This window comes from Lactuca virosa, chromosome 6 (assembly GCF_052849685.1).
Source record: "Lactuca virosa cultivar CGN04683 chromosome 6, Lactuca_virosa_CGN04683_v6, whole genome shotgun sequence".
Classification (NCBI taxonomy): Eukaryota; Viridiplantae; Streptophyta; class Magnoliopsida; order Asterales; family Asteraceae; genus Lactuca; species Lactuca virosa.
The window spans coordinates 114,073,342-114,145,430 of record NC_136431.1 but is presented as its reverse complement, the minus strand read 5'-3'; the positions used below and the strand labels follow the sequence as shown (position 1 = coordinate 114,145,430).

At 36.7% G+C, this 72,089-nt stretch overlaps 2 protein-coding genes and 1 pseudogene across 7 annotated transcripts; 2 read left to right on the top strand and 1 right to left on the bottom strand.

Moving 5' to 3' along the window:
• Positions 1-21,432: 21,432 nt before the first annotated feature.
• On the bottom strand, positions 21,433-26,801 carry LOC145119620 (sodium/hydrogen exchanger 7-like; annotated as a pseudogene). Its single transcript, XR_013713910.1, has 20 exons — positions 26,620-26,801; positions 26,299-26,526; positions 25,724-25,774; positions 25,546-25,637; positions 25,379-25,456; positions 25,136-25,293; positions 24,898-24,999; positions 24,705-24,822; positions 24,562-24,614; positions 24,420-24,485; positions 24,272-24,316; positions 24,130-24,185; positions 23,828-24,012; positions 23,651-23,698; positions 23,458-23,565; positions 23,154-23,379; positions 22,784-23,080; positions 22,572-22,675; positions 22,126-22,257; positions 21,433-21,967 (listed from the first exon to the last, which is right to left on the bottom strand). The product of XR_013713910.1 is annotated as a sodium/hydrogen exchanger 7-like (transcript).
• Positions 26,802-31,471: 4,670 nt separating this feature from the next.
• NMD3 (nonsense-mediated mRNA decay NMD3 family protein) lies at positions 31,472-33,861 on the top strand. Its single transcript, XM_079055588.1, has 2 exons — positions 31,472-31,600; positions 32,085-33,861. The coding sequence occupies exon 2, from the start codon at positions 32,087-32,089 to the stop codon at positions 33,659-33,661; it is 1,575 nt and encodes a 524-aa protein (XP_078911714.1). The 5' UTR covers positions 31,472-31,600; positions 32,085-32,086; the 3' UTR covers positions 33,662-33,861.
• A 1,658-nt stretch (positions 33,862-35,519) lies between these two features.
• Positions 35,520-39,001, top strand: LOC145120671 (alpha-1,2-mannosyltransferase ALG9-like). Of its 5 annotated transcripts, XR_013714301.1 has the most exons (5): positions 36,090-36,584; positions 36,742-37,002; positions 37,082-37,385; positions 38,130-38,248; positions 38,805-39,001. XR_013714301.1 is itself a non-coding variant. In XM_079056471.1 (4 exons), the coding sequence occupies exon 1, from the start codon at positions 35,891-35,893 to the stop codon at positions 36,092-36,094; it is 204 nt and encodes a 67-aa protein (XP_078912597.1). In that variant the 5' UTR covers positions 35,520-35,890; the 3' UTR covers positions 36,095-36,584; positions 37,082-37,385; positions 38,130-38,248; positions 38,805-39,001. The 5 variants fall into 5 exon arrangements, 4 of the variants coding, with proteins under 4 accessions (XP_078912597.1, XP_078912596.1, XP_078912594.1 ...); XM_079056471.1 differs by lacking the exon at positions 36,742-37,002 and having other exon boundaries at positions 35,520-36,584; XM_079056470.1 differs by lacking the exon at positions 36,742-37,002 and having other exon boundaries at positions 36,090-36,509.
• The last annotated feature ends 33,088 nt before the right edge of the window (positions 39,002-72,089 follow it).

The window sequence follows — 72,089 nt, the reverse complement described above, 5'->3', positions numbered from 1 at the left end:
GGGCCTTGAAAAGCCGGACGAGGGTTAGGATTTGGGACAGGAGCCACCGGGGGTAGGTTCTCAACTTCTGGATCGGTGTCAGAACCATCCGAAAAGCCTTCAGCCTGGTGATCATCCACAGGCATTGGCTGATCATCTTCTGGCTCTGCTTCAAACCCTCCTCCATTACCTTGGTTAGGGAAGTACGGGTCGTCATGGGGATGGAATCCAGCCATGTTATCTACGCGAGAAAAGGGGTATAGGAAATAACTAAATAGAAGTACTAATTAGGTAGTTATATGTAACATCCGGATTCCCAGGTATCTTATTTTAAGTATTTACCTTGAGTTTTAAGGAGCGACTCGGCGAGTAGGCGCTCAGACTCGCCGAGTAGGATCGCGAATCCTTGTCTGGATTAATGAGGGACTCGACGAGTCGATGCGTGGACTCGGCGAGTCCGCGCTGTAAAGTGAAACCCTAAATCTCAGAGCCTGAGCCCTATTTAAAGGCCTTTATGGCCTCCATTTGCGGCTACCAGTCCAGAGAGAGATACCCTAGCGATTGTGAGCGAGTTGTGAGAGAGTTTAAGCTTTTTTAAACATGTTTGGTGTGATTTTGCAAAGGAGAAAGTGTTTCCAGCAAGGGGAGGTCAAGACGATTGCATTTCAGTGGGTTTTCGACTTGGATCTTCAAGTTTGAGGTAGCTATTTGATCCTATCCTTCTGTTTTGCTTAAGGGCATTGAATTTAGGGTTTTCTATACCCTTTTATGGCTTGTTTAGTTGTGTATAGTGTCCCATTAAGTGCTAAACTCTGGATCTGGACCTTTTAAGGTCCAGAGAGCCTGAACCATGCTGCTTTTTGTGGTTCTATGGAGGAATGGGACATAGGTTGCCATGTTAGAATGGATTTCACCAAAATAAGCCTTGGGGGCATTGCATGTGTAGCAAGATTCGACCTTTACGTGTTTATTGGTCATGGGGAAGTCAGATCTATAGATTAGAGAAGCAGATCTGACCTCAAGAGGTCAGATGAGTGCTGTCATGGGAGGGACTCGCCGAGCCCATAAGGGACTCGACGAGTCGAGTCGGGTTGCCCCGCGACTCGCGACCTGTGACGACCCGAGGAGTATAGGGTTGACTCAGTGAGTCAAGTGAGGACCAGGGTCGAAGAGGACAGGCATGTACTCGCCGAGTCAGTCTAGTGTACTCGGCGAGTCCGGTCAATGTTGACCGTTGACTTTTGTTGACTTTTAGGGTTTAGTCAGTGTTTGGACTTATGAGCCATTAGAGGGGTAGAATGGTCTTTTACCCTTCTTAGAGAACTTATAGAGAGGGGTTGGCCTAGCCTTTAGAAGTTGTATTAATAAGAGTAATCATTTATGTGATTAGGCGAAGGCTAGTGCAGTATTTAAGAGCTCGAGGTTTACCGAGTTACCCGAGGTGAGTCTTCTCACTATACTTTACCTAGAGTGGTAATTAGAGTTATGTGACAGAGTATCTTGTATGCTATTTATGTGATTGTGATACACTGCATTATTTCTATGTGATTCATGTCGTGTATGTTCCAGAGTTACAGAGTTAGAACCGGAAGGTTCACAGAGTTAGGACGAGAGGGTCCACATAGTTAGGACCGGAGGGTCCACAGAGTTAGGACCGGAGGTTCCACAGAGTTATAGCCTCGAGTGGCTAATATATGTTATATGTGGTATTTTGGGGAACTCACTAAGCGTTTATGCTTACAGTGTTTTGTGTTATGTGTTTCAGGTACCAGTGAGGATCGCGGGAAGGCGCCGGCATGATCAGTACACACTATTGGGGTTTTATACATTTTGATCTTGGGATGTGTTTTTATGGATTTGATATGTGATACATTGAGATTTGAGAATATGTATGAATGAAATTACATCTTTTTAAAAGCGAAAAATTGTTTGAAAAATTATGGTGTTACAAGTTGGTATCAGAGCCTTGGTTTGAGGGATTCGGATGCACCTTCGGGCGCATTTGAACTCAAACTGAGGATTTGAGGAATTTTTCGAATTAAAACAAAATCTTTCTAAAAGAGAAAAAGGATTTTTAAAAGAGCATAGCAGAGCAGTGTGTACGATCAGCCAGCGCCCGAACGGTGATTTCCCAAAATACCCTTACATTATGTGCTATGAGATATTATGTGGTATGTTATGCATGCTAGAGTAGGCTAGGTATTCATGGTCAGGACTAGAGTGGGCCTGATTTGTGATGCCTTAGCCTAGGAGTTATTGCTACTATGAGATACTTCGAGGGTAAGTAGGTAGCAGCGAGGAGCTTACGAGTGGTCTACTGGAGAGTAGCCTGAGTTTAGAGAGATATAGAGTACTTGTGATCTAGGATCCTAGGAGGAGGACTTGGGGTGAATACCGATGCGTGGTGGAAGGTAGTATAAGGGCCCGTACTACTGGAAACACCGGATCGGTGAGCAGTCCAAGTAAGAATCCTTAGGGTGCTAAAGAGCAAGTAGGGTTGGGCATCGAGTGCGAGTATACTCGAGCGAGTCTCTGATTTCTTTTGTGTTGTATTTCAGAGACATCATGGTTGGGACGCGCCACCACCCAGGAGGCAGTGGTACCAGTGGTACCAGTGATGAGGAGATCTGTAGGTTGATTCAGGAGGAGGTGGCTGCTGCCATCCGAGCCGAGATACCAGAGATGTTTGGGTCTATCAAGACCACCCTGATCGAGACTTTCGACGAGCGTTACGCTGCTCTTACTGAGGCTGCTGTTGCTGCAGCCACCGCAGTCGTCGCTGCTGCGAGACCACATGGGGGTGACTCGTTGCTGTACCGAGAGTTCAGCAACACGAAGCCACCAGAGTTTGATGGGACGCAGGATCTGATCGCTGCGATGAGGTGGATTTCTGATATTGAGGGATGCTTCTATACATGTTCTTGTCCGGAGCATCTGAGAGTTCAGTTCACGCTGAACCAGCTTCGCTTGGGAGCGAAGGACTGGTGGAAGTTTGTGACAGCGCACTACTCTCCCGCAGAGTTTGCCGTGGTGACCTGGGAGAGGTTCACCGCTATGTTTCGTGATGAGTACGTTCCCCCGGTGGAAAAGGAACGTTTGGCCCAGGAGTTCTTGACCCTCAAGCAGGGTACCGAGTTTGTTACAGTGATCACCAGGATGTTCCATGAGAGGGCGATGTTCTGCCCTGAGCACGTGTCTTCCAAGCAGGCACGCATGAGTCGGTATTTGAGCATTTTGAGGAGAGACATCCGCGAGTTCGTGGCGAACTCGTCGTACCGGACATTTGCCGAGCTTCAGGCAAATGCCCGGAAGAGGGAGATTGAGCTCGAGACTCAGGCCAGGGAGGAGGCGGAGTCTCAAGGGAGGGATCGGCGACCGGCACAGTCCCAGCCGGCAGCCAAGCGGGTCAAGCCCACCGATTCGAGGTCAGGGAACCAGAAGAGTCGCACTTGTGACAAGTGCGGCAAGAGTCATGAGGGGGTTTGCAGAGCAGGGTCTTGCTACAAGTGTGGCAAGGAGGGGCACATGGCCAAGGATTGCCCCAAGGGGTTTGCAGTCTGTTTCCACTTCAACCAGACCAGACACCGGAAGGCCGAGTGTCCGCAGCTGCGGGGGTCAACCCAGGGAGCATCACAGGGATCTGCCCCTGCTGCCGTTCGAGCTGTAGAGAGTCGGCCAGCGAAGGCCGAGGCGCCAAGGGCTCGTGGGAGAGCCTTCCAGTTGACAGCGGAGGAGGTCCGCGCAGCGCCAGATGTTGTGGCGGGTACGTTTCTTGTGAGTTTTGTACCTGCTTTGGTGTTATTTGACTCGGGTGCGAGTCGGTCTTTTGTGTCGTTAGCCTTTAGTCAGCACATCAGTATCTGTCGAGAGGCGTTGAGTCGACCTTTGCGAGTTTCCATAGCTGACGAGAGAGCGGTGTATGCCACTGATGTGATCCGAGGATGTGTACTCGAGATCTTCGGCGTTGAGTTTCCGATTGATTTGGTCCCGATTGCGATGGGAGATGTCTGTGTCATCGTGGGCATGGACTGGTTGAGCAGGTTTGGAGCGGTTATCGACTGCGAGCGACAGTTGGTGACCATACGAGACCCTAGTGGGGGAGTTCTTACGATTTATGGCGAGGGTACCCGTTCTGGGTCAGCATTTTGTTCGGCCGCTAGAGCGAGGCAGAGCCTACAGCAGGGCTGTAGTGGGTTTGTGGCTTATGTGGTGGATACGAGAGTAGATTCAGAGAGACCGAGGTCGGTCGATGAGGTCCCAATAGTGCGTGAGTTCCCGGATGTCTTCCCCGAGGAGTTGTCGGGTGTGCCTCCCGAAAGGCAGGTAGAGTTCCGCATCGATTTGGTTCCGGGAGCAGCACCTATCGCCAAGGCGCCTTATCGCCTTGCGCCGCCAGAGATGCAGGAGTTATCCTCGCAGCTTCAGGAGCTGCTGGGGAAGGGGTTTATTCGACCGAGTAGCTCGCCGTGGGGAGCGCCGATCCTTTTTGTCAAGAAAAAGGATGGTTCACACCGGATGTGCATTGATTACCGGGAGTTGAACAAGTTAACGGTCAAGAACCGTTACCCACTGCCGAGGATTGATGATCTGTTCGATCAGTTGCAGGGAGCATCTTGGTTCTCCAAGATAGACTTGAGGTCTGGATATCACCAGATGAGGGTGCGAGATGAGGATATCCAGAAGACGGTGTTCAGGACTCGTTATGGGCATTATGAGTTTGTGGTGATGCCTTTTGGGCTCACCAACGCACCGGCAGCGTTCATGGATCTCATGAACAGGGTGTGCAGACCGATGTTGGATCGGTCGGTGATTGTATTCATCGATGACATACTGGTTTATTCGAGGTCCAGAGAGCAGCATGAGGAGCATTTGAGGGAGATCCTCGGAGTTCTGAGATCGGAGAGGCTTTACGCCAAATTCTCCAAGTGCGATTTCTGGTTACGAGAGGTCCAGTTCTTAGGACACCTCGTCAACTAGAATGGGATATTGGTCGATCCGGCCAAGATTGAGGCGGTGATGAGTTGGGAGGTGCCGAGATCCCCCACCGAGATCAGGAGTTTTCTGGGGTTGGCTGGCTACTATCGGAGATTTATCAGGGATTTCTCCAAGATCGCTGTGCCTCTCACCAGGTTGACCCGGAAGGGTGTGGCTTTTTCGTGGGGACCGGAGCAGCAGATCTCGTTTGAGACACTTCGCCAGAGATTATGCGAAGCCCCGGTGTTAGCCCTCCCGGAAGGGATGGAGGATTTTGTGGTGTATTGTGACGCATCGATATCAGGGTTGGGTGCAGTACTTATGCAGAAGGGGCATGTGATAGCGTATGCATCACGGCAGCTGAAGCCTCATGAGACGAGGTATCCCACCCACGATCTGGAGTTGGGGGCAGTGGTGTTCGCCCTCAAGATCTGGCGTCACTATTTATATGGGGTTCGATGTACCATATACACGGACCACAAGAGCTTGAAGTATTTGATAGATCAGCCCAATCTGAATATGCGCCAGAGGAGATGGTTGGACGTGGTAAAGGATTACGATTGTGAGATCCTGTACCACCCGGGCAAAGCTAATGTTGTAGCTAATGCCCTGAGTCGTAGGGCGGAGAGTGCCCCGATATGAGATGTTTGTTTGAGATTGACAGTGATGACTCCGGTGTTGGACACCATTCGGGAGGCCCAGGCAGAGGCCGTGAGACTGGAGAACCGCAAGAGAGAGCAGGTGATTGGACAGGTACCCGAGTTCGTTACCGATAGCCGTGGGCTTATGACCTTCCAGGGTCGGATTTGGATGTCGTATGCAGGCGGGACGCGCACCACTTTGATGGAGGAGGCGCACCGATCGAGGTTCTCGATCCATCCCGGGGCCACTAAAATGTATTTGGATCTGAAGAAAGATTACTGGTGGCCCTGTATGAAGAGGGATGTAGCATGGTTTGTGGAGAGGTGCTTGACCTGTCGCAGGGTTAAGGCTGAGCACCAGCATCCGCACGGCAAGTTGCAGCCACTTGAGGTTCCCCAGTGGAAGTGGGAACAGATTTCCATGGATTTTATCACCAAATTGTCAAGGACCGCGAGGGGTGTCGATGCGATTTGGGTGATTGTCGACCGGCTGACGAAGAGCGCTCACTTCCTTGCTATCAGTGAGAGCTCTTCTGCAGAGAGATTGGCAGAGTTGTATGTGAGGGAGGTGGTATCGCGGCATGGAGTACCGATCTCGATTGTGTCAGACCGAGATGTACGTTTCACTTCCAGGTTCTGGAAGAAGTTCCATGAGGAGTTGGGTACGAGGCTGCATTTCAGTACCGCTTACCACCCACAGATGGACGGGCAGAGTGAGCGGACGATTCAGACGCTCGAGGACATGCTCCGAGCATGTGTGTTGGACTTCGGGGGAAGTTGGGACACGTATCTGCCATTGGCTGAGTTTTCTTATAACAACAGCCACCATTCGAGTATTGGTATGCCTCCCTTCGAGTTGTTATACGGGAGGAGATGCCGTACTCCCATCTGCTGGGGAGAGGTAGGGCAGCGCGTGATGGGCAGCACTGAGATAGTGCTTCAAACGACCGAGCAGATACAACAGGTTAGATAGAGGTTGTCGACGGCTCAGAGTCGCCAGAAGAGTTATGCGGATAGGTGACGATCCGATCTTGAGTTCCAGGTGGGAGACTTCGTGCTCCTGAAAGTGTCTCCTTGGAAAGGAGTGATTCGATTCAGGAAGAGGGGCAAGCTGGGGCCCCGGTATATCGGGCCGTTCAGGGTGACCACGAGGGTGGGTAAGGTAGTATATCGGTTGGAGCTACCGGCGGAGTTGAGCCAGATTCATGACACCTTCCACGTGTCTCAGTTGAGGAAGTGTATAGCCGACGAGTCGGCGGTAGTGCCGCTGGAGGATATTCAGGTGGATGCGAGCCTGAATTATGCTGAGAGGCCAATCGCGATCCGGGATCGGAAGATCAAGGTTCTGAGGAACAAGGAGGTGCCCCTGGTGCAGGTCCAGTGGCAACATCGGAAAGGGTCCGAGCTGACTTGGGAGCTGGAGTTGGAGATGCGGGAGCAGCATCCAGAGTTGTTTGCTGAGCAAGACTTCGAGGGCGAAGTCTGATTCTAGTGGGGGAGAATTGTAACATCCGGATTCCCAGGTATCTTATTTTAAGTATTTACCTTGAGTTTTAGGGAGGGACTTGGCGAGTAGGCGCTCAGACTCGCCGAGTAGGATCGCGAATCCTTGTCTGGATTAATGAGGGACTCGACGAGTCGATGCGTGGACTCGGCGAGTCCGCACTGTAAAGTGAAACCCTAAATCTCAGGGCCTGAGCCCTATTTAAAGGCCTTTATGGCCTCCATTTGCGGCTACCAGTCCAGAGAGAGATACCCTAGCGATTGTGAGCGAGTTGTGAGAGAGTTTGAGCCTTTTTGATCATTTTTGGTGTGATTTTGAAAAGGAGAAAGTCTTTCCAGCAAGGGGAGGTCAAGAGGATTGCATTTCAGTGGGTTTTCGACTTGGATCTTCAAGTTTAAGGTAGCTATTTGATCCTATCCTTCTGTTTTGCTTAAGGGCATTGAATTTAGGGTTTTCTATACCCTTTTATGGCTTGTTTAGTTGTGTATAGTGTCCCATTGAGTGCTAAACTCTGGATCTGGACCTTTTGAGGTCCAGAGAGCCTGAACCATGCTGCTTTTTGTGGTTCTATGGAGGAATGGGACATAGGTTGCCATGTTAGAAGGGATTTCACCAAAATAAGCCTTGGGAGCATTGCATGTGTAGCAAGATTCGACCTTTACGTGTTTATTGGTCATGGGGAAGTCAGATCTATAGATTAGAGAAGCAGATCTGACCTCAAGAGGTCAGATGAGTGTTATCATGGGAGGGACTCGACGAGTCGACTCGGGTTGCCCCGCGACTCGCGACCTGTGACGACCCGAGGAGTATAGGGTTGAATCAGCGAGTCAAGTGAGGACCAGGGGCGAAGAGGACATGCATGTACTCGCCGAGTCAATCTAGTGCACTCGGCGAGTCCGGTCAATGTTGACCATTGACTTTTGTTGACTTTTAGGGTTTAGTCAGTGTTTGGACTTATGAGCCATTAGAGGGGTAGAATGGTCTTTTACCCTTCTTAGAGAACTTATAGAGAGGGGTTGGCCTAGCCTTTAGAAGTTGTATTAATAAGAGTAATCATTTATGTGATTAGGCGAAGGCTAGTGCAGTATTTCAGAGCTCGAGGTTTACCGAGTTACCCGAGGTGAGTCTTCTCACTATACTTTACCTAGAGTGGTAATTAGAGTTATGTAACAGAGTATCTTGTATGCTATTTATGTGATTGTGATAAACTGCATTATTTCTATGTGATTCATGTCGTGTATGTTCCAGAGTTACAGAGTTAGAACCAGAAGGTTCACAGAGTTAGGACGAGAGGGTCCACAGAGTTAGGACCGGAGGGTCCATAGCGTTAGGACTGGAGGTTCCACAGAGTTATAGCCTCGAGTGGCTAATATGTGTTATATGTGGTATTTTGGGGAACTCACTAAGCATTTATGCTTACAGTGTTTTGTGTTATGTGTTTCAGGTACCAGTGAGGATCGCGGGAAGGCGTCGGCATGATCAGTACACACTATTGGGGTTTTATACATTTTGATCTTGGGATGTGTTTTTATGGATTTGATATGTGATACATTGAGATTTGAGAATATGTATGAATGAAATTACATCTTTTTAAAAGCGAAAAATTGTTTGAAAAATTACGGTGTTACATTATAAGATAATCTTTATCAGTTACTTCAATACTTTTTTAGTGCATGCCAGTTATATGTAATCGAAACAGGATAGACCTTCGAATAAGTGACCCTAACTCGAAACCCACAACCAAACAAGGAACAGGGAGTAAAGCAAAGATTACAGATTCTAAGTCTATGACATCCTAGTTACATATAACCTTAGCGTATCCACTTAGCAACTATTGACCTACTGATAAAGACCTTTTTGGTCTGCACATAAGTAAATTATAGTAACACAAAATACTCATATAGTATTTTAAGTTTATGTTTTGTTCTAATGTTTTCGTTGTAGTATTGTTGGTAAGTTTTTAGACTTGTTGCAACCTCACAACCACTCTTAGGCACATGCTAGTCACTCCTCGGATAATATAGTTGATCAGGCTATATCTTCCCAGGTTTGACTATATGTCTCTAAGTCTAATTGTGATGCCCAACAATCGTAATACTTTTGTTCTGTCCTAATGACACTGATTTTAGCATGAATGCAGGTAAGTATACTTAGTTAAATATTTTATTATTTAAAAGTATGAACTCTTGGTCAGAGTATTTTAATCCCGTTGTGTTTATAGTTTGTATATCTTTTATGGGTTGATATACTCGATTCACTATAAACAATGCTCTGATACTAATTTGTCACACCCCAAAACCGGAACAGCGGAAACGTTCGGGGGTGGAGGACATCATGTACAGTATCACAACAATGCATAGTAGTAAACAAGCAACAACATCATCCATTGCATTAATAATATAATTTAATACAAGTGTGTTCTGTGAAGTTTATAAGACACCAAAAAGTAATCAAAATAAAAGATGAGTCTTGAACGAGCTCCATCTTCTCAAAACCTGACACCTGTACCTGTCTACTGATGACCTGAGAGTACAAGTTATTTTGAAAGAGTTTATCAGCTTTAAAGCTGGTGAGATCATAAGTATTTTAGTGTCATTGATTGTATGAAAATGTTTGTATATGTTTGATGTATAAGTTTGTAAATGTTTTGTAAAAGTTTGCAAATGTTTGTATCTCCTAGAAAATCCTATATTTTCTACTAAACGTAGCCTTCTACCAAGGCATCAAATGAAATGTATGTGTGACTCTTGTAAGAGTGTGTATTTTCCCAAGTATGACTATCATTAACTAAATATAGTTATACATTAATGAGTATGTGATAAGATCACAAAGTAAATGTAATAGGGAAAATAATGTTTTACCTCAACAGTGACACTGCTGGCTATAAAGTGATAAAATACAGACTCCAGGTAGTATTAAATGTACAATACACCTCGGAGAGTCTAAAGTAATAAAATACAGACTCCAGGTAGTATTAAATGGACAATACACCTCGGGGAGTCTATTTGTAATAAAATACAGACTCCAGGTAGTATTAAATGGACAATACACCTCGGGGAGTCTATTTGCCTTTAATCTCAAGTTGGTTAATTAAAGGTTTAAATGTGAACTCGTATGTAACCATGCTGGTCGACGACTGAATAAAATATGACCCTCCGGTGTCATATGTAGTAAGGTGACATTTGTCACCCTTAGCCTTATCGGCTGGGACTGTAGCTAGCAGTCAGGGTGTGGGTGATAGGTTTTATACAAACAATCCTATGTGTGCATGCAACCCTAATTGGATCTATGTTTTCACTATTAGACATACAACTTCATGAACACAAATAGAAACCTGGAATACTCCTATGATTTTCGAAATCCACAAAGGAGAATAGAATACATACCTTTTGTTGTTATATAGCAATAACAACTAGTTCCTTGAATTTCCTTAGCTCTTGAAAGCAAGTACCACAAGTGTAGTACCTCTAATGGCTCACAAACACACTAGGTAAAAGGATGAATATGGGAGAGAGGAGAGAAGGGTATCTTGCTCTAAAATTCGTTCCTTTTAGGGTTTCCCAAGGCTTGGACGAATTCTAGTGCCTTAGGGTGCTATTTATACTGGAGGCTAGCTAGGGTTTCAAGGTGGAAACCCTAATCCCTTAGCTTAGGGCCCAAGCAAATCCATGGACTCCTTTCCTTAAGCCCTTGGACGAAAACTCCTAGATCCTTCTAGGATTTTCGTTCAAGCCTTAATAAAGGTGATCCAATAGCCCAAAGTCTCAACTATCAAATAATTACAAAACAGCCCATGTACTTTTAATTAATTCATTTAATCCCAAAATTAATTCCTAATTAATTTCTGATTAAATACTAATTAATAATATGATTCCAAATTAATATATTATTCATATAATATATTAACAAATCATATTTATACCCCAATTTATTATTCTTAACAATAAACCAGCCTCTCTCCTTAACAGTCATCCTGTCTAGTCACCAGTGTGAAGGCAACCCAAAAGGACCATGCTCACAATCGGGTCAAGTACATACCAAAATAGTTATGGACTTAGACACTAATCCAAAAGTCTCCCACTTGGATAAGTCTAATAACTATTTTGCATAACTTCAGAACCTGATCAGCAATCGTAGCTTTCAAAAGCCGCTGTCAACTCTGATCTTATCAGATACGCGTGTCCTTTAGATGAGGGATTATATATTCCTCCATTCTCAAAATATCGTATAGATACAAGACATGAATTTTAATCATTCTCTCTATACTGTTTTCCGACTTTCGATTTATGACGACTGACAACAGACTACAATTGAACACATCAACTTAGTCCCGACTTGGCCAAGCACTTAGGGTGTCATCACTAAATCATCGAGGGGCCCACAGATATCGCTTTTATCCCGCTTTGGGTAAAAGGAATGGATAAACTTCGACTCAAATGCTCGCTTGCACCTACTAATTGAATCACACACAACAATAAGTTTTATAACACCAAGTTACTGGTGCGTTTACTTATCATCAATGTGCAACCGACCAGCAAATAACAACTCACACGTCTTGGTTTCAAGAATATACAATGTTATCGTCTCACTAATCACTCGTGATAAAACCATGAAGTGATTCAAGTGAGCGTGGGTTTAATCCAATACTTTAATCTTATCAAAGCACTCATGAACTCTGCAGCAAACTTGTGCTATGTCTAAACACTTTAGACAATCTACAGACAGATTCATGACAATCTTCCTTCATACCTACTTCCATCGTATGACCGACTGTGGAGGTTCGAATAACCCAGTTATTCTGGAAGTCAAAACATGCAGAGTGAAACGCAACAATAATATTAATCCTATATGGCCCCAAAACTTTTGAGCGTAAATAAAACACTTTTATTTAAACACCATATTGATTACTCATTATTCATTGCTTACTGTTTCAGAAAATCAACTTATTACTCGAATTATAACCACAATTGTCCCATGCTCCAAGCATGCACACTTTGGTTTCCTATGGTCCATACTTTGTGAAATAGATCAATTGAAAAACTTTTCCAATGAAACTCATTTCACAATCCCCAATCCTTATTATTAGTATAAGAATACCAAATTCTTTCCACTTTTAGAATATGTCAGATTCTAACATTTTATGCAATGATTCTTTCGTAATGTCATAGCACAAAAGTCACCAAGACCCGGCTAATGAAATTACAAGGTATTCTATCGGAAATTGTTACAAGACAATTCCATAGACGTGAAGTCTCACATTCAAAGTACATTCCTTTGAACATCCTTCTCGCATAAAAGTTTCTAATCTAGACATATTTCTTAATATCCAACTCCCATTAATGGAAACATTTCCATATTTGCCATATGACAACTCATTCTTAATAGAATCATATATATTCATAATAATGTCAATATAGTCCATCCAGTACTATACTTCCAACTACTCACAAGCGACAAATCCTCAGTGAACCTCAGATCGTCCTGTGATAGTTGTTTAATTATTTTAGTCAAAACCGATTCTAGTCCCTTTTTCCCTCTTAATGCCCTAGGCATTTGGAAAATTTTAGAATGGTCAAATATTACAGCATATGCAATCGATCCTATACCCGAAGCGTATTGGACACGATGCATAATGTCTCACATAAAGACATGATACTTTATCAGTCTTTTGCTATAATATTTTGTTAGCCATGTTCTCACAATTCGAACTATGAAGAGGGATGCCGTAATCATAATCGAATTTTGAGAACGTGCTATGTATCCTTGACTAAATTTTATTATATTCTCTCCCTTAATTATAGCAAAACAACTTTTCAACCCCTACAACTTTGCAAAGTTAATCTTTGTTTTCTATAATTAATATTGCTAACTCGCAATACTTGAAATAATAATCATGCTCCCACTAACACAATGATTATTTCCATACAAGCATAACACTTATGCTCCCACTAGCTTTGACATGTATTCAGAAAACACTTGAACTTCTAGAAAACAATGCTTATTGAATTCCTTAAGTTCATATTTCTAATACCTAATGCTTTGATAAGCCTTTATCTAAGCTTTTTAAGCTCATACACCTTTCCTTAGATAGCTCACATGTGTGTCTAAACAATTCAGAATTTATGTTACTAAGTCCCAGATGTTCAGACTAATTGCCAAATCTCACAATTCGAACTATGAAGAGGGATTCTGTAATCATAATCGAATTTGAGAATACAATTATCACAATTGCTATCTTCTTAAAATCTTTCTTAGTGAAAGTATTTCCTCACAATCATTTTCATGAAGGAGGGAGACCTTATGACACTTAGATTTTAAAGTGTATGTATTCCTATCCATTTGAGTTTGTCATAACAATAATCGTAAGACAATGTTCGTGACAAATCTAACTCATATGGACTGAACTTGTTCAATCTCGATTTCTTGCCTCATGGTAGCACGAATGCCCACCATTGCTTCCAGGTCGTTGAGTAGTTCACCCTTTCCTATCAATGTACTTTCCATTGATTAGGGTGCCTTGCCTTTATGCAATCAATTTATAGAAATCATATTGCATAGTTGAATTCATCTGGAATGACGCAGAAACAAAATTATGTCAACACGATAGGTCGCCAACCTCAAGTCGTGTGCTAGTGATTAACTATCGGTTTATTCTTGATTTGTTCTTGAAACTTTTCAAGACAATTGAGACTCCCACTGACCTCTTGACATATATGATTCTCTTGTCAGGAACCTTTCCTAGACAAAACAAATATTCAAGAGTTAGTGTAGTTCTTATCAAGACAAAACACTTCACATAATTGGTCCTAGTTGGTCTTTGTCTTATCCAAGACAGCACAACTTACCAATTTCAAATGTGCAAGAATAAGAAAACCTTTTCCAAACTCCACATTTGATGAGTGTTATAAACCTACTTAAGACTTGTCACTCAATTCACAATCTTGGAATATAACTCTAAGACTTGATATTGGAACGAAGTATGATTGACTTCTTGATTTTAACAATTTCTACAATTCTCGATTCCTCTTCTTAGACATACAAATGCACTAAGACTCAGTTGGAGGATCAATTGAGATATGGTTCTTAATCATTAAGACTTATCATAAAACACAATAAAAGGTACTCTCCCTTCTTCTTAAAATAGAGAAACTTTTATCTTTCTGCCTACTTGATTCTTCTTATTCGTTCTGCTATTGATTGAAACTCTTTCAATCAACTCAGAATTATACTTAATCTTATAAGTATAACCATATTTACTAAACTTTAGTAAATCATGACGAATATCTTTATCACTCTTGTGGTGGACTTGATCAATGCACAACCTAGTGTACTCGATCTCCTAGTCCTTCTCTTGACACTTTGTCAAAGAATTAGTCTAATTTCCAAATATGAAGTTTCTCATTCATCACGCAACCAAGTTGCATGACTCCAAGTTTCTGTCCAATTGAAACTTGGGCGATGAGAATCTTCCCTTATTTGGCAAATTCTCGACATTTCCACAAATAACATAATTAAGAATCAAATCCATTATTGCTAACAATAGAAACAACTAAACATCAATTTTTCATACACACCATTGCAAGGATAAATAAATAAGACAAAATCAAAATTTATTTATTGCGGAAAAATTTGTCCTTACAATGCAATTCAACTGAAAAACTATGCTATTACATATTTCTTATCAATCTATCCTAACTCTAGAGTAGCAGCTCAAAAATCTGATCTTCGAGTCCATGCGATCGAAATCCATTTCTTCATGATCAGATTCAGCACGCTTCTTCCTTAAGCTTCCTCTCTTTTCTTCGATCCTGCAAAAACATCAAAATGTAATCTTATCACATCATGTATCAAGAATCAAAAATAGGAACTTACAGAGTTAGTTAGTGGATTTTACCTGAAGTAGAGCCATACGTCTTGACTCTCCCATCTCTTAGATCTCTCAGGTAAACAGGGCAGCTTCGTCTCCAATGCCCCTTTTCTTGGCAATAGAAGCAAATAGACTCTTTTGTAATGGCACAAGGAACTATCTCATAATTTACCTTTTATGGATTTCCAATGTCACCATTTTCAATGTCCATTGAAGTTTGGGAGTTTGATTCACCAGACAAAGTTGCTTGATCAGCACGCCAAATCATTGCCGATTCAGCAGCTATAAGCAAATAGGTCAAATCAATGAGGTTCACGTCATGGTCCATCATATAGTACTCTCTGACGAACTCACTATATTATTCAGGAAGCGACTGAAGAACCCAGTCAACAGCCAACTCACCTGAAATCTCGACACCCAACATCCTTAACCTGTCAATGTGTGACTTTATCTCTAAGACGTGTGCACACACAGGTTTCCCATCTTCGTGTTTACTTGCCAATAGGGCTTGAGTGAGCTTGAACTTTTCAAGCCTTTGAACTTGTGGGTTAGGGAGAATAATTGGAAGAGGTAGAGGAAGTGAAGCATGACTCTCATTTCCTTGATCGTATCGTGGAACTTCATCTTCATTTGGAAAGCTTGTTCCAAGGGACTTGGGAAGACCATTGTAAGATTTAGACATCTACAAAACGGGAGAAAATTCAAGTTAGTTGATAAGAATCCTTGATGTAACACCCAAATGAAACATCAAGGCTAGGATCAACACAACATTCTACAACCTAGAAGAGGGATGTCGTAATCTAGTTGCAGAATATTTGAAGGTAGGTAAATGACGATTTACCAATTCCCACCATGAAAATCAAAAAATGAAGTTTAAGTTTTAAATGAATTGAAACTCCTAGATCTTTTTGAGATTCATTGAACTTTTCAATGGCATGTTTAATCTCGATTATGCCCTTCATTTGTGACTGGGATGCCGAGGATCACAAATAAGGTGTGAATAACCATACGAATCTACGTGGTGCACTCAATGCTACTATCACCTAATCAATGTGTCGGTTAGCCACACACGCTCCATTGATCTATGATAAACATCGAGCCACCCTTCGCCACCAATGTCAATCCCAAATTAGTGTTCCGGTTAACCACACACGCTCCACTAACGTTCGACAAGGGTACGAAGTGTAATTCCATGGATTAGCATACAATTTCACATTTTGCCTAAAGTAACTAGAATTTGGGAATTTGTAAAAGCATGTAGTTACTTTGTACTTCATTATACTTATAATGGAAGGTTTCGTTCTATCCTACCCGTTCAGCTAACGACCCTCCATTAGTCAAGAGTGCGGTGAGTAAGAGTGGATACCCATTCAATCGCCATTTTATAGGCAATTTCCTTAAACACCCCTTATAGACCAGCTTCGTGAATGAGGCCTACTAACGGTAAGACTGACTGTTTACTTATACATATATAATATTAGACTTTTAATGTCATATATATATAGTATAGGGTGTATTTTTACACTTTTAAAATACTAGGTGGTTTTATTAACTTTCTATTTTAATTAAACTTTTAATTAACTTAACAAAACCATAAGGGTGTAATTTGAACGTTTCAAAATACGAAGGTTTTAGAATTTAACATTTCAAAATTAAACTTTTAATCAACTTTTAAATTCCAAAACTCGAGGGCAAGTTTTGAGCTTTTCAAAACAATTAGGTTTAAAAAATTTTCGAAAAATTAAAACCTTTTAATCTTAAATATTAAAATTTGATTTAATAATTATCCAAAATTAAACAATTAATTTGAATTATTAAATCTTGGAGGATATCTATTAAATTAAACACTTAATTTAACCTAATCCCTTAAATCCCCTAAAATTCGAAATTATGGGATGGGATAATTCAAAATCTTTAATTACCAAATTTAAACACTTAAAAGATAATTACAAGATATGACATTATCCAAATCCCTAAAAATTAGGATCTAGTCTTGGGGAGGAGGCCAATTTCGAAATCCTAGGGTTGGATAACCCTAGAATTCGAAATCTTGGAGGCTAAGGAAAGGATTTGGGAAACCCTAACCAAATTTCGAAATTTAGGGTTTATGAACCCTAATTTCGAAAATCATGCCTTTAGGGTTTATTGGCTATAAACCCTAATATGTCAAATTCATACTTTTGTATAGAATCTAATTGAAAACAAAAACCAATGGCTCTGATACCACTGATAGGTTTTATACAAACAATCCTATGTGTGCATGCAACCCTAATTGGATCTATGTTTTCACTATTAGACATACAACTTCATGAACACAAAAAGAAACCTGGAATACTCCTATGATTTTCGAAATCCACAAAGGAGAATAGAATACATACTTTTTGTTGTTATATAGCAATAACAACTAGTTCCTTGAATTTCCTTAGCTCTTGAAAGCAAGTACCACAAGTGTAGTACCTCTAATGGCTCACAAACACACTAGGTAAAAGGATGAATATGGGAGAGAGGAGAGAAGGGTATCTTGCTCTAAAATTCGTCCCTTTTAGGGTTTCCCAAGGCTTGGACAAATTCTAGTGCCTTAAGGTGCTATTTATACTGGAGGCTAGCTAGGGTTTCAAGGTGGAAACCCTAATCCCTTAGCTTAGGGCCCAAGCAAATCCATGGACTCCTTTCCTTAAGCCCTTGGACGAAAACTCCTAGATCCTTCTAGGATTTTCGTTCAAGCCTTAATAAAGGTGATCAAATAGCCCAAAGTCTCAACTATCAAATAATTACAAAACAGCCCATGTACTTTTAATTAATTCCTTTAATCCTGAAACTAAATACTAATTAATAATATGATTCCAAATTAATATAGGCAAAATTTTGTATATACCCTTGCTAAACATCTAAATATCATATTTACCCGGTCTAAATTTTAAATATCATATTTGCCATTTTTAATGTTTTTTAATATCATATATACCCAAATCTATTTTTTTCTTAATTTTTATTGATTTATAATCTTTTTTACCCTTTTAAAATCATTAAAACTACAAACAAAAGCCAAATGGACAATATTGCCCTTAGTTCTAAATTGCAATGTAACAGGTCACGTGTTTGAAGTTAATTACGATCGCAAGATTTCTTCCTTAATCACAACAGCCTGACTTCTTTCCTATCTCAACCTCTTACGAGCAGCCTCTTATTCCCTCCTGTTCTCGCTCACAAGCAATACACATCATGTAATTGATTTCAACCTTATTTAAACTCCAATCTTTATGTAATCCTACACATTCTACGTACATCAAATCCACAAGTGGTTTAGAAATTTATGAATGACTACAAAGTAAAGCTTTATAATTTTAAGGTGCAAGTGTAAAAGTATTAGATCATGAAATCAAACGCTATTTAAGAAGTTTCATTCATTTGGTTTTAACATTTTGTAAAAATATTCCAAACCATCTGATTCAATCCAAGTAAGAACATGAGAGTAGAACAAACCATGAACAACACAGGAACTGAAAATCCAACCTTCCAACCATACCCATCTTGAATGTAAACCACTACTGTAAAAGCAACAGCTGTCGAGAATGCTCTAGAAGCATAATACCAATTAAAGTAGCTGTCAATGTTGACTAGGGTTGGATGATTTTTGAGTTTGTCTGCAACAACATCCAATCGAGTGTAGACCAAAAGATGAAAAGAGTAAAGCGAGTTGGGTTGGTGTTGCAGGGCTGCAAATGGTGTTAAATTCATCGCATCAATCTGTAGCTCGCTACTCTCTCGAATGCTTCATTCACTGATCCAAAACCAAAATCAAAACCTTAATTAATACGACTGAGATTCATTCATACTCAAACTAAAAAAATGGTGGATCGATTAGCTTTTTTTCCTTCCAAGGACGATTGACGTTTTACCATGATTGATCGACTTCGATTCAAAGATGATTAACTAGTAAGTTGAATTTGGGACGACATGGAGAGAATTAGAACGTGACAGAGACGATAAAGATATCTAGAATGCGAAATTGCGAAAGCAACGTAGGATCCATTGTTGTTTGTCTCTTGCGACTGGCAAATACATCCTTCTAATCGATGTACCCTTTATGCGACTAAGAAGTGCCGTCAGCAAAAAAAGAAGCCGCGGGACGCCGACGATGGTGAGGAGACAAATGCGATCGTGAGGAACTCGGCGACGGCTTGAGGATGAAGCCGAGAGTAAAACCTCGTCTGAATTAAATGAAACCTGTGTTTGTGTTTGTAAAGGAAGGGCAATATTGTCCATTTGGTTTTTGTTTTTAGTTTTAATGATTTTAAAATGGTAAAAAAATTATAAATTAATAAAAATTATCAAAAAAATAGATTTGGATATATATGATATTAAAAAACATTAAGAATGACAAATATGATATTTAAAGTTTAGGTCGGATAAATACGATATTTTGATGTTTAACAAGGGTATATACGAAATTCTGCCATTAATATATTATTCATATAATATATTAACAAATCATATTTATACCCCAATTTATTATTCTTAACAATAAACCAGCCTCTCTCCTTAACAGTCATCCTGTCTAGTCACCAGTGTGAAGGCAACCCAAAAGGACCATGCTCACAATCGGGTCAAGTACATACCAAAATAGTTATGGACTTAGACACTAATCCAACAGTGGGAGTGTCTGTCCCGTATAGATCTATACACAAGATGTCCGCTCTCCCTCCAGGAGACTCTGGTTACAAATTGATACAACACAGTGTCGTTGTATCCTTAAATGGTATGTCACATTAATTTATCGTATAACAGTGTTTGTATAGTAAGTCATAACGTAGAAATGTTCTTTCTGTACTAATGTATAGTATACTCTCCTAGTTTCTCATAATAGTATATATTGACTCATGTATGAACTGACTCTTTGTATGTTTCATTGTTCTAGTAATAGTATTAGTAACTTCCTAAACTATACCTATTATAGTTTACTAGAAATGTTGATTGTATGAATGAACATGTTTGTATACCTTTGCTACCCAAAGGTATTGAACTGAATGAAGGAACTTTTATATATATATATACATATACATAATATATAACTAAAATTCAAACGACCTTCGGACAAACAACTGATACCCTAAGTCCACAATCAAACAAGGAACAGGAAGTAAGGTGAGCTATCAGTCCTAAGTCCTTTCAGTCTTACTTATATAACTATATCTATATAGATACTCATTTTACAAAATGTAAGTTTAGAAAGAAGTTTTGTAAAACCCTTTTGAATAGTTTATACTAAAATTAAACTGAGAAAAAAATTTAATCAATTTAAAAAATCATATTGAAAACAAATATTTTTTTTGAGTAAAATAAGAAATAATATATCAATTATAAGAGAAATACAAATAATTTGCATTAATAAATAATACAACAACAAAAAGATTACCTTAGTTCCATAAAAATGGGATTAGACGAGGTAGGACGGTCGGTAACCCCTACCATAAGGTAGGAGACCGCTTTTGTATAAAACATCCAACCAAAAAAAAAAGATATATATATATATATATATATATATATATATATATATATATATATATATATATATATATATATATATATATAAAATTTATTTTAAGATATCTTGGAATATCCCTACATAAAATACTTGCATACAAAATATCAGCTCACATGGAAGATGCTACTAGTATTTATTTATTTTGAATTGAAACACTTGCATGATATCTGATAAATTTTATAAGATATAACTAGGAGTATGCCCATATGTTGGTGATTGATAAAATTATATGGCTAAAATATCATTTAAGTAAATATTGAAATATGTTCGAGTTTATGCCCACAAAAATAGAAAACATGTAAATAACTTATTTTATGATTAGTATGCATATAAGGCATAAAAAGTTCTTTGATGCATTCCAACGAACACTTCTTTGTAAATAATATTGTTGCCAAGTCTTATCAATCATACTTAGATATGTATTTAAAATTATCAAAATTTATTTTTTTTACCCAAATAAATGAACGTACGTGAAAACTTTTTTAGGATATCATCGGGCATCACTATTTGATCGAGTTATTGTTTGTTGTCTAGGTTTTGTCCCAGATTCTGCACTTTTAGTCGAGTTTATGGGCCATTGTCGGTGTTTATTAATCGAGACATTTGTGATACGTTACGCACATGTTTAAGACCATTCAAAACCATGATATCTAAAGACTTTTACTGTACCTTCCATTTTTTTTTTCTTTTAAAATTTCTACCCAATTATAGCAAATTGGAAATTGCTATGTATCTTTAGACATTGCTATAGATAGTTGGGGTGATTTTTTAATAGGAAAAAAAAATGAAAGCATGATGCTATAATAAACAAATCGATGAAAGTGCGTTGTTATTTTTTGCATTTAACCCCAATAACAAATGACAACCATGATCAAGAAGAAAAATACAGTGAAAATCTATTATACCACTACATAAAAGATGCTTATCATTTAAAAGGCTGAAGACACATGAATGAAGAAACTCATCGTCACAGAATCAGTAACAATGTCACATAAATAATGTAACGCCTCCCAATTAGCATCTCATATGGGCCTAATGTACTATCATCTGAAAATGTTGGATGCAAGGAGTACTTTTTCTTTTATTCTCTTGCTTTCACACTATTGAAAAAAAAAAAAAAAATCCATATAACATATTAAGGCTACAACTGAACAAACTTTTTAGGGCTATTTTTGAATTTTGATGATGAGGGTAAGGACTAAGGAGAGCATTTACATTTGAGACTGACCCACCTTTTTGGGTGGGGAAAAAAACAAATGCTCACTAATATTAACTGCCTACCGCTTGGATCCCTCCTCATAAAAGGCCACAACCACGTAGTTTCATTGGTAGACGTGGACCCCACAATTTGCTCATGCAATGTGGATGGAAGGGCTCCCAAAAGAAGGATTCGCATGTTCATATGCTTTGGGGATCTTAAATAAACAAGGATTTCGCACAAGTTTCTTCAAGTCACTCTGCATTGCATTAAATCCAGAATAATAATTTATTTCCAACAACACAACAGAAGAGAAAAAGTAGTATTGCTTGTCATCTATTGTATGTGCAAAAAATAAAATCCAATTTTAAGCCACAGAAGGCTAATTAACTACATATCTATGAGGAATAGGAATACCTGAATGGAATCATGGAGATGAGCCAAATCCGCCTTCTCTAACAATCCAGACTTGTCAAGATCTTCAACGTATTCATTTAGATGATTTAGCACTGAATATGTCATTTGCCTTGTTTTTAAAACACCTAAAACCTAAAAAAAAAAAATCCATCATTATGATTGTATATGATTATGTTCTATGAATTCAAATTCTAACACAAAAACACAAGAGAAAACAAGACCAGAATCTGATTTCAACCCCAAAATGAGACACAAAATTGCTCCAAGGCTTACAGATACTCATCCAAAAGCATGCTAAACTTTCTTTCTATCCATCCCACTACTAATAGGGTACATATGTAACAGAAACTAAAAGTAAAATACCAATTTTGCCCCTCCACTACTTGCTGCTTACAACTCAAGCGATAAATATATACATATAAAAAAAGTTTGGAAAATAAAGTAACCTGTGGGAAAGTGATGCGAACATCTTCCAGGAACTTTTTTGCTTCCTCTCCTTCTGTCTCACTCTCATTAATTACTTTCAAAGCCAAACCATTTTCACTATCACCTACAATAAGACTTCCAATCTTGGCTAAATTACACATAAATAAAACCTATTTACATTATATCAGCATTTACCCAAAATGCCATTGTAATTTTTTTCAGCCATTATTACCTATAAAGTCATGTAATTGCTGTCTAGCAATCTTATGGGCACGAAGAAAGGCAGCAGATATGTAACATGCAGATTCCAACTTTTCACCTGTGAAATATGTCACAAGCTTCCATGGAAACTTACAATAATTAGGGAAATGAACATAATCCTTCAATCCAATCCAATCACACAGTGGTTTAGAATCAGATGACACCACAATCACATCAAGTGCTTCATACACGGATTGCATCAAAATCTTTGATGTAAACTGTGTAATCCTACCTTCCTTCAGCATCACACAATAAGCATCTTGCACACCTAACATGTAGTTGAAATAATATAGTATTTAGAAATTGAATTAAGGTGAGGAAAAATCAAAATTGTTAATTACCATTTAAGAAGCGTATACGTATCTGTATATCAGATTCAGATAGATCCATGTGGTCCACAATGTTATCATTCTCACATTCCCCTTCTTTTTCATCATTCAAACATGTGATGTAATTCTTGACACTATGCCAATCTACAGATCCTAATTCCTCATCATCCATTAGATCACTGAATGCCTCCAGTGATTTGCGCATTATTTCATATTTGGTGTAATCCAGTATACGCCTCTACCACAATCATTCATTAAAAATCACTTAACAATAGAAATATATACATATGTAATATATAGTTTATTGTATCTGTACCTTAGCAGCTGACATCTTATCCATTTTTAGCATCTGTAACACAAACTGAGTAGTTGATCCGTTTACAATAAGTGTTAGAAACACAATTCCACCAGTGAACACCACAAACTGCAAAACAGAGTAAATTTTTAATTTAGATTCTACATTATTTACAACATTACAATGTCAAGATAAAATATACAAAGAAAAGTACGAGTGTTCCTGTTTCTTGATTAATGTATGCTGATGTGTCACTAGATTGCTGAAAAGAAGTTAGATAAATTAAACATAAGAGATAAGAAGTTAGAATAAACACCATTTAAATCTAGCAAATTAAGGATAAAAATATAATTTTTCAAGATTTGTTATAAAAGTGTAAAGAATAACTTGCCTTAACTGATAAAGCTAGAGACAATGCCACAGGGCCTCTTAAACCAGACCACATAAGGACAATAGCTTCTTTCCAATCTAAACCATAACCAAAATAACTCAAAAAGGGATAAAATAATCCAACCACTATACCCCGTGACAGCTGTACTACTACATAGAGGAGGATGAGATACCCCCAATAATTTTCTGTGTCAAAGATAATAAAAATATGATCATGCCAATTGGAAATAAAATATAAATACAACTGATGATAGCTAGAAGAAATGAAGATATACTTATTCTATTTAATCCTGATCATATTACCTTCATGTTTGAGGATGTTGTCACCTGTGAGTATACCTTCAGCTATGATTGCTCCACTTCAAAATAAAAGAATTAAAAACATAACTAATAAATCAAGTAACAATGAAAAATGGGAAGTTTTATTTATTATAGGAATGCATACCACAAGATGAAGATAAGTGTATTTGCAATATATGCCACCATTTCCCTGCAGTTCAACATCAGGAAGGCCTAAAAGTGTTTTAAGTAATTCTTTTTTACATTTCTATGTATTATATTTATAGCAAGTATATAAAAAGGTAACAAAATACCACAAATTACGCAAGATTTCATGTGTTTCACTATCGAAAGCAGTTCTAGCAACAGCAGCAAAGAACCTGTTCAAATATTCTTCCTATTCAAATTAATATTTTTTTTAAAGGGTATTTGACTGTTTGAAGAAAGTCAACTCACATTCCGAATGCCATCACTGTTAATACTCCAGAAATATCAGCAACTTCTTGAGACTATCAAAACAGAGATACAAATATCAGCATCAAAAGTATAAATATTAGTAAATGTAGGTTTGTGAGTTTATGAGGTAACATATTACATACCATGAAGTAAGCAAGATAGCTAACAGAAAGAGTCATTGTAATTTCTATCACTGGATCTTTGAAAACAAATCCAAGCCACAAATAAGACACCAAACCAAATGCAATACCCATTCCTACACTGGATCAAAGTAAACAAATACTTTTTTTTTTAAAAAAATCAACTATCAAAACTTTAAAGAATAATAACACTTACGCTCCAAGAGATGCAGTTGCTAAGAACATGATCACACTCCCCCAGCTGAAGCTTGATCCAGTTACCATTCGGAAAAAAAGTGTATACACAACCATTCCCATTCTGAATATTATTTATATGGTCACTGATTAATACTTAACTGATTATCTTGAAGACCTTTTGAAAAAAAATGAAAATATAGCAAGTTTTGTGGGACAAAATATGTGGTAAGTTTGATTGATAAACAAAAAATCGATACCCATCATTCATTATTGATTCCCCTTCAATAATAGTACTCAGTTTTTTGGTTGCACCAAGTTCTTTTAAGGTAGCAAGCACAGCAACAGGATCAGTAGCACTTAAAAGTCCTCCAAGCAGCAATGATATTTTCCAGCTCCAGTTATATGGGAAAAGCAGCTGCAGTTATGTTATGTATTTTGGTTAATATTTAGAAAATAGATAATGACATCAGAAAACCCAAGAAATATGTATATAAGAAAACCTTCAAAGCTAACCCAATCAAGAATGTTGACATTAGAACCCCAGGCCCAGCAAGAATTACCATTTGTGCCATGCATTTCTGCAAAGATATGAAGATAGCATTTCTTTTTTATGACATAACAATTATGTTATATAGTATGAAATGAAGCATAAAAGATTAAAATCAACCTTTATTAGGTGCACGTCCATTGCAAATGAACTTTCAAAAAGAAGAGCAGGGAGAAAAACAGCTAACAAAAGATCAGGGTCAATATTTACCCCTGCATGTAAACCATATATGTGACTTATAAAGCAAGAATAGAGAGCAACTTTGTGGAATATTTCAAAAGAAGTTGATTCAACTTACACATCCTGATTCCATCACCAACCTTTCCTAACCCATGGTTTGTTCCATATTCTGCAAAATATAAATTTTCTGACTTAGGAAAGAACACAATGCTAGACTAGTAAAAGGAAATTAAATCAATCGAAAGGTAACAAAATCAAATCATGCTAAGGAGAAAGCAATCACATATGAGTACTACCAAGTACCATGCTTTTTTTTTTATCAAATGGTACTCTTTCAATCTCACAGAAGTTGCAAATATTCCTACTTTTGGATGTCTGGTATTGGTTGGAGTATCTTCTTTCTCATTTAGGTTTCAATTAATGGATTGCGATTGTTACAGAATGGTGAAAGTACATGGTTGCTTGTTTCCTGATGCTAAACTCAATAAATTGTTTAATACACACTTCTTTTTTGTACTCTGTCCTAAAACAAATTACCTTTTTCCTGGGAACATGTTATCTGCGATGAATTCAATTTGATTTTATCACTAAATATTGGTAAGAACACGGAATACCAATTAATTTCTTCCACATAATGTAATCAAGCAAACACCCAAGGAAAACAGGATCACGTAACTTACAATTTGCACAAACCTAGTGATCCCATGGCGATGCCGAGAACGAGCAGAGCAGCTGTATAAGGAACTCTAGTTCCTTTAAGTAGATGCCTCAATGCGATTCCGAACACCAATGAAATACCCGCGAATAACACCGCGTCTATCGGATTCGAAGACCACTCGGAATCACCCTCCTCCGCCACTATGATGTTTGACCAAGGGCTTTCAACCACCGATACCATTGCCAACACCAACTGAGACCTTCCTACACCACCACCAAAAAGAAAACAAGATTATACATACGCATACACAGATAGGCAGATACACCAGCAAAGTGACTAAGTGAGGATGAAAAAACCTGTGGATCAGGCCAGAAATTGAAGGTGAGAAAGCAGAGTGCTTTAGAGTTACACTTCAACTTACTTACTGCGATCGAAGAAAACAAAATCTAGTGAAAATGAAGTTCAGGAAAGCAATCTATTCTCACTTCTCAGTTCGATATCTACTGGCCATGGCCAAGGGGGAGAAACACAAGCCATATATTGTTAAGGGGGGTCCGAACAAAATTGTAAATAAAAACCTATATATATGTTTTTTTTCATGTGATGTAAGCTATATAATAAAATTAACTAACAGATAACAAAATAGTCGTTATCATCAGATTTTTTTACAAAAGACTAAACATTTTAATAAAATATTTAACTATTAAACTTTTTTCTTTCCTTTTTTTACTATATAAATTGTTTGTTGGTCATTTATTTTTACTATGACTACTTCCTGCAAAAACACAATAACGACAATACTTCAAATACAACTTTAATACCCCTACACATACACTACTTGCTCTATCATTTTTTCTTTTAGACTTTGATCAAACTTATCAATATTCGCAACCCTATACACACATGAGACTAGAAAGAGTTTGTGGTAGATTTTAGTGACAAAAAGAGGAATAGCATACCTACACTTCGGCGACTAGCGGAGAAAGAGCATGAACAGAACGGAGAGAAAACGTTGAAGGCGGTGAGAGAGAGAGAGAGAGAGAGAGAGAGAGAGTAGGATGTCTGGTGAGTTTCACGGTAGAAGAGTAAATACTAGGTGAAGTTGTCGAAGTCTTTTGATTCCAGTGGATCAAATAAATCTTCTTAGTTGCACCCCGGTGCTTAGGGTTTCGACCCATTGTTTGGTGTTTTGTAGAGACAATTACTTTGTTTTCTTGTTAAATTAGCTTTTCATTTTGATAACTTTACAAATAAGATTAGTTTGGACTTTTTAATAGTTTAAATTATATAAATAGTGACTATATTAGTTAGGTATCTGTTAGATACAAAAGGTTGAGGCAAGTGAGGTTTATGTTTTGCAAAACTAAATTAAACAATTACTTTATCTATAATATGATATTACGTAAACAAAAAACTTTGGGGTCATGGCAACCCCTGCCCTTTTTACGGTCCCACATTGGGTCATGCTATCATACCGACTAAAATAAGTTGTCAAAAGTCAAAATAGTCAACTCTCTTTCTTATTTTCTAGAGTAATTTACAATTTTGGTTCTTATGTTTAGCCATATTTTTGTTTTATCTTTGCAATTTTGATCTTTATTTTTAGGTTTTTTAAAAAAGAAAACAAATTTGATATATATATATATATATATATATATATATATATATATATATATATAGAGAGAGAGAGAGAGAGAGAGAGAGAGAGAATACGAGTAAATTAAAAAATTGTCCTTATGATTTACGTTACATCCATGTGGTTTTTAAACATTACATTGATGGTCATGGTCTATTTTAAAAGACTATTTTACCTTTACTAATATTTTTTTCTTTTATTTACTTATTATTTTTAATAATATAAATTAATAAGGGATCATATATATATATATATATATATATATATATATATATATATATATATATATTCACCATTTCCACCTCATACCAATGAAACATAATAATGCATAACGTGATCTTAATGATGGTTAACTTTGGTGGCCATTTCGAAGTTCATATGATTTCAAGATTTCTTAAATTATTAAAACTTACATGAAAATCGATTAAAAGAAAATTTTTAGTTGGAGAAAATAAGGGATCATGGAGATAAAGTGAGGGTGTTGGTCTGTTGGTTTGTAGGTAGTGTGTCGATTATGAGTTTATTCAAATTTCTCTCCAATTGTAAGTAGGATCTCGAGGATTCATTGTCGATGAAGGGTATTGATAGATAGTTGTTGATGGAATGGTGATTATTTCATGTGGTTGTCCACCATTTCTTGTAGGCTTTGGTCCTCATCTATTTTTTTGAAATCGTCTCTTGTAGTCTTTTTAAACCAGGTATATTTCTTAACTTTTTTATCGTTTCTTATTTTATATGTGCAATCCTTCGTATGTGCTTGTTTTCTTCGTGGAGAGTTGTGTTGTTGTGCATGGGAGATAATGTACGGCATGTTTGTGTGTTTTCACCCAAAATTGGTCGCCCACGTCTCTATATTTTTTTATGTTGTTACTGTCTCTGGTAACATCACACTCTCTAATTATATTTGATAATGAAAAAGATGGTATGCATTTATTTTTTGGGGAGATATAAGAAGAAGCAACCTTAATAAGCAAACATAAGCTTGGGCTCGAAAGCAAGAAGCAACGACTTACGCACTTAATGGAGCTATTAAGCATCTTAGACTATTTCACTCCATTGTGCAGCTTGACAGAAAAGTGGAGCGAGAACATTTTGAAGGCCACGAGTTGTGTGGTTGTATTTGAACTCTATGATGATATTGAATTCATAACTATCGCGCTATTTTAAACAAACTGCTTTTATTGTGGGATTTGGGACCTAATTCCACATTAATATTTATTAATTAGGACCACATTTTCAGCACATTTTCAATTTAAAACAATTTTAATATAAAATCAAATGATGTTATATTTTTTTAAACTACGCTATCAAGGGGTATTACACATAATACTTAGAAACTTATAAAATCTTTAATCATAAATTTAAATATATGAAATCTTCAATTGTAAACTGTCTAATACCTAAAAGTAAATATCCAATGACACACTCCTTAATATTTGAAAATGTTCTTCTTTATATAAAAAAACAGATTCAATGCAAAATTGTATCTTCTTCAATTTATACTTTTTTTATAATATATATATATATATATATATATATATATATATATATGATTTAGAATTAAAGTTTTTTTAATATGAGTTTTAATAAAGATGATTTAGAGCCAAGACAAGTGATTGGTTAGATTAGCTTAAGATGCGTAGATAAGACAGTAAGTGGCGGTGTTGGATCACAATCATCATCAGATGGACTCTCCTATGTTCATCATTATTAAAACTATGTTTAAACCTATGGAAACCACGGTTGAGAAAGAAAAAAACACTATTGATACTTTGTATTCATAATATCTAATCAAAGATTTGTAAAAAATTATAAATTTACAAAAATAGTAGTTTTGTCTGTAAATTTATAATAATTAGTTAAAATTAATATATACATTGAATATTAAATCTACATATGTGTAGATATTTGATAAAATCATGATTTTATACAATGCAATATAAATTTGAATAGAATTTGACTTAAATGAAGAATAAATAGGTAGTTTTATACGGGTTAAGTAAAAGAAAATAAATAATAATAAGAAAACATTAAGAATTTATAAATTAAACACATCGATTTTCTAAGACTTTAAGAAACACTAATCAAGGGAAAGAACAAAAGTAGTATGTTATAATACAAATAAAAGAAAATTTTGTTGCTATTTCTTGCATTAGGCCCTTAAAAACTACCATGTTTTAAAATCAAAGAGCTAAAATGCAAGATATGTCCTTATACTATGAAAATCTATCAAATCATGACATTGCACTATTAAAAAATATAAAATAATTAAAAATTATTAGTTTATACATGTACTTAAGAACCGAAATTTGTATATTTTTAAATTCCAAAAGAAATGCTATAAATAGGTAAATATTTTGAGATACAATATTGTAATAGGAAACAATGAAATCAAGATAATATAATGTAAACAAATATTATAATGTGCTACACCTTTCTAAACAAAAAATGTTGGATTGTATACATGTACATATACACAAACAAAAATAAGCATATGCATATACATATACATATACACAAACAATGTTGAAAGAAAGTATATAACGTTGAAAGAAAGTATGTTAAGATGCGCATATAAGGCAGTAAGTAGCGGTGTTGGACCACAATCATTATCTTATGGATTCTCCTCTGTTCATCATTATTAAAACAAGTAAACTTTCTTATAAAATCTTAATTCAAAGCTAATTAGATATGAGTAGGTTTTCACAATTATTATCTAAAAAAATAGTTTTGACAAAAATATTAATGAAGAACAAGATTATGATAATAATCAAATAAATTTCATCGAAGAATATATAAATGACATATAACAAAGCTTAAATGATTACACAATACCTACACAAAGTATTGATACAATCTATAAAAAATAACATTTGATTAGTTTCAAAGGTACTTAATTAGAATGGCAGAAGAAACTTTGTCTATTGGTCAAAATCTAAATTTATTAGAATGATAAAAATATAAATTTCTTCATATTGGTTTAGTATAAATCACTATTAAACCTTTATTTAGAATTGGTATTGATGTTCATTTTCTCATAATTTTATGAGATAAAAAAACATAAGGATTTCGAAATGAACCAATTTATTTTAATTGTTATCCTTATTTTTCGGTAGTATTATTTGATAAAAATATTTTAGATATTTTAGTTTTAACGGTATAAACTAAAAATTTAGAATTTAAAGATGCTATCAAACATTTAGCAATAATTTATATCGTGTTTATTATAAAATCATGACAACCACTTTAGCATCAAGAACTCGTTTATCAAACCCAAAAAATGATACAATCATTTTTTTTTAATAAAAAAAGAAATCGTATTAAGGTTCATACACCTAAAGATATTATATTACCCAATCATGTAACTGGATGTATGTATGTGTGAACACAGTCGACTGCAATCGTGCTCCATCCTCCGCTATAGAAGCTTCCATTTTGCTCGAGAGAACCAATTTGTTTAGCATAAACAGTTTGAAAAATCCTTTTAGGCCTTTCTTTGGGTCATCACCCATGAACTCGTGTTTGGGCCTTTCACGTCATTCCTTACGCAATAGGCTTTATTTACTAAAAATCAAAATTATTGAAAAATATAAAAACCTCAACCGCCTCTTGAAAACCCTAAAACAATAAAACCCTTTCGTCCTCTTCTCTTCACCGGAACGCTTCTCTTTCGACTACGCTCGTTGCTTTTCATTATATCGGTATTTCTTCTTGTTCTTTGCATGTGTTACTTTTTCCAATTCAATTCGATTACACAGTAATTTCATTTTTGATTCAGTTTATCAACTATTAGCTTTTTATATTGCACCTCTTATGTGTAATTGATCCAATAAGGATACATACAGACCTTACAACTGTTACATAACCTTATCGCTCGAATTTTGATATCAAATCGGCTAATATATTAGCTAGCACCGTGACTTTTGATTCATGTTTTAAGTTTTCTCAAAATTCACAAACATTTTTCAACTTTACAATAAACTTACTACAGTCCAAAACCATATGAATCTCCAGCTACAAATCCACATACGAATGTTCCAAAAGCATCAAAATTAACAAAGTTTAAGCTATACAAACACAATTTTATGCAGTCTATTTGTTTATTTCACATTCATCCCATCAATGAATGATATTGATAAAGTGATTAATCTAATCCTTTTGTTTATATATATATTGACATGACAGAAATGACTAGTCAAGAAACAGGAGGAATGTTTACAGTGGCACAAACCATAGGCAGTGTTCTATGCTGCAAATGTGGGATTCCAATGGCTCCAAATGCAGCCAACATGTGTGTGAAATGCCTCAGATCAGAAGTAGACATAACAGAAGGCTTACAAAAACACGTAATCATAATCCACTGCCCTGAATGTGACACATACCTTCAACCACCAAGAACATGGCTCAAAGCCCAACTCGAATCCAAAGAGCTCCTAACTTTCTGTGTGAAAAGACTAAAAAACCTCAACAAAGTCCTCCGATTAATCCATGCTGAATTCATCTGGACTGAACCACATTCCAAACGCCTCAAAGTCAAACTCAAAGTCCAAAAAGAAGTTCTTAATGGAGCTGTTCTTGAACAATCTTACATAGTCGAATACGTGGTTCAAGATCAAATGTGTGAGTCATGTTCACGTGTTCAAGCCAATCCTGACCAATGGGTTGCAGCTGTTCAATTAAGACAACAAGTAGCTCACAGAAGAACATTCTTCTACTTAGAACAACTTATCCTCAAACATGATGCTGCAGTTCGTGCAATCAGAATCAAACAAATGGATCGAGGTATTGATTTCTTTTTCTCCAATCGTAGTCACGCTGTTAAATTCGTGGAATTTGTTCAAAAAGTTGCTCCAATTAAAAGCCGAAACGATAAACAACTCGTGTCACACGATACTAAAAGCAACAATTATCATTATAAGTACACATTTTCGGTTGAAATTTCTCCAATTTGTCGCGAAGATCTTGTATGTCTTCCGCCAAAAGTCGCTTCTACCCTTGGAAACATTGGCCCTTTGGTTTTATGCACGAAAATCACAAACTCAATCGCGTTTCTTGACCCGTTGACTTTGAGAAACTGTTTTCTTGATGCTGAACAATATTGGAGGACGAATTTCACTTCACTTTTATCTTCTAAACAGCTTGTGGAGTATATAGTTTTGGATGTTGAGTTAATTTCACATGAAGTGAATGTTAGTGGGTCGAAATATGTTATGGCGGATGTACAGGTGGCAAGGGTTTCTGATTTTGGAAAGAATGATACGATTTTTTTTGTGAGGACTCATTTGGGGCATTTGTTGAATCCTGGGGATTTTGCATTAGGGTATGATTTACATGCAGCGAATAGTAATGATATTGAGATTGATAAGTATAAAGGGCTTTCGATTCCGGAGGTTATTTTGGTAAAAAAGAGTTATGAGGAAAGGAGAATAAAGAAACGAGGGAAGCCGAGGGCTTGGAAGTTGAAATCTTTGAATATGGAGGTGGATAATGGTGAGACTAGAGGTGGAAGGGTAGATTTGGAAAAGATGAATAATGAGTATGAACAGTTTTGTAGGGATCTTGAAGAGAATCCGGAGTTGAGATTTAATATTTCACTTTATAGAAATGAGGAGTATCAGAAATCGGAAATGGGGTCGGTTTTGGATGATGACGAAAATGCCCCTTCTGTGCCTTTGGAGGAATTGCTTGCTGATATTAAGTTGAGTGATGATGATTATGGTGAAGATGATGATGATGATGATGATGAAGGAATGAAGGAGTAAATTGGAATGGAATTCCAATGCCATGTTTTTTTTTGGTTAGTTCTTGTTTTGTTTTACTTATTTGATGTTTTATTTGCATTTTATGTTGGAAAAAATACAAGACATTTGGGGTCATATTTTGGATTTGATATGTATTTCTTTGCTAGATTTATTACGAATTCGGCATATATATAAATTTCATGTTGTTGCTATTGATGTAATTTTTATCTATGAAAACGTTATGGTCCTTTATCCTTTTTTTTTTTTTTTTTTTTTTTTCTGTCTTGATTTTTATATGGTTTATTGTCTTATAAAATCATAAAAAAGATTATCATGTTGGAACGTTTTGAAATTGACGAGTATTGTTATTTATTAGATTTGAAGAATCAAAGTTATAAGCTTGTGTTAGGTGCATATAAAGACCAATGAGATCATATGGTTCAAGATAACTATTTATCTCGAATCATATTAATTTGTATTTGATTTTTTAAAATTGTACCCGAACACCATAACTACCACAAAATTTTAATTTTCAACATTCTAATAGATATATTTCAACATATGATTCAAGATGATAACAATGTTTTATGTCCATTTTTTATTTAGTATAATAATTATTAGGTAATAATTATTAGTTAATGATAGTGATCGACTTTACTTATACGCCTGAAAAAAAAGAAGAAAAATAGAAGCATCATAACTCCTCAGATCCATTGTTTGCTCGTACAACCTCCCGCCAAATTGAAGATGATCTCGAATTTTGTTATTAAACCATAGGTTATAGAACTCTTGAACATGTTAGTGATTTCAAGGAAGGGAAATGGGTAAAAGTTATCATTGTCGAACACCATGATTGCATTCTCATTTGAACATAACATCGTTATGTTTCCTATGACTTTTATTTGTAACCATCATCATCATCATCATCATCTTCTTTTTTAATTTCTCTCGTTTATAAAAAAGAAACCCTAAATTAATTCAAAAAACTTAAGTTTTAATATTGACTAGAAATCAAACTTATGAATACTATGATTTTTGAGAAAAGAAATTGGTGACTAAGATTGTCAATGTAACTTTTTAAAAAAGTAAGTTTTTTGTTGTCAAAAATGATATCATTAATTCTAAGGTTGTCAAGATTTAGGATTTCATATAAGATTGTTTTCGGCTTTGCAAAATTGTAATTGGAATCAGATTGTAAAATTCTACCAAAAGCATTTTAAAACATTAAAAACACATTTTCAACCATATGTTAACCATTCAGTTAATAATAAACAATTTAAAACATAAAAAATACATATCAAATACATCGTTTATGATTTCACGATAAACAATTCAAATATTATATGTAGTTGGTCAAACAAAAAAAATATTAGACTTAAAAAAACAGTAGCGATCCTATGATCTACGGTTGTTTTTCACGCTTTATGTGATTATTTTGTGATAGAAGATAAAATAGCAGCCACCATAATATATTTGACACCCAAATATTTAATGAATAACTTATATAAATAAAAGATATAAGTAATATGTTGTTTTTAGGAATGATAACATGAAACATTAATATATCTTCATGACACGTTATTATTCATATTGATATCCACATACAGTATATTCCTCAAATGATCCTTCCTCTATATATATATATATATATATATATATATATATATATATATATATATATATATATAGAGGAAGGATCATTTGAGAATTTATAGTTTTTTGAGAATCTGAGAACCACATAAGCGCCGTTAGATCAAAATAATAGAAGGTCAAGATAATTTGTACATTTTTGTAAAAAATTGGAAAAAAGAAACTCGGGGTATCTGACCTAAATTAATCTGAGGGCATTTTAGGGCTAAGATAACTTATACCTGATCCTTTCCTTACACGCTATTTCCCCTTCATCTCCCATATCTCTCTCTCTCTCTCTCTCTCTCTCTCTTCATCCCACATCCCTTTAATCTTCATTGCACCTCCCGCAATGAACACTTCAGCCCACATCATCCCCTCTCCGTCGACCGCCTCCCTCCGCCCTCCAACAACCAACCTACCTCTGTCAACAATCAACGCCTTCAACGGCTTACCACTATTTCCTTCATCGACCACCACTACGACAACCTAATATCTCCGCTCTCTCACTTCTTCCAAAACCCTTCCATCTCTCCACTGTCACCGGCGTCGGAAGCCTAACGCTCGACATTTCGCCGGAGATCCATTCAATTTAGTAAAAAAAGGAGAAATCAAAACGAAATGGTGTGCTTCTGCTTTTTGGTTGACCAAACTCGTCAAGTGAGACGGTGCAAGCCTGTGGCGGGGCTTTGTTCTAGGTGCGGCGGCGGAGCTAGTGTCGCAGATATGAAGACCGCCACCAGGTTTTGCTATGTTCCGTTCTACTGGAAATCGTGGAAAGCTATTATGTGTACTTTCTGTGGCGCCATTCTTAAAACTTACTAGTGATTTGATCGATTAGGACTAGAATTTACTGAGGAAATGATTATTTGTTGAGATCGAAGCTCTTCTAATCTAATATCTCTAGAAGTTTATGAAGCCTATTTGTTGAATTTAGTGAGATCGGGTCTCGCTTCAGTAGCAGAAGAAACAACTCTCAGCCCAAGCTATTCAAAATAAGGCAAAAGTAACCAGTAACCTTGATTTTGAAATCAAATAGAAAAACTTGTATCTTTATACATCCCGCCTATACACCCGATCAATCAACAAATATCACTTTCAGTCGCAGATCCAGCTAAATCAATCAATCCTTTAAGCTTTGTGCACAGAAATGGAGAAGATATGCGTAGCAGTGAGAGTGAGGCCACCCGTGAAATCAGACGAGGATTCCAATTCCAATTCAAATGGCAGTCACTGGAAGGTAGATGACAACCGTATTTCTCTGTATAGGTCTCTATCCGGCACTCCTCTTCCCCTGCTCTTTCTTATACTTTTGGTACCTAAACAAACCCTTACCTTTTCGTTTGATTTCTTTCTTTTATCTATCAATTGGATAATCTTATGTATCTGTGTTTATACTTTATACGCAGATCATGTTTTCTACTTTCAATTCCCTTTTCATATTAAGTCTTTTTCATAACTTTGATTTACAGGTTTTTTGCCAAAGTTCTTTTTCTATGTATGCAATCTCTCTCTCTCTCTCTCTCTCTCTCTCTCTCTCTCTCTCTCTCTCTTCAGCATTGTTTCTTTTTGGGATGCATGCCATGGCTGTTGCTGTTGCAGCAACTGGAGTAATTCTTGGTTGGCCATTTTCAGTCCTTGCTTTTCTTCCAGTAACAGTCTACTCTCTAAAAGTTGTTTCTAAATTCTAACTTTCTATTTTCTAACCACTTGTTATGTCAATTACACTTTTGGTACGTAATCTTTTATAAAAAAGTTGTTTCTAAATTCTAACTTTCTATTTTCTAACCACTTGTTATGTTTTTGTTTCAGACAATTTCAGTAGTTGTGGATTACTATTACTATGGGAAATGGACATCATCTGTTATGAATCTGTTGGTGTATAATGTTTTAGGAGGTGGAGAGAGTCATTTATATGGAACTGAAGGGCCTTTATTTTACTTGAAGAATGGATTTAATAACTTCAATTTTGCTCTTGTTTTTGCACTGATGTTTGTGGTCCTTTTTCCATTTACAAAGAAGAAATATGCCCCTGATATCGACTTGATCCAAGGTTTCTAATGCTTCCATCAAATGAGTGACGTGGGTCCACCACAATTGATGTTTCTGGCATCATGTAAGTTTCAACTTCAGGTGTTATTTGCACTCGTAGGTGAGGGTATTCATCTGAACCCATCTGTAAGATATTCAAAAACCTAAAAGTTAATATCTGAGATAAATAAAATAAAATAAAAAAAGTTAAAAACAAATATGTTTTTATTTTTACCCGTGTCAATGAACTTCCATTACTTTCAACCACATGTAATAAATCTTGAACATGTGATCGAGCATCGTCTCTTTCAGCTGTTAATTCATCAGTCTGCTTCAGCATCTGTACATGAGATCCAATTTTTTTTCATTATGTAAATTTATTAGTTTTTGTGTAATGTAAGGGGTAGAAAATTAGTTTCTTTATTACATTTTCAAGTTGAAGGTCTTTTTCCCTTAACAATGTAGTGGTGGTATCTAATGTGAAACGATTAGAGCCTGGAGTTCTTAACTCGTTTTCCAATCTATCTAATTCTCTTTGAAGATGCTTCATTAAAGCTTTGTCTGAAATTACCGTATTGACCCGGGCATTTGTACTTACTTCTTTTGAACAACTTGCAAATAAAAGTGTGTTTCTTGATTGTTCAACATGACTTCTTGCAGGGCTCATAGTACATTTATTTAAATAACTTTTAACCTGGATGATACTTGATTATTGTGTTTTGTTATTGCATCTCTCACTCTGAATCTGTTCACATTCTATGAACTGACTAAGTTCTGTAGTTACTGGTCATGAAAATTAATTTGGAAGCTAATAACTGTGCATTTTCAGGCACTGCGTTTGCTTATGGACAAACAAGTAGTGGGAAAACGTTTACAATGAATGGGTTTGAGAATGCTCCGGGAATTATTCACAGAGATGTCAAAGATATTTTTGCCAAGATTGGCATGGTATATGACTATATTCTTATAATTTCACTAGTATATTTTTTCTTTTGGAAATTACAATATAATTTTGTTGATTTTGGTTTAGATATATTTTCAATCGTTAAAAATGGATGATGTCACATGTGAATTAATTTGGATGTGATTCATATGTTTACATGTGATTCACATGTAAATTAATTTGGATGTGATTCATATGTTTACATGTGATTCACATGTAAATCACATGTGATTCACATATTAATCACATGTTAATCATATATGAATAATATGTGATTCACATGTAAATCACAAGTTAATTACATATGAATTACATATATATGTACACATTCACATATTAATCACATTTGATTCACATGTAAATCACATGTGATTCACATGTGAATCACATATGATTCATATGTGAATCGCATGTGATTTACATATGATTTACATACGATGTCATATGTAAATGTGATTCATATGTGAATCGCATGTGATTCATATGTTAATCACATGAAATCATATATGTATTTTTGTGAGTGTTTTTGTATCAATCATTTTTTTTTTAATTTTCTTGTAGATTTGGAAGAAATTGTGGTGAATATTAAAGATGTGAAAAATGATAAATTGAAGAAAATAAGGAAATATTGACACGAAGACATGAAAACACTTTGTAATTTGTAGCATTTTTTATTTTTTATATTTTATTTTGTATCGAATAAAATACTTGTACTATTATGTTTATAGATTAATTAATAAAAATGAGATTTTTTATAATTTACTTACGAATATTATAGTATATGAAATATGTATATATGCATTTGAAAAAATATGCATGTATGCACCTAAAACTTTGATTTCTATTGTTTAAAAAGTTAGAGTATTTTTTTTTTAAATATTCTAGTTTTTTATTAAACTTATTGATTTTTATAAATTTACTTTTTAAAAAAAATACAGATTTTTTGAAAAAATTGCAGATTTTTTTAAATGCAGCTTTTTTTTAAAAAAAAAATTGCAGTTTTTCTTTTTTTTAAATGCAGCTTTCTTAAAAAAACTTGTAGTTTTTTTTTTGAAAAAATTGCAGTTTTTTTTATTTAAAAATGCAGTTTCTTAAAAAAAGTTATAGATTCATTTTTGAAAAAAATTCAGTTTTCTTTAAAAAAAATTCAGTTTTTTGAAAAAATTGCAGTTTAAAAAAAAAATTTTCAATTTTTTTTAAAAAATTCATGTTTTCTATAAAATATTAAAAAATCTGCATTTTAAAAAAAAAATTTGAAAAATACTATTTTTAAAAAAATCGGAAAATTTGATTTATTATGCAAATTTTTAGACATTTATATTAATATATTCAATAACACAAAAAATTTCACATTAAATGAGATTGGTAAGATGACGATCGTGTCCTTAATGAATTAATTTTGATACAACGCTCCACTTTTAGTTCTCGGGTTCTCAGGAAACTATGAGTTCTCAACCCTATATATATATATATATATATATATATATATATATATATATATATATATATATATATATATATATATATATATATATATAGAGAGAGAGAGAGAGAGAGAGAGAGAGAGAGAGAGAGAGAGCAAGGATCATTTGAGAACTCAATGTTTCCCGAGAACCCGAGAACTAAACAATGACCGTTAGATTAAAATAATAAAGGGTTAGGATGCTTTGTGGCATTTTTGTAAGTACCTGAAAATAAAAAAGGACGGGGGCATTTTATTAAAATAAATCAAGGGCATTTAGGGAAACTGTAATTGATATCCCATTATCAGATTAATCACGTCGACTCTCTCCCTACATCTCTCTCTCTCTCTCTCTCTCTCTCTCTCTCTCTCTCTCTTTCTCTCTCTTCATCCCGTCCCTCTCCCTACACCTTCATCACGTCAACTTCATCGCTGATCGTTTGATGAAATCCAATGCCACCATCTGAAAGCCATGGCCGCCTCCGGTAATCGTCACCATATCGATTAATTGCCTTCTTCATCGTCTCTCCCCCACTTCTCTTTCTCCCTCACACACACACATACACACGTCTTTACGCCTTTGCGACGATGATTCCTTCGATCAGGATAACATCGATGAGAGATTGAAAGAGAACACGACGATGAGAAATCTCTCTCCTCCTATCGTCGCCTCACCTCTTCCTGTTTCAGTCAATTGCAAAAATTAGGGTTTGCAATTGTTTTCTGATCCACAATTTCAATTTCGTGTTAAGATTCGAAATCAATAAACGAGACTAGCAACACGACCATCACGAGTTAGAAATCGACACACGAGTTGGCGATGGAAGGGAAAAAACATTTGGAAGATACGATAGAATCGATATTTCAGATATTATCTTCGATAAAATCAATGGAGCTCTCAATGAAGCTCGACTCCGATACAAAGCATTTGTTGCAACTCTTTGTTCTGTTCTCAGTGCTATTCTAAATTCTAAGGTAATGTTTCCAATTTTTCAATAAGATCGTAATTTTCTCTTCATTTTCAAGTATCTGATCCATTAGTAATCTGATTATCAAACTGTTTACAAACCTTGTAAAAACTATAAATCAAGGATGCTTATGTGTTTGCTTTTGCTATGTTTAAGGGTTGCAAAACATGATATGAATAATGATTTTATGATATTTCATTTTGAATTTTTCATCTGTAAATGAAGGTCAACGCTTATGACATTGATACAATGTTAACTGATGAAATACATGTTATTAGTTGGAAGAGAGTGTCTCGGGAGAACTTATACAGCTCTATTATTTTCTGCAATTTTGCTAGACATTTTATGCTTCATCTTTGCCAGTCAAGAAATTTGGTTAGCATTCTCTCTTATAATCCTTCATTTGTATTTTTTTTTCAGTTTCATCTAAAATAGTTCAGCTTGGGTTGTATGTAGGAACATTTCTTTAGAGATTTATGGAGAATTTGTTATATTTTTAGTGAAATTGACTTTGTTAATGCAAATAATTGGGATCACAGTAAGATCATCATCCTTATTTTCATGGATTCAGATGTATAGATTGGGGCCTTCACTTGTAGATAGTATTTATAGTTTTTAGGATTATTATTACTATTGTTTACATGACCTACAAGTCCATTCTATCTGTTAGTTTTAGACTTTTATCTTCATCAGAGTTTGTTATCAATCTGCTAAAAATACTTACTATGCAGGATCTTGATGAAGGCTGCAATGGCATTGATGACAAAAAAGCTTCCTTACTAATGATGAACTTCACTATTGAGGAAGTCGAGTTTGCAATAAACAAACTTGGTATTGTAATTTGTATTTATTTTAAATCATACAAAATATATTTTACCAATTTGTTTTTCTTCTCGTGATTCTTAATAGGTGAAGATGCTCCTGTGAACGAACTTGTAGATTTCATCTTTGCTGCTCAGTTAGCTAATGCAGATGATAAAAGAATCAGTGAGGAATTTCAGAAAAAGGTTTGGCTGTTCCACCATTAGTCTATCCTTAATCCTTGTAAGTGAGGTCATTTTGTTCTAAAACAGGATATGCTTATTGTAATTGTAGAAAAACTATGGAGTGGGCTTGAACATTTTGTATTTGATTGGTTGATCAATGCTGACAGGTAAGGGCAAGTTATCTTCATAAACTTGAAGATATCTAGTTGATGTGCTCATTGATTTCAAGTGGCATAATTGGAATTATGTCATGTGGTGTTGTGTTTATTTGATAAATTTTCTCATTACAGGGTTGTAAGTCAGGTTGAATATCCTTTGTTGGCTAATTTGAGGGGGCTTATTCTAGACCTAGTTGCACAGCTTATGGGTGCTCTATCACAGATGAGGTGATTGGTAAATTTGGTCAGTTTTTTTCTTACTATGTGTTTATTGATGCCTAAGACTGAAGTGCATTTTAGAAGAAAGCAATGCATGTTTTGTTTATTTGTTTATTGATGCCCAATCAAAAGCTTATGCATATTCAATATTAGATTGTGCAACTGAAATTCGCCTCTAATCGCCATGTTCTCCTTTTCTTTTCAGGGTAGTTGGAAAGGGTTGCAAGTTAGTTGGATGTGGTACTGCTGTACCTATTCTTGAAGTTTCTAATGATGATCTTTCTAACATTGTTGACACAAATGATGGATGGATATCTGTTTAAACGGGAATCCGTAATCGTCGAGTTCTTACAGGTTGGTTTGACTTAATGCATAAAGAATAACTTAATATGAAACTTGAGGCGAATGAGTCTTTCCCAATTCCCATTAAGTCCCTAACTTTTTATAAATTTGTCCTCATCTTGTCCACACAATAACAAGATTGTCTTCATGTTAAGCCATATGAGAGAGATTGGAAGAGAACATTGTATAATGAGTTCAACACTTATAATGTGGACAACTATGGTTGCTTCTTTTTTACTTAGCTAAATTTATAAAAAGTTTAACGTTGTAATTACATGTGATTCACATGTAAATCACATATGAATTACATGTGATTCACATGTAAATCACATGTAATTCATATGTGAATTACATGTGATTCACATGTAAATCACATATGAATTACATATGATTCACACGTAAATCACATGTAATTCACATATGAATTACATGTGATTCATATGAATTACATGTGATTCACATGTAAATCACATGTAATTCACATATGAATTATATGTGATTCACATGTAAATCACATATGAATTGCACGTGATTCACATGTAAATCACATGTAATTCACATATGAATTACATGTGATTCACATGTAATTCACATATGAATTGTAATTTACATATGAATTACATGTGATTCTCATGTGGTTCACATATAAATCACATATGAATTACATGTGATTCACATGTAATTCACATATGAATTACATGTGATACACATGTAAATCAGATATGAATTACATGTGATTCACATGTAAATCACATATGTATTTTTGTGAATGTTTTTTGCATCAATCAATTTCTTTTTAATTTTCTTGTAGATTTGGAAGAAATTGTGGTGAATATTGAAGAGGTGGAAAATGATAAATTGAAGAAAATATGGAAATATTAACACGAAGACATGAAAACGCTTTGAAATTTGTAGCATTTTTTTATTTTTTATATTTTATTTTGTATCGAATAAAATACTTGTACTATTATGTTTATAGATTAATTAATAAATATGAGATTTGTTTTGATTTACTTACGAATATTATAGTATAAGAAATGTACATATGTGCATTTGAAAAAATATGCACATATGCACCTAAAAATTTACTTTTTTAAAAAAAAATGCAGTTTTTTAAAAAAATTGCAGTTTTTTTTGTTAAATACAGTTTTTTCTGAAAAAAATGTAACTTTCTTTAAAAAAACTTACAATTTTTTTGAAAAAATTACAGTTTTTTTATTTCAAATGCAGTCTTTTAAAAAAAATTGTAGTTATTTTTGAAAAAAATGCAGTTTTCTTTAAAAAAATTGCAGTTTTGTTTTTGAAAAAAATGCAGTTTTTTTTTTTAAAAAAATTGCAGTTATTTTAAAAAAATATTTTTTCAATTTTTTTTAATTCATGTTTTCTATAAAAAATTAAAAAATCTGCATTTAAAAAAAAAACGAAAAATACTATTTAAAAAAAAAGTATGAAAGTTTGATTTATGATGTAAATTTTTAGACATTTATATTAATATGTTAAATAGCGCAAAAAAATTAAACATTAAATGAGATTGGTAAGATGACGATCATGTCCTTAATGAATTACTTTTGATCCAACACTCCACTTTTAGTTCTCGGGTTCTCGGGAAATTATAAGTTCTCAACCGATCTCAACCAATTTCTCGGGAAATTATATATATATATATATATATATATATATATATATATATATATATATATATATATATATATATATATATATATATATATATATATATAGGGAGAGGTTAAATCGAGAACAAAAAAAAGTTGAGAATGTGAGAACAGTTCTGGACCAATCAATATATAAGGGCATATAAGGAATTTTACAATACAATTAAATATGGATATATGGATAAGTTATATGTATTTAATGAATTCCTACAATTATGAGATGTAACTTCTACTTTCCATAATTATAGATGACATTAATAGGATAGAATTTTTTTTTTTAATTATCGAAAAATTATAATATTGTCATTTAACATTATTTTTCTCAAAAGAATGCTTACTTTTCTTTTTATTTTATTTTTGTCAATGAAATATAAAAATGAAATAAAATTTTATTTCGTTGGATTATTTGTAATCATATATGAATAAAATACATTGTAGTCATATACAAATACGGTTCTATTCTAAATGAATAAAAGACAATTTATAGATAAAAATTTGTAATCATATATAAGTACGATTGTAATCTAAATGAATAAAACACAATTTAGAGATAAAAAAATCAATGTAAATGTAATCATAAATGAATACAGTACATTGCATAAATAACATAACTAGAGTATACATCTATTCATAAATGAATAATAAATAAAAAAGAAATTTATGATGTTACTAGCTATTTTCTTATAATTTGTATTCATAAACAAAAGCTAGAATATAATAATTAACTAGAATTCTATAGTGAATAAATCGTGATTTTTTTTTATACATTTGCATTCCAACATTGTATCCAAAGCATCTTGGGTTGCTCTAATCATAAATGAATACACCTGATTTTGTTATTCCTTTAATCATAAATAAATACACGTGGATATTGTTATTCTTGGATTAACACCCGCAAAATCGAGTTTAAGGATATGAAAAAAAACAATTCACATACTATAATATTATGTATGCATCTTCATCTACGACTAAAACTAAAAATCATAAATTAATTAAAAAAAATTAGTGAATTTAACATATACAATGGTTAAGAAAATAATTAAGATTCAAGAAACAAATACTAGCCCTTTCTTATGGTGCCGGTCTCAAAACAAATTATGTATGGATTCCTTCATTTATGATTATATTCATAAATGAATAAATGCATATAATCATAAATAAATACACCTCAAATATAGTATAAATTACTCCAAATTACACCAATAAAATGTATTTCCCCCACTTTGACATGGTTCTAACCCACACACATGTTGAAGAAACAAATTCCATAACAAAAGAGATTTAAAGAAATATTATACATATTACCAGAAACGTAAAGTGAAATAAATGCATATATGATTTTAAAGCACAATAGTTACCGCAGACATGAAATAAAACCTTTTTTTTTCTAGTTATAGGGTATTGGTATTAGATATTCATGACCTTGATAAACCCTTAGAATTAAGGGTTGGTATTTTAGCTGCAGGTTTTCTTGCGCTAGAAATTGCAAGGAGGTTTTTAACATATTGATGTTTGATTCCCACCTAATTTTCCACTAAAATTAATTATATTAAAGTCCCATATTCGATTGGTGAGCAATAAGACATATACTTGAAATTGGTTAAAAACCCTATTCACACAAAAAAATTAGCAAATCATCAAGCTTCTGAACTTTTTGAACTTGAAAAACAAATACTTGAAATTGGTTGAAAACCCCATGAATCTTAAAGAAAATCAGAAGCTTACTTGTCAATAGCCTTTATTAGTTCGAATTTCATCGACAATGAAGTATCTGACTTGTCAATGCTCTTTAATGTTTAGTCGTTAGAGGGAAGTCAACAAGTCGGCAGTCAGTGCTTACAATGTTTTCGACAATTGACATTCAAGAGGAAATCGGCAAATCGCTTGTCAGCGGTCGGCAATAGAGATGATCAGATGATTACGTTCTTCAGTCGTCAATGGAGATGCTCGCCTTTAATTTTAGGGTTAAGACTGTGTCGATCTCTTAGAATGGGTTTAAGGAGAGAGAGCATTTGATGATTTAGGGGATGTGTACGATTAAGTATGGTGAGAAAAAAAAATTTAACTGATAGCTTATTTCTAGCAAATACCATTAATTTGAATTATATGACATTCCCATTATAACCTTTTGTCCATTAAAACTTACACATTCAGTTGAATACTTTTTATAATTTACATAAACAATCCGTTGAAGAATAGTCCTAGATCTAAATATTTAAAAGGTTATGATTTGTTCTCGCGTTCTCAACCTTTTACGCGTTCTCAATATAAGTTACCTCTCTCTCTCTCTCTCTATATATATATATATATATATATATATATATATATATATATATATATATATATATAACACTTCCTTTCTTAAACTTATATTTACGGTTTTACCATTTTCTTTCATAATAGTGTATTAAAAGCTACCATACAGAGGCATGATCAATACGGAAGACAGAAAGAGCAATTGGGAAAACCAAAATGGATTTGAGCATTTTCTTGTTGAATAAAGAGGTCTAGGTTGTATTAATATTTGTTCCTTCCATAAAATAAAAGAGATTTTTATTTTGTCTCTATTAATAGTAGTAAGTAATCACATACGCACTTTCTGAAATATAATATCTAACTATTTTATGAGTTTATGTTTATCTTTTGAAACCAAACCAGCTGGAATAGCTCAGTTGGTCAGAGCGTGTGGCTGTTAACCACAAGGTCGGATATTCAAGCTCTCCTTCTAGCGATTTGATTTAAAATTTTTGTGTATGTTTCAGAATTGACTTAATTTCATCAAAAAGCTAGGTGGCCCCTTTTTTACATTAATAATTATGACACAAAACAAAAGAATATATAATCTGAACTATTGTAACATCCAATTACAAGCGATTTTAATGGTTTTTTTTTGTGTGTATGTGTTGTAGAATTGACTTTAATTGCATCAAATTATCAAATTATGGGTAACTCGACCTTATATTTTTCTAAGCTAGTGTTTAGGGTTTTCAATTCTAAAAGGCTCCATATTCTTCAAACTTAACTCAATATTAATATATCTCAAATCTTAATTAGTCCATTACCAATTGTCTGATAGGCCACATCACAGTGAGTGCTAATGATTCTTAAAGACGAAACACATACGACACATCAGTGCGATCTTGAAAACTAAAACGTTGCATTTATCTTCTATTATTCTATCTCGATTCTCAATTGTTCAAATCCTCAACGCCGAATGGTATGTGTTTCACCTCCTTTCTAGTTTTCCATGATCTATTATCTATTAGGGTTAATCAATTATGGTTAATTATTTTCAGTTATCCATTGACTACAGAATATAAATTTTCAATTGTCAAGTTTTGAATACTCTTGTGTGGATTTTGCCTTTGGAATTTTCGAATTTGGGTTGGAACAAACTCAAGGAAGCAGTCAGCGAGTCAAAGTTGTCATGCAACAGATAATTCTGTTAATCAATTACTTGCAGTATTCTATTTGTTCATTTGTAGTTGTCTTGGTGATTCATAAAAAATGAGGAAAGTTTGTAACATTAAGTATAGTAAGGACCAAATGGCCCCATATTTTTGGTTCGCTTAAAGCCTCCAAGTTGGTTAAGCCACCATTGCATGAAACAACTAGGCGACCCCCTTTTTTACATTAATAATTGTGACACAAAACAATGAATATATAATTTGAATTATTATAACATCATCCAATTACAAGCCTAAGAAAGATTGTTGCTTATTTCACTAACTATAAACCAAACACATAACCCACAACAACCTTCAAATCACACTCTCTCACTCTCTCTCTGACTTTCTCCATCTTTATCCCCCATTGCTCATTCTCTTTCTTCTCAACAAAAGCCCATTAATTTCACGAGATAACACATATATTTGGCCCAAAAATACTTGCATAACATGACAAATTTAATAGATTTAAAGATCTTTATTAGTCACACTGTGACACCCCCAAATTCACGGCCAGAAAAGACCGGTTTAATTTATGCTTTTGAAATAATTTCAGAGTAATCATTTGATTAAAAGTGTTGCAGAATTTATTCCCAGAAAAACATAATAAATATGTTATCAAATCATTTCCGAAGAAATGTATTTTAATCACTTAAACCATTGTGATGTCATTGTCAATACAAAAACATAAGCATAAACAAAACTTACATTCATTTACACTAGTGATCTACTTCTCTTTTAATCTCTCAGTGTAAAGCAACTTCGTATCGATACCTGTGATACAAATAAACTGAGTGGGTCAGGCTTGGGAGCCTGGTGAGCATATAGGGTTTTCAACCCACAATAAATAATAAACTTATTAAGTTCTCAATCAACAATAAATTTATTAATTCCATCAACCAAAATAACCCTAATTACCCATTCCCATTATCCTCACTTTACGTCCCTAAAACAACTATCATAAGAGACCTAGCCTAAGGATTATCACTAGGGGTGACAACATTGCTGTGGGGGTTCCTCAACAAGTTATGTCAAATAAAACAAACATCAGGGTGACAACATTGCTTTCCTCAGCAAGTTATGTCAAACAAGACATCCTAACATAAAACAACCAATAAGGTGACAACATTGCTTTCCTTCAACAATTTATGTCAAATAGGCACGAAGTCACATCGTCGCCATGTGCTAGTCCATAGCTCTTATTCATCGACGGTATTTCCCACGGGAGTTTTCCCCGCAATACATGTCAATGGGTTTTCCATACAGCTGATGAACATACTTAAGGGGTTTCCCCAGCCTTACATGCCCTAAAGGCACTCATGAGGGGAATAGAGTACAACGAATGAACACTTAAGTCCATTAACACCTACAGGTTACGAGCCTGCTAGTGTTCCACAGACCATCAAAACAGTCCATGGTTGTCATCCATACTCTGCTAAATGACGGGGGTTTTAGAGTACAACGAATGAACACTTAAGTCCATTAACACCTACATGTTACGAGCCTGCTAGTGTTCCACAGACCATCAAAACAGTCCATGGTTGTCATCCATACTCTGCTGAATGATGGGGGTTTTAGAGTACAACGAATGAACACTTAAGTCCATTAACACCTACAGGTTACGAGCCTGCTAGTGTTCCGCAGACCGTCTAGAACAGTCCATGGTTGTCATCCCTACTCTGCTGAATGACGGGGGTCAACGTTGGGTAAGGGCTTTTCTCATATTGCACCACTCACGCCAACATTTGGGTAAAAGCTTTTCCCATATTTCACCACTCACTTTCAACTCATGATCTATATCACTGATCATCTCATCTATCCAACTCACTTTTCATCACACACCCACTATTTAACTCATGATCTATATCACTAACTCATGAAGCTCGTCCGATCACTTCATAAAAGAACAAAGACTCCAAAGCTCTTCCAAATAAAAGTACAGGGAAAATACTGATAAAGTACTCCCGTACGCTCCCGTACCCCGACACGTAATTGTGTCAAAAGGAAGAACTAATGGATGAACACATAGTTCAAAAATACCTAATGAACATATAGTTCAAACATACATACCGATTACAAGTCTACTAACGTTCCAATGGGCTATCTAAAATAGTCTGTGGCCGTTGTCTATACTCTGCTAGATGACTAGATCATCTTAAACATCGATACCTCTCATCACTTTTATTTCATCACACATCATCTAATTCATCTACCCATGTTTTACCCAACATATTTGTAGATAAAATATATATATACAGTTTAAAACTTGTATAAAACATCAATTCAACAGTCACCTCAAATAAACAATTAATATATTTACACATAGCACGTATTTTAAGGTAAATACTTCATATCTATGTGTAAGGTGAAAGTGACTATACACTCACCTGATTTAATGAAAATCGGGCAGCAATTCGTTTCCTAAAACGATCGTTTCTAATAAAACCGGGAGTTTTATTGAGAAACCGGGCTCTGCGAAAGGTCGGGCTTCAAAACCGAAAAATTAAATTTCCCGGGCTTCTCGGGCACTCCGGGACGTGTTCCGGGAATTGGAATTGATCTCGGGGCATCGGGGGTGGTCAAAATAACCAAAATATTGAAAAATGGGCCCAAATTGCCAATTTTCCAACTTTAGCCGGGAGGGTTCGCACCCTCCTATTTATACTGTCCGAAGCTGCTGATCCAAGGGCTGAGAAGCCTCCACGCGTCAGCAGATCCGAAGAGGGAAGATGGCTTCGCACGTGGCCTGCGCATGCGAGGGCCTCGCTGGCGTCTTCTTAGTGGGCCGAAGCCTGGGTCCGAGGGTCGGGTCCGAAGCAGGAGGAAAGGGTGACAGCTGGTGCGAAGATCGGACACGCGGCAGGCTTTGCGAGGTTCGGACTAGGCTGCATACGCGTCGCTCCTCGGATGCGCCACAGCTTCGTATGACTCAGCAATTTTCGGACACGTGGCATGCTCTAAGCGAAGGTGACGTGGCAAAAACGTGACTATGCGAATTTTCTCGATTTTTGTGCAAAAACTTCTAAAATCCATAACTTTCGCATACGAGCTCCGTTTTTGACGTTCTTTATATGCACACGTAGGTAAAATTACGTTCTACAACTTTCGTTTAGACTTCGTCGGCTAATTTTGACTTTAATTTTTATATTATTATTTTTAACAGACCGGGACAGGAAATCCGTTAAAAATTCATAACTTCTTCATCCGACGTCCGTTTTCGTGTAGACTTTTTACCGTTGAGCTACTAATGACGAGACCTTCGATTCTCGTTTAGGTTGTGTCGGCAAAAAATCACTCGATCTAAAATTCGAGTTTTTAGCTGTCTACTGCTAAGCTGAAACTTCGAAAAATCATAACTTCCTCATACGAAGTCAGATTTGGGCGTTCTTTTTATCGAACTTCTCGGTTTAACGAATACTACAAGTTTCGTTTAGATCACTAAGGCTAAAAAGTAGTTTATCAAAAACTCACTTTTTACGACATTCGGCCCCGTGCCGGTTTTGTCGCGAAACTTCGACAGGTCATAACTTCTTCGTTATAACTCGGATTTCGGCATTCTTTATATATTCGTAATCCTTGTCACGCCCAATACAAGTTTCTTAATAGATATCGGCTTTATCTAATATTTAATTTTGACGCTTATTTTTATTCTTAATTAATTAAACCCTAATAATTAAGCATAAAACACATAATTCACATAAAATTCACATAATTCCTTTTCATTTCTTCTAAATGAGTTACAAAGGTTAACCTAGACCATTATGTCAATATTAATGCCTAGCCTAGAAACACGGGCGTTACAACTCTCTCCCCCTTAGAATGATTCCGACCCCGGAATCACACATCAGCAAACAAATACGGGTAGCGACTCCTCATGTCACTCTCCGTTTCCCAGGTGATATTTGGCCCATTCGTATGTTTCCAACGCACAAGCACTAAATCGACCATTTTTATATCACAACTTCCTAGTCTTACGGTCAACGATTGCCTCAGGTTCTTTAATCAACCTCTTGTTTTCATCCAACCTTAATTTAGAAATGGGAATTATGTCGAGCACATCTCCCGTAAATTTTCTCAAATAACACACATAAAAGGTGTTATGAATACCCTCCAGTTGTTCCGGTAATTTGTAGCTTGTAAGCTTGATTCCCGATTCTCTGAAGAACTTTAAATGGTCCAATAAACCTTGGACTCAACTTTCCCCTTCTACCAAATCCTATAAGTCCCTTCCACGGCGAGACTTTAAGTAAAACCGAATCTCCAACTTTGAATGATATCGGTTATCTTTTCTTGTCAGCATAGCTCTTTTGAGCAGCTAACCTCCTTTCCCTAATCACTTTCAACTTTTCAGCAGTCTGATGGACTACTTCAAGTCCCATAAACTGCTTTTCCCCAGCTTCCAGCCAACATGACAACATTCGACACTTTTCCCCATACAAAACGTGATAAGGTGCCATCTTGATGCTTGAGTGGAAACTATTACTATAGGAAAATTCTACTAGAGGTAAGTGTTTACCCCAGTTACCTTGGAATTCCAGGGTACATGCTCTCAGCATATCCTCCAATGTTTGAATTGTTCGTTCGCTCTTACCATCGGTTTGTGGATGGTAAGCTGTATTCAAACACAACTTGGTACCCAATTCCTCTTATAGACTCCTCCAAAACCTTGAGGTAAAACGGCTGTCACGATCGGATACAATCGTTAACGAAACACCGTGAAGCCTCACACTTTCCTTCACATAAGAATTCGCAAGTTTATCCATAGACCATTTCTCGTTGGCTGCTATGAAATGCGCACTCTTAGTGAAGCGATCAACGATCACCCAAATCATGTCGTGACCGTTCCTTATTCTGGGCAGTTTAGTCACAAAATCCATAGTGATACCTTCCCATTTACCCATGGGTACAGGTAAAGGATCTAAACTCCCATACGGTTTCTGATGTTGTGCCTTAACCCTAGCACAAGTTACACACTCAACCACATACTTAGCAACATCGAGCTTCACCATCGGCCACCAGTAATAGGGTTTTAGATCCCTATACATTTTCGCACTGTCAGGATGAATCGAGTACATGGTTTTGTGAGCTTCTTCCATCAGAAGACCTCTTACTCCTCCCATCTTAGGTACCCAAATCCTACCTTTGAATACCTTAAGTCTTTGACCGTTTGTATCAAACACCAACGTTTTATCCCAAACGTTCCTCCTTTCGGTCATTTTTCTCTAAAGCTTCCTCCTGAGCTTTCTTTTATACTTCCCATTTGTAGAGACAACTTCAATTCTCAACGCTCTTGGCCTCTTCCTTTCAAGATTCACCTTCCGACTGAGAGCATTAGCAACAACACTTGCTTTACCAGGGTGGTAAAGTATCTCACAGTTGTAGTCCTTGAGTAACTCTAGCCAGCGGCGTTGCCTCAATGCATACGCTATCACTTTATCCCTTTGGGTCAGAACACAACCTAACCCAACTTCTTTAACAACAAACGCGATACTTCTATTGATCGCTTTGATCAGCCTTTACTTCAATTCGGCTTAAGTCAACTGCTACATCGAACTTGGTTCTCTGAACCACGTAACAAACTCATCGTAGTCGGACTCAATTTGATATGACCACTAGGGTCGGAATAACAATCATCTTCTTAGTCATTACCGAAACGATGGTAACGACAGACTAGAATAAGACGGAATCAATTACGAGTTCCTTGGTAACCTTGTGACTTTCCCTGATCCAAGTGTGAGTCCTGTGCTTCCAGTAGTATAGATCTCTACTACTATTCACACCTACTCATACTCGTCCCAAGTACTGTCTCGCAGTCCCCAAATCCTAAAATCACAAAACAATTTAACACATACGAATGTGTCTAATTACTCATAAAATTTTCCTAGACTCTACTAGGACTTCTTCCATGCGTATCTTCAGTCATCAATTCTACTTCAACTTGGCTGGTGATGGAAATTCCAAATGATGGGACAACTTCAGGAATTTCACCAATCGTTCCATCATCCTGCCAATCGAAGGTGTACTTCAGACGTACCATACTCCTCTAAATGTTTCATTATTTTATCAAACATATTCTAAGACAAGATACCACTCTTACGATATCTTCTGATAGGTATCATTCACTATCATAAGCTTTTCATTTCCTCCATCTACTCAATTCTCTACGAGTCTTCACCATAACGTTTTGTACACCCAAGCAGACGTTCAGTGTACCAGGCGAGAATTTATGATAGGAAAGCTTTATTTACGATAAACGTATAAATCTCCTTATCACTTCGAAACGTTTACATGTTAGTTCTAATCTCGTAATCATACGCTTAGAATCCTACACACATAAGGTTTCCAGATCCGGTCGGCAACAGACCATAGATCCGAACAAATAATAGCATATAAGGCACCCTTATAGCTATAACATAAAATATTTAACACATAAAACATTTTAGGCATCTTTCCTAAAATAAACTTATGCTCGTGCCTAAATTATGGTAGACACTCATCTCACAATCATCACTTAGCATTCTAAGTTTAAGTCTAGAAATCCTACAATTTCTTAGTTCGCTTAAACTAATGCTCTGATACCAACTGTGACACCCCCAAATTCACGGCCAGAAAAGACCGGTTTAATTTATGCTTTTGAAATAATTTCAGAGTAATCATTTGATTAAAAGTGTTGCGGAATTTATTCCCAGAAAAACATAATAAATATGTTATCAAATCATTTCCGAAGAAATGTATTTTAATCACTTAAACCATTGGGATGTCATTGTCAATACAAAAACATAAGCATAAACAAAACTTACATTCATTTACACTAGTGATCTACTTCTCTTTTAATCTCTCAGTGTAAAGCAACTTCGTATCGATACCTGTGATACAAATAAACTGAGTGGGTCAGGCTTGGGAGCCTGGTGAGCATATAGGGTTTTCAACCCACAATAAATAATAAACTTATTAAGTTCTCAATCAACAATAAATTTATTAATTCCATCAACCAAAATAACCCTAATTACCCATTCCCATTATCCTCACTTTACGTCCCTAAAACAACTATCATAAGGGACCTAGCCTAAGGATTATCACTAGGGGTGACAACATTGCTGTGGGGGTTCCTCAACAAGTTATGTCAAATAAAACAAACATCAGGGTGACAACATTGCTTTCCTCAGCAAGTTATGTCAAACAAGACATCCTAACATAAAACAACCAATAAGGTGACAACATTGCTTTCCTTCAACAATTTATGTCAAATAGGCACGAAGTCACATCGTCGCCATGTGCTAGTCCATAGCTCTTATTCATCGACGGTATTTCCCACGGGAGTTTTCCCCGCAATACATGTCAATGGGTTTTCCATACAGCTGATGAACATACTTAAGGGGTTTCCCCAGCCTTACATGCCCTAAAGGCACTCATGAGGGGAATAGAGTACAACGAATGAACACTTAAGTCCATTAACACCTACAGGTTACGAGCCTGCTAGTGTTCCACAGACCATCAAAACAGTCCATGGTTGTCATCCATACTCTGCTGAATGACGGGGGTTTTAGAGTACAACGAATGAACACTTAAGTCCATTAACACCTACAGGTTACGAGCCTGCTAGTGTTCCGCAGACCGTCTAGAACAGTCCATGGTTGTCATCCCTACTCTGCTGAATGACGGGGGTCAACGTTGGGTAAGGGCTTTTCTCATATTGCACCACTCACGCCAACATTTGGGTAAAAGCTTTTCCCATATTTCACCACTCACTTTCAACTCATGATCTATATCACTGATCATCTCATCTATCCAACTCACTTTTCATCACACACCCACTATTTAACTCATGATCTATATCACTAACTCATGAAGCTCGTCCGATCACTTCATAAAAGAACAAAGACTCCAAAGCTCTTCCAAATAAAAGTATAGAGAAAATACTGATAAAGTACTCCCGTACGCTCCCGTACCCCGACACGTAATTATGTCAAAAGGAAGAACTAATGGATGAACACATAGTTCAAAAATACCTAATGAACATATAGTTCAAACATACGTACCGATTACAAGTCTACTAACGTTCCAATGGGCTATCTAAAATAGTCTGTGGCCGTTGTCTATACTCTGCTAGATGACTAGATCATCTTAAACATCGATACCTCTCATCACTTTTATTTCATCACACATCATCTAATTCATCTACCCATGTTTTACCCAACATATTTGTAGATAAAATATATATATACAGTTTAAAACTTGTATAAAACATCAATTCAACAGTCACCTCAAATAAACAATTAATATATTTACACATAGCACGTATTTTAAGGTAAATACTTCATATCTATGTGTAAGGTGAAAGTGACTATACACTCACCTGATTTAATGAAAATCGGGCAGCAATTCGTTTCCTAAAACGATCGTTTCTAATAAAACCGAGAGTTTTATTGAGAAACCGGGCTCTGCGAAAGGTCGGGCTTCAAAACCGAAAAATTAAATTTCCCGGGCTTCTCGGGCACTCCGGGACGTGTTCCGGGCATTGGAATTGATCTCGGGGCATCGGGGGTGGTCAAAATAACCAAAATATTGAAAAAGGGGCCAAAATTGCCAATTTTCCAACTTTAGCCGGGAGGGTTCGCACGCTCCTATTTATACTGTCCGAAGCTGCTGATCCAAGGGCTGAGAAGCCTCCACGCGTCAGCAGATCCGAAGAGGGAAGATGGCTTCGCACGTGGCCTGCGCATGCGAGGGCCTCGCTGGCGTCTTCTTAGTGGGCCGAAGCCTGGGTCCGAGGGTCGGGTCCGAAGCAGGAGGAAAGGGTGACAGCTGGTGCGAAGATCGGACACGCGGCAGGCTTTGCGAGGTTCGAACTAGGCTGCACACGCGTCGCTCCTCGGATGCGCCACAGCTTCGTATGACTCAGCAATTTTCGGACACGTGGCATGCTCTAAGCGAAGGTGACGTGGCAAAAACGTGACTATGCGAATTTTCTTGATTTTTGTGCAAAAACTTCTAAAATCCATAACTTTCGCATACGAGCTCCGTTTTTGACGTTCTTTATATGTAAACGTAGGTAAAATTACGTTCTACAACTTTCGTTTAGACTTTGTCGGCTAATTTTGACTTTAATTTTTATATTATTATTTTTAACAGACCGGGACAGGAAATCCGTTAAAAATTCATAACTTCTTCATCCGACGTCCGTTTTCGTGTAGACTTTTTACCGTTGAGCTACTAATGACGAGACCTTCGATTCTCGTTTAGGTTGTGTCGGCAAAAAATCACTCGATCTAAAATTCGAGTTTTTAGCTGTCTACTGCTAAGCTGAAACTTCGAAAAATCATAACTTCCTCATACGAAGTCAGATTTGGGCGTTCTTTTTATTGAACTTCTCGGTTTAACGAATACTACAAGTTTCGTTTAGATCACTAAGGCTAAAAAGTAGTTTATCAAAAACTCACTTTTTACGACATTCGGCCCCGTGCCGGTTTTGTCGCGAAACTTCGACAGGTCATAACTTCTTCGTTATAACTCGGATTTCGGCATTCTTTATATATTCGTAATCCTTGTCACGCCCAATACAAGTTTCTTAATAGATATCGGCTTTATCTAATATTTAATTTTGACGCTTATTTTTATTCTTAATTAATTAAACCCTAATAATTAAGCATAAAACACATAATTCACATAAAATTCACATAATTCCTTTTCATTTCTTCTAAATGAGTTACAAAGGTTAACCTAGACCATTATGTCAATATTAATGCCTAGCCTAGAAACACGGGCGTTACAACTCTCTCCCCCTTAGAATGATTCCGACCCCGAAATCACACATCAGCAAACAAATACGGGTAGCGACTCCTCATGTCACTCTCCGTTTCCCAGGTGATATTTGGCCCATTCGTATGTTTCCAACGCACAAGCACTAAATCGACCATTTTTATATCACAACTTCCTAGTCTTACGGTCAACGATTGCCTCAGGTTCTTTAATCAACCTCTTGTTTTCATCCAACCTTAATTTAGAAATGGGAATTATGTCGAGCACATCTCCCGTAAATTTTCTCAAATAACACACATAAAAGGTGTTATGAATACCCTCCAGTTGTTCCGGTAATTTGTAGCTTGTAAGCTTGATTCCCGATTCTCTGAAGAACTTTAAATGGTCCAATAAACCTTGGACTCAACTTTCCCCTTCTACCAAATCCTATAAGTCCCTTCCACGGCGAGACTTTAAGTAAAACCGAATCTCCAACTTTGAATGATATCGGTTATCTTTTCTTGTCAGCATAGCTCTTTTGAGCAGCTAACCTCCTTTCCCTAATCACTTTCAACTTTTCAGCAGTCTGATGGACTACTTCAAGTCCCATAAACTGCTTTTCCCCAGCTTCCAGCCAACATGACAACATTCGACACTTTTCCCCATACAAAACGTGATAAGGTGCCATCTTGATGCTTGAGTGGAAACTATTACTATAGGAAAATTCTACTAGAGGTAAGTGTTTACCCCAGTTACCTTGGAATTCCAGGGTACATGCTCTCAGCATATCCTCCAATGTTTGAATTGTTCGTTCGCTCTTACCATCGGTTTGTGGATGGTAAGCTGTATTCAAACACAACTTGGTACCCAATTCCTCTTATAGACTCCTCCAAAACCTTGAGGTAAAACGGCTGTCACGATCGGATACAATCGTTAACGAAACACCGTGAAGCCTCACACTTTCCTTCACATAAGAATTCGCAAGTTTATCCATAGACCATTTCTCGTTGGCTGCTATGAAATGCGCACTCTTAGTGAAGCGATCAACGATCACCCAAATCATGTCGTGACCGTTCCTTATTCTGGGCAGTTTAGTCACAAAATCCATAGTGATACCTTCCCATTTACCCATGGGTACAGGTAAAGGATCTAAACTCCCATACGGTTTCTGATGTTGTGCCTTAACCCTAGCACAAGTTACACACTCAACCACATACTTAGCAACATCGAGCTTCACCATCGGCCACCAGTAATAGGGTTTTAGATCCCTATACATTTTCGCACTGTCAGGATGAATCGAGTACATGGTTTTGTGAGCTTCTTCCATCAGAAGACCTCTTACTCCTCCCATCTTAGGTACCCAAATCCTACCTTTGAATACCTTAAGTCTTTGACCGTTTGTATCAAACACCAACGTTTTATCCCAAACGTTCCTCCTTTCGGTCATTTTTCTCTAAAGCTTCCTCCTGAGCTTTCTTTTATACTTCCCATTTGTAGAGACAACTTCAATTCTCAACGCTCTTGGCCTCTTCCTTTCAAGATTCACCTTCCGACTGAGAGCATTAGCAACAACACTTGCTTTACCAGGGTGGTAAAGTATCTCACAGTTGTAGTCCTTGAGTAACTCTAGCCAGCGGCGTTGCCTCAATGCATACGCTATCACTTTATCCCTTTGGGTCAGAACACAACCTAACCCAACCTCTTTAACAACAAACGCGATACTTCTATTGATCGCTTTGATCAGCCTTTACTTCAATTCGGCTTAAGTCAACTGCTACATCGAACTTGGTTCTCTGAACCACGTAACAAACTCATCGTAGTCGGACTCAATTTGATATGACCACTAGGGTCGGAATAACAATCATCTTCTTAGTCATTACCGAAACGATGGTAACGACAGACTAGAATAAGACGGAATCAATTACGAGTTCCTTGGTAACCTTGTGACTTTCCCTGATCCAAGTGTGAGTCCTGTGCTTCCAGTAGTATAGATCTCTACTACTATTCACACCTACTCATACTCGTCCCAAGTACTGTCTCGCAGTCCCCAAATCCTAAAATCACAAAACAATTTAACACATACGAATGTGTCTAATTACTCATAAAATTTTCCTAGACTCTACTAGGACTTCTTCCATGCGTATCTTCAGTCATCAATTCTACTTCAACTTGGCTGGTGATGGAAATTCCAAATGATGGGACAACTTCAGGAATTTCACCAATCGTTCCATCATCCTGCCAATCGAAGGTGTACTTCAGACGTACCATACTCCTCTAAATGTTTCATTATTTTATCAAACATATTCTAAGACAAGATACCACTCTTACGATATCTTCTTATAGGTATCATTCACTATCATAAGCTTTTCATTTCCTCCATCTACTCAATTCTCTACGAGTCTTCACCATAACGTTTTGTACACCCAAGCAGACGTTCAGTGTACCAGGCGAGAATTTATGATAGGAAAGCTTTATTTACGATAAACGTATAAATCTCCTTATCACTTCGAAACGTTTACATGTTAGTTCTAATCTCGTAATCATACGCTTAGAATCCTACACACATAAGGTTTCCAGATCCGGTCGGCAACAGACCATAGATCCGAACAAATAATAGCATATAAGGCACCCTTATAGCTATAACATAAAATATTTAACACATAAAACATTTTAGGCATCTTTCCTAAAATAAACTTATGCTCGTGCCTAAATTATGGTAGACACTCATCTCACAATCATCACTTAGCATTCTAAGTTTAAGTCTAGAAATCCTACAATTTCTTAGTTCGCTTAAACTAATGCTCTGATACCAACTGTGACACCCCCAAATTCACGGCCAGAAAAGACCGGTTTAATTTATGCTTTTGAAATAATTTCAGAGTAATCATTTGATTAAAAGTGTTGCGGAATTTATTCCCAGAAAAACATAATAAATATGTTATCAAATCATTTCCGAAGAAATGTATTTTAATCACTTAAACCATTGGGATGTCATTGTCAATACAAAAACATAAGCATAAACAAAACTTACATTCATTTACACTAGTGATCTACTTCTCTTTTAATCTCTCAGTGTAAAGCAACTTCGTATCGATACCTGTGATACAAATAAACTGAGTGGGTCAGGCTTGGGAGCCTGGTGAGCATATAGGGTTTTCAACCCACAATAAATAATAAACTTATTAAGTTCTCAATCAACAATAAATTTATTAATTCCATCAACCAAAATAACCCTAATTACCCATTCCCATTATCCTCACTTTACGTCCCTAAAACAACTATCATAAGGGACCTAGCCTAAGGATTATCACTAGGGGTGACAACATTGCTTTGGGGGTTCCTCAGCAAGTTATGTCAAATAAAACAAACATCGGGGTGACAACATTGCTTTCCCTCAACAAGTTATGTCAAACAAGACATCCTAACATAAAACAACCAATAAGGTGACAACATTGCTTTCCTTCAACAATTTATGTCAAATAGGCACGAAGTCACATCGTCGCCATGTGCTAGTCCATAGCTCTTATTCATCGACGGTATTTCCCACGGGAGTTTTCCCCGCAATACATGTCAATGGGTTTTCCATACAGCTGATGAACATACTTAAGGGGTTTCCCCAGCCTTACATGCCCTAAAGGCACTCATGAGGGGAATAGAGTACAACGAATGAACACTTAAGTCCATTAACACCTACAGGTTACGAGCCTGCTAGTGTTCCACAGACCATCAAAACAGTCCATGGTTGCCATCCATACTCTGCTAAATGACGGGGGTTTTAGAGTACAGCGAATGAACACTTAAGTCCATTAACACCTACAGGTTACGAGCCTGCTAGTGTTCCACAGACCATCAAAACAGTCCATGGTTGTCATCCATACTCTGCTGAATGACGGGGGTTTTAGAGTACAACGAATGAACACTTAAGTCCATTAACACCTACAGGTTACGAGCCTGCTAGTGTTCCGCAGACCGTCTAGAACAGTCCATGGTTGTCATCCCTACTCTGCTGAATGACGGGGGTCAACGTTGGGTAAGGGCTTTTCTCATATTGCACCACTCACGCCAACATTTGGGTAAAAGCTTTTCCCATATTTCACCACTCACTTTCAACTCATGATCTATATCACTGATCATCTCATCTATCCAACTCACTTTTCATCACACACCCACTATTTAACTCATGATCTATATCACTAACTCATGAAGCTCGTCCGATCACTTCATAAAAGAACAAAGACTCCAAAGCTCTTCCAAATAAAAGTATAGGGAAAATACAGATAAAGTACTCCCGTACGCTCCCGTACCCCGACACGTAATTATGTCAAAAGGAAGAACTAATGGATGAACACATAGTTCAAACATACGTACCGATTACAAGTCTACTAACGTTCCAATGGGCTATCTAAAATAGTCTGTGGCCGTTGTCTATACTCTGCTAGATGACTAGATCATCTTAAACATCGATACCTCTCATCACTTTTATTTCATCACACATCATCTAATTCATCTACCCATGTTTTACCCAACATATTTGTAGATAAAATATATATATACAGTTTAAAACTTGTATAAAACATCAATTCAACAGTCACCTCAAATAAACAATTAATATATTTACACATAGCACGTATTTTAAGGTAAATACTTCATATCTATGTGTAAGGTGAAAGTGACTATACACTCACCTGATTTAATGAAAATCGGGCAGCAATTCGTTTCCTAAAACGATCGTTTCTAATAAAACCGAGAGTTTTATTGAGAAACCGGGCTCTGCGAAAGGTCGGGCTTCAAAACCGAAAAATTAAATTTCCCGGGCTTCTCGGGCACTCCGGGACGTGTTCCGGGCATTGGAATTGATCTCGGGGCATCGGGGGTGGTCAAAATAACCAAAATATTGAAAAAGGGGCCAAAATTGCCAATTTTCCAACTTTAGCCGGGAGGGTTCGCACGCTCCTATTTATACTGTCCGAAGCTGCTGATCCAAGGGCTGAGAAGCCTCCACGCGTCAGCAGATCCGAAGAGGGAAGATGGCTTCGCACGTGGCCTGCGCATGCGAGGGCCTCGCTGGCGTCTTCTTAGTGGGCCGAAGCCTGGGTCCGAGGGTCGGGTCCGAAGCAGGAGGAAAGGGTGACAGCTGGTGCGAAGATCGGACACGCGGCAGGCTTTGCGAGGTTCGAACTAGGCTGCACACGCGTCGCTCCTCGGATGCGCCACAGCTTCGTATGACTCAGCAATTTTCGGACACGTGGCATGCTCTAAGCGAAGGTGACGTGGCAAAAACGTGACTATGCGAATTTTCTTGATTTTTGTGCAAAAACTTCTAAAATCCATAACTTTCGCATACGAGCTCCGTTTTTGACGTTCTTTATATGCAAACGTAGGTAAAATTACGTTCTACAACTTTCGTTTAGACTTTGTCGGCTAATTTTGACTTTAATTTTTATATTATTATTTTTAACAGACCGGGACAGGAAATCCGTTAAAAATTCATAACTTCTTCATCCGACGTCCGTTTTCGTGTAGACTTTTTACCGTTGAGCTACTAATGACGAGACCTTCGATTCTCGTTTAGGTTGTGTCGGCAAAAAATCACTCGATCTAAAATTCGAGTTTTTAGCTGTCTACTGCTAAGCTGAAACTTCGAAAAATCATAACTTCCTCATACGAAGTCAGATTTGGGCGTTCTTTTTATTGAACTTCTCGGTTTAACGAATACTACAAGTTTCGTTTAGATCACTAAGGCTAAAAAGTAGTTTATCAAAAACTCACTTTTTACGACATTCGGCCCCGTGCCGGTTTTGTCGCGAAACTTCGACAGGTCATAACTTCTTCGTTATAACTCGGATTTCGGCATTCTTTATATATTCGTAATCCTTGTCACGCCCAATACAAGTTTCTTAATAGATATCGGCTTTATCTAATATTTAATTTTGACGCTTATTTTTATTCTTAATTAATTAAACCCTAATAATTAAGCATAAAACACATAATTCACATAAAATTCACATAATTCCTTTTCATTTCTTCTAAATGAGTTACAAAGGTTAACCTAGACCATTATGTCAATATTAATGCCTAGCCTAGAAACACGGGCGTTACAACTCTCTCCCCCTTAGAATGATTCCGACCCCGGAATCACACATCAGCAAACAAATACGGGTAGCGACTCCTCATGTCACTCTCCGTTTCCCAGGTGATATTTGGCCCATTCGTATGTTTCCAACGCACAAGCACTAAATCGACCATTTTTATATCACAACTTCCTAGTCTTACGGTCAACGATTGCCTCAGGTTCTTTAATCAACCTCTTGTTTTCATCCAACCTTAATTTAGAAATGGGAATTATGTCGAGCACATCTCCCGTAAATTTTCTCAAATAACACACATAAAAGGTGTTATGAATACCCTCCAGTTGTTCCGGTAATTTGTAGCTTGTAAGCTTGATTCCCGATTCTCTGAAGAACTTTAAATGGTCCAATAAACCTTGGACTCAACTTTCCCCTTCTACCAAATCCTATAAGTCCCTTCCACGGCGAGACTTTAAGTAAAACCAAATCTCCAACTTTGAATGATATCGGTTATCTTTTCTTGTCAGCATAGCTCTTTTGAGCAGCTAACCTCCTTTCCCTAATCACTTTCAACTTTTCAGCAGTCTGATGGACTACTTCAAGTCCCATAAACTGCTTTTCCCCAGCTTCCAGCCAACATGACAACATTCGACACTTTTCCCCATACAAAACGTGATAAGGTGCCATCTTGATGCTTGAGTGGAAACTATTACTATAGGAAAATTCTACTAGAGGTAAGTGTTTACCCCAGTTACCTTGGAATTCCAGGGTACATGCTCTCAGCATATCCTCCAATGTTTGAATTGTTCGTTCGCTCTTACCATCGGTTTGTGGATGGTAAGCTGTATTCAAACACAACTTGGTACCCAATTCCTCTTATAGACTCCTCCAAAACCTTGAGGTAAAACGGCTGTCACGATCGGATACAATCGTTAACGAAACACCGTGAAGCCTCACACTTTCCTTCACATAAGAATTCGCAAGTTTATCCATAGACCATTTCTCGTTGGCTGCTATGAAATGCGCACTCTTAGTGAAGCGATCAACGATCACCCAAATCATGTCGTGACCGTTCCTTATTCTGGGCAGTTTAGTCACAAAATCCATAGTGATACCTTCCCATTTACCCATGGGTACAGGTAAAGGATCTAAACTCCCATACGGTTTCTGATGTTGTGCCTTAACCCTAGCACAAGTTACACACTCAACCACATACTTAGCAACATCGAGCTTCACCATCGGCCACCAGTAATAGGGTTTTAGATCCCTATACATTTTCGCACTGTCAGGATGAATCGAGTACATGGTTTTGTGAGCTTCTTCCATCAGAAGACCTCTTACTCCTCCCATCTTAGGTACCCAAATCCTACCTTTGAATACCTTAAGTCTTTGACCGTTTGTATCAAACACCAACGTTTTATCCCAAACGTTCCTCCTTTCGGTCATTTTTCTCTAAAGCTTCCTCCTGAGCTTTCTTTTATACTTCCCATTTGTAGAGACAACTTCAATTCTCAACGCTCTTGGCCTCTTCCTTTCAAGATTCACCTTCCGACTGAGAGCATTAGCAACAACACTTGCTTTACCAGGGTGGTAAAGTATCTCACAGTTGTAGTCCTTGAGTAACTCTAGCCAGCGGCGTTGCCTCAATGCATACGCTATCACTTTATCCCTTTGGGTCAGAACACAACCTAACCCAACTTCTTTAACAACAAACGCGATACTTCTATTGATCGCTTTGATCAGCCTTTACTTCAATTCGGCTTAAGTCAACTGCTACATCGAACTTGGTTCTCTGAACCACGTAACAAACTCATCGTAGTCGGACTCAATTTGATATGACCACTAGGGTCGGAATAACAATCATCTTCTTAGTCATTACCGAAACGATGGTAACGACAGACTAGAATAAGACGGAATCAATTACGAGTTCCTTGGTAACCTTGTGACTTTCCCTGATCCAAGTGTGAGTCCTGTGCTTCCAGTAGTATAGATCTCTACTACTATTAACACCTACTCATACTCGTCCCAAGTACTGTCTCGTAGTCCCCAAATCCTAAAATCACAAAACAATTTAACACATACGAATGTGTCTAATTACTCATAAAATTTTCCTAGACTCTACTAGGACTTCTTCCATGCGTATCTTCAGTCATCAATTCTACTTCAACTTGGCTGGTGATGGAAATTCCAAATGATGGGACAACTTCAGGAATTTCACCAATCGTTCCATCATCCTGCCAATCGAAGGTGTACTTCAGACGTACCATACTCCTCTAAATGTTTCATTATTTTATCAAACATATTCTAAGACAAGATACCACTCTTACGATATCTTCTGATAGGTATCATTCACTATCATAAGCTTTTCATTTCCTCCATCTACTCAATTCTCTACGAGTCTTCACCATAACGTTTTGTACACCCAAGCAGACGTTCAGTGTACCAGGCGAGAATTTATGATAGGAAAGCTTTATTTACGATAAACGTATAAATCTCCTTATCACTTCGAAACGTTTACATGTTAGTTCTAATCTCGTAATCATACGCTTAGAATCCTACACACATAAGGTTTCCAGATCCGGTCGGCAACAGACCATAGATCCGAACAAATAATAGCATATAAGGCACCCTTATAGCTATAACATAAAATATTTAACACATAAAACATTTTAGGCATCTTTCCTAAAATAAACTTATGCTCGTGCCTAAATTATGGTAGACACTCATCTCACAATCATCACTTAGCATTCTAAGTTTAAGTCTAGAAATCCTACAATTTCTTAGTTCGCTTAAACTAATGCTCTGATACCAACTGTGACACCCCCAAATTCACGGCCAGAAAAGACCGGTTTAATTTATGCTTTTGAAATAATTTCAGAGTAATCATTTGATTAAAAGTGTTGCGGAATTTATTCCCAGAAAAACATAATAAATATGTTATCAAATCATTTCCGAAGAAATGTATTTTAATCACTTAAACCATTGGGATGTCATTGTCAATACAAAAACATAAGCATAAACAAAACTTACATTCATTTACACTAGTGATCTACTTCTCTTTTAATCTCTCAGTGTAAAGCAACTTCGTATCGATACCTGTGATACAAATAAACTGAGTGGGTCAGGCTTGGGAGCCTGGTGAGCATATAGGGTTTTCAACCCACAATAAATAATAAACTTATTAAGTTCTCAATCAACAATAAATTTATTAATTCCATCAACCAAAATAACCCTAATTACCCATTCCCATTATCCTCACTTTACGTCCCTAAAACAACTATCATAAGGGACCTAGCCTAAGGATTATCACTAGGGGTGACAACATTGCTGTGGGGGTTCCTCAACAAGTTATGTCAAATAAAACAAACATCAGGGTGACAACATTGCTTTCCTCAGCAAGTTATGTCAAACAAGACATCCTAACATAAAACAACCAATAAGGTGACAACATTGCTTTCCTTCAACAATTTATGTCAAATAGGCACGAAGTCACATCGTCGCCATGTGCTAGTCCATAGCTCTTATTCATCGACGGTATTTCCCACGGGAGTTTTCCCCGCAATACATGTCAATGGGTTTTCCATACAGCTGATGAACATACTTAAGGGGTTTCCCCAGCCTTACATGCCCTAAAGGCACTCATGAGGGGAATAGAGTACAACGAATGAACACTTAAGTCCATTAACACCTACAGGTTACGAGCCTGCTAGTGTTCCACAGACCATCAAAACAGTCCATGGTTGTCATCCATACTCTGCTAAATGACGGGGGTTTTAGAGTACAGCGAATGAACACTTAAGTCCATTAACACCTACAGGTTACGAGCCTGCTAGTGTTCCACAGACCATCAAAACAGTCCATGGTTGTCATCCATACTCTGCTGAATGACGGGGGTTTTAGAGTACAACGAATGAACACTTAAGTCCATTAACACCTACAGGTTACGAGCCTGCTAGTGTTCCGCAGACCGTCTAGAACAGTCCATGGTTGTCATCCCTACTCTGCTGAATGACGGGGGTCAACGTTGGGTAAGGGCTTTTCTCATATTGCACCACTCACGCCAACATTTGGGTAAAAGCTTTTCCCATATTTCACCACTCACTTTCAACTCATGATCTATATCACTGATCATCTCATCTATCCAACTCACTTTTCATCACACACCCACTATTTAACTCATGATCTATATCACTAACTCATGAAGCTCGTCCGATCACTTCATAAAAGAACAAAGACTCCAAAGCTCTTCCAAATAAAAGTATAGGGAAAATACAGATAAAGTACTCCCGTACGCTCCCGTACCCCGACACGTAATTATGTCAAAAGGAAGAACTAATGGATGAACACATAGTTCAAAAATACCTAATGAACATATAGTTCAAACATACGTACCGATTACAAGTCTACTAACGTTCCAATGGGCTATCTAAAATAGTCTGTGGCCGTTGTCTATACTCTGCTAGATGACTAGATCATCTTAAACATCGATACCTCTCATCACTTTTATTTCATCACACATCATCTAATTCATCTACCCATGTTTTACACAACATATTTGTAGATAAAATATATATATACAGTTTAAAACTTGTATAAAACATCAATTCAACAGTCACCTCAAATAAACAATTAATATATTTACACATAGCACGTATTTTAAGGTAAATACTTCATATCTATGTGTAAGGTGAAAGTGACTATACACTCACCTGATTTAATGAAAATCGGGCAGCAATTCGTTTCCTAAAACGATCGTTTCTAATAAAACCGGGAGTTTTATTGAGAAACCGGGCTCTGCGAAAGGTCGGGCTTCAAAACCGAAAAATTAAATTTCCCGGGCTTCTCGGGCACTCCGGGACGTGTTCCGGGCATTGGAATTGATCTCGGGGCATCGGGGGTGGTCAAAATAACCAAAATATTGAAAAAGGGGCCAAAATTGCCAATTTTCCAACTTTAGCCGGGAGGGTTCGCACCGTCCTATTTATACTGTCCGAAGCTGCTGATCCAAGGGCTGAGAAGCCTCCACGCGTCAGCAGATCCGAAGAGGGAAAATGGCTTCGCACGTGGCCTGCGCATGCGAGGGCCTCGCTGGCGTCTTCTTAGTGGGCCGAAGCCTGGGTCCGAGGGTCGGGTCCGAAGCAGGAGGAAAGGGTGACAGCTGGTGCGAAGATCGGACACGCGGCAGGCTTTGCGAGGTTCGAACTAGGCTGCACACGCGTCGCTCCTCGGATGCGCCACAGCTTCGTATGACTCAGCAATTTTCGGACACGTGGCATGCTCTAAGCGAAGGTGACGTGGCAAAAACGTGACTATGCGAATTTTCTCGATTTTTGTGCAAAAACTTCTAAAATCCATAACTTTCGCATACGAGCTCCGTTTTTGACGTTCTTTATATGCAAACGTAGGTAAAATTACGTTCTACAACTTTCGTTTAGACTTCGTCGGCTAATTTTGACTTTAATTTTTATATTATTATTTTTAACAGACCGGGACAGGAAATCCGTTAAAAATTCATAACTTCTTCATCCGACGTCCGTTTTCGTGTAGACTTTTTACCGTTGAGCTACTAATGACGAGACCTTCGATTCTCGTTTAGGTTGTGTCGGCAAAAAATCACTCGATCTAAAATTCGAGTTTTTAGCTGTCTACTGCTAAGCTGAAACTTCGAAAAATCATAACTTCCTCATACGAAGTCAGATTTGGGCGTTCTTTTTATCGAACTTCTCGGTTTAACGAATACTACAAGTTTCGTTTAGATCACTAAGGCTAAAAAGTAGTTTATCAAAAACTCACTTTTTACGACATTCGGCCCCGTGCCGGTTTTGTCGCGAAACTTCGACAGGTCATAACTTCTTCGTTATAACTCAGATTTCGGCATTCTTTATATATCCGTAATCCTTGTCACGCCCAATACAAGTTTCTTAATAGATATCGACTTTATCTAATATTTAATTTTGACGCTCATTTTTATTCTTAATTAATTAAACCCTAATAATTAAGCATAAAACACATAATTCACATAAAATTCACATAATTCCTTTTCATTTCTTCTAAATGAGTTACAAAGGTTAACCTAGACCATTATGTCAATATTAATGCCTAGCCTAGAAACACGGGCGTTACACACACCTTGTTGTCTCTCAAGAAGATGATGATTCCAACAAATTTCTTTTTAGAATCAAAGAAACAATTCAAGAATTTAGTAACCAAAATTCCCAAAAACTATAACATTCTATTTCGAGAAGTTTCTGTGGACAATAAATGGATCAAGTAAAGGCTTTGGACTTCAAGCAAATAGGGTTTAGACCCTATTGGATGTTGATAATATTGGTTATGTGATCTAAGCCATAGGTTTGTGTCTAGGAGTCAAATGGTGAAATGGGAAAAGTGATGTTTTGGACTTCTTTCATAAATTAAGGATTTTAGTTCGAATATGTTAAGTCAAATGTAATTATATAGAGTTGTGGGGCTCCTCAATACCTTTTTGTGCATATAAAGAATGCTGAAAACGAAGTTAAAACGAAGAAGTTATGATTATTTGAAGTTGATGTGAAATTGGGTGAAAACTCGTCCTCACGAGGCGACAGAAATGTGTCACGATGTGAGAGTCCTCATGAGGTGAGAAGTATATTCTAATGATGTGAGAACTGTGCAACCCAAGCCCACATTTTTTCAAGGTTTTCAAGGTATTTAAAGGTAAGGATTGATGATTTAGGGTATTTTCTTAGCCTCCATCATATCTAGAACCCTTTGGGAGAAACCTTAGCCTCTATTTTCAAGATTTGAGCCTCCTATCCCCTCTCTCATCCATTTTTGGTGTTTTTGGTGGTTTTGGAACAATGTCTTCATGCAATATTGATCCTTGAAGCTTGGCAATTAAATATCTCAACTTTCATCTACCTTCTAGACCTTTGTAAGTTATAAAGTTCCAAACTTTATTGCATTTCATCTTTGGATCTAAGTATATTTGGTGTTTTGGTCCATTTTGATGAGTTTTTCGTGAGAGTTAGGAATAAATTTTGCAACTTTATTACTATCTAAGGTCCCAAGAACATTGAATGTTTCAGATATGGACTCCAACACCTTTTGATCGGTTTAGAATGTTTTCCTGGACCTCATGGACTAAAAAAGCTTTGATATTTTGCCTTCCCTTCCAGCCATGCAAGTTATCTTGGTCATTTTGGCCATTTTGGTGTATTAAAGTTTAGATCTTGAAAGCTTGAGACATTACTAAGGATAAAGTTGGAAACTTTATCCATCTAAACATCATGTTGATTCAGATCTGAAGGTTGGAGACTTGGACTTAATGGATTTAGTTGAGAAAGATGCATTCTTGGTCCCCTTAAGACTTAAAGACTAGATCTTAGTTGTTTGGAACATTCTAATGGATAAAGTTGGAAGCTTTATCCATTATGAAGTTATTTAGGATCTAGATCTAAGGTTATGGGCCTTGGTCTGAAGAGATTAAGCACTTTACGAAGATTTTGGCCTTCTGACCAGAAGTCACGACGTGACATATGATGTGTACGACGTGACAGTGTCTAGAATCGCTTTTCTTTTGTCGTTGAATTCTCACAACGTGACCAAGGAATGATCAAGTCGTGATGTTGACATTGACAAAGCTGTCCGTTGACTTTTTTTGTAACACCCCGACTCCAAGGTATAGGCTTTACAAGTTTTATGTTCATTTCGGAAGATCTACTCGACGAGTTGGATGCCCATGACTCGTCGAGTAGGGACCATTTTGACCGCGGGATTTAAGTGACCGACTCGATGAGTTGGAGGACCCAAATCGACAAGTTGGAGCTGGAATGAGAAAACCCTAATTTCAGGGTTTGCCCCCTATTTAAAGGACCTTAAGTCCCTTCCTTTAGCCCCCTTATCACTTGTTGACGGCCAAGAGGAAACCCTAATCGGTCTAGAACCTATTCTTGAGTGTGTATGGAGCTAAAGTGTGTTTTGGTGCTTTCATTGAGGGAACTCAAAGATTTAGAAGCTTGGATTGAAGAAGAGGAAGTTGATCTGCCATCAACATCGTTTTGGGAGCTAGCCTGAGGTAAAAAGCTTGTGCCTTGACCCTTTCATACTTAGATCTCTTCTTTGGACACTTAGGGTTTAAGGGAGCCACCTTGGGTTTGAGCTTGTCACAAGAACAAGGCTTCAGATCTGGACTTCTCTAGGCCCCAAATGCATAAAGCTCTCAGCTTTAATTCATATGGACATCTCATCTTATCTTAAATCTCATTCTAGACTTGGTATTGGTGATTCTAAGCCTTTAAGACCTTGCATGCACGTAAAGTTTACGTGGAATCTGTGCCTTAGGAAGCTAGATCTACAATTTGGAGCTTTAGGGTGGCTTAAAATCATTTGAATGAGTAATGGACTGAAGGGACTCGACGAGTTGCATGGTCAACTCGACGAGTCGGATGAAGATTGCCTGAGGATGGTTTCTGCATGGAATCGGCGAGTTAGTGAGACGACTCGACGAGTCACATGGGGTTTTCCAGACTTTTGGACATGCTTGAACTCGATGAGTTGCCTAGAAACTCGGCGAGTCGACTAGGGTTGTATGACTCTGTGAGTTCTGGAGGAACTCGACGATTCAGTATATTGTACTCGACGAGTCGGGTCAACATGGACTGTTGACCTTGACCGTTGACTTTGACTTTGACCAAGGGTTGACCAGTTGACTTCTGAGGGCATTTTGGTAATTTGGAAATTTATGGGAATGGACCATTGGTGGTTATAGGTGTTGGTGCTTGGAGCTATATTTGGAGAGGTTGACG

What these genes read in the sequence shown, in the direction of transcription:
- NMD3 (XM_079055588.1), top strand. Translation starts at nt 32,087, where the DNA reads ATGACTAGTCAAGAAACAGGAGGAATGTTTACAGTGGCACAAACCATA.
- LOC145120671 (XM_079056468.1), top strand. Translation starts at nt 36,420, where the DNA reads ATGGAGAAGATATGCGTAGCAGTGAGAGTGAGGCCACCCGTGAAATCA. An exon ending in TGCTCTTTCTTATACTTTTG is followed by an intron (nt 36,585 to 37,081) that starts GTACCTAAACAA and finishes TTTTTGTTTCAG; the next exon opens with ACAATTTCAGTAGTTGTGGA.